Below are 72,089 nucleotides of genomic sequence, written 5' to 3' on the forward strand. Positions count from 1 at the left end.
ATCACCTCCTGCTCTTTCGCATTGCATTCTTCATGTAAGGAGATCGTGCGAGAGAGAGAGAGCGGCACGTGTCTGTTTGTTTTCCGCTTTGAATTTGACATATTTGAGATGAAATGAAATGGGAACCACAAATTCATGAGAGCATTCATGGCCCGTTGTTGAGTGTCTAAGCATTTCCAGATCTACGTATCCTCTTCGGCGGTGTTAAGCATTTTTTCGGGAGTTTGCTTCTTAGAATTTGCGGAAGTGGCCAATGCATCATCAGGAATGACTGTCGATAATGAATGCCAGATCAAATTTTTGGAGTTGAAGAGAAATAGAACCCATCGTTATATAACATTCAAGATTGATGAGAAGCTTTAGCAGATTACCATGGACAAAATTGGCACTCCTGGGCAAACTTATGATGATTTCACTACTTCTCTTCGTGAGGAGGAGTGAAAATATGTTGTTTATAACTTTGAATTTGTGACTAAAGAAAAATGTGAAAAATGAAAGAAGATAAGTATGAAAATGTGCCCCAAGAAAATACACATCAATTTTTCAGTACGAAAAAAAAAGCAGTATTTGTATTAATGTAAGTATAACATACTGAAAAAGTGATATGCTTTGACAGCAAAATGATTTAAAAAGGTTGTGTAGAAACACATCACATTGAGATGATAATACATTGCAAGGTGAGTTGCAATATGTAATATTAAGGAAATGTGTGAGCAGGAAACAGAGAATCTCACCCAAGATACCAGGATAACTTCCAGGTCTATATAGATAGGAAACAAAACCAACCAGTTGTGATAAAACAAAAAGATAGTAAAGAGATCATACCTTCCGTGAATAGGTAGAAAGCATTTAGCAAAAAGAAAAATACCTGAAAGATACCAAAAACAGTATGGATCAAGTACCCCGCAAGGAGAAATCTTTTATCTGATATGTGACTGGACCCATTTGTATCTCCATTTTCCATATACCAAGCTGGCTCGTTAGTCCCATCTTTGACAGTATCATCTTTCTGATTCTGAGATCTGTCCACATGATTGATACTATAGTCATTTTCCTATTCCATAATGCATCTATCCTGTTCATCCACCCTGATAACATGGGGATCTTTATGGATAATTTCCTTTTGACATGCTCAATAATGATTTTTGAGTCCCCGTAAATATGAAGATTCTGAATATTAAGAAATGTGCCAAAATGAAGAAGACCAGCCAAAGCCATAGCTTCAGCTTTATTGTTTGTACCCTTTCCTCCATTCCAATAAATGGAGATTTGTTGTTCTTCATTCATTTCTATGTGAACGCCACAAGCACATATACCCTGCTGTGATGCCCCATCAAAGAAAGCCCGCGGGAAGCCCATCTGTAAACTGCTCTGTTCCATTGAATTTTTGCTTTTGTGGCAAGTCATCTTAGATGGGAGGGAGGAATGAGTAGAAATAATCTTGTCTAGCACAGACATCTTATTTTCCTTCCCATCTTGAAAAACTAATCTATTCCTCCACTTCCAAACTGACCATAGAAGAAGTTGAGGAATGGATCTAAATATTGTTTTCTGAGAACTCCACCATATCAAAGCTTCTTGCATAGATGAATGTGTCACCAACCTGAGCCCAAAATAGTGAGCAAGATCCATCCATAATTGTAAAGTGTAGATGCAATTAAGGAACAGATGAGCATTAGTTTCTTCCTCCTTTTTGCACAATAAACAAATACCTGGACCAGCCCAGTTCCTCTTTTGAAGGTTCTCCCAGGTAAGGTTTTTATTGTGAAACACAAGCCAGGAAAAATGTATCATTTTATAGGGAGCCCCAGTTTTCCACATTGATAGTGGAAAAATCATATGATTAGGAGAGGGGATATCTTTAACTAATTTAGAGTAAATGTCCTTTACTTGTACTTCTATCCCTTTCCTTTTTCCCCTCTAGGTTAGGGAATCATTTCCTTGTGTTCTACATATTCCAGAGAATTTCATGTTCATCATTATGCTATTCTATTGTTGAATTAATTCTCCTCTTAAACCCAAGTCTGTTGGCTCCTTCCAAATAGGAATAACCCCCTGCCATCCTGCTATAATCTGATTCCATGTGAAAAAACCCATTCTATGGAGGACCTTTATGATCTTTTGAGGAATAATGAGGTTTTCTTCGGTACCCATTATATGATCGAAACCGATATAAACATTCCTGCCATTTTGGAAGTTCCAAGAGAGGTTTTTTAGAAAAATAGTCTCAATTTTCCTGAAACTCAGCCATATAGAAAATCCTTGCGAGTAACCAATAGACCCTTTTCTGTACCAATATATTAAATCCTTGTTCCCCATGTATTTCTTCCTTAAAGATGTACTCCAAAGGCTGTCCCCACTTATGCCTCTCCATAATGATTTACATAGAAGAGGTTGTAAATGAAATATTCCATCTCAAAAACAATTATCGTCAAATCCATTTAGAATCGTAAACTTCTGCAATCTTATAATTTTTCATATTCATATTTTTAGTTGCTTGTGTAATTTTAATAATAAATTTTACAAAAGTATGTTATTAAGTCCACTAAGTCTTTCAAGGGTTTTTCGTAACAAATTATTTCCTTTCATGAGATGATCAATACTCACAATAAGGAAACCATGGTTCATGGTTATTGTGAAACCATGGTTCATGGTTAAATGAATTCAAAATTAGAGAAAAAAACTTGTTTATTTGCATATAATTTAGCATAAACAAACTCTAAGAACAAAATCAAATTTGTATGAAATTTTTTTTTGATCAAATAGTAAACGGAACATACTCTAATCATTTAATATAATGTATAATCTATAGTAGGAAAAACATATCCATGTGCTTTCTTACAAGGCATCACAAACTGTCAATGCAAAAGAGAACATGTTCTTCCCATTCGCATAGACAATTTGGTAATGTTGTTGAAAATTTCCTAATATGGATATATTTGAACTGGGTAACATTTCCATGCACATAATGCCACTGTTATAAACATACAAACAACTTTCTAGTAGAAAATCATAATTAGCTCCCTTGATGTGGAAAGTTATACTCAAAAAACTTGAAACAAAAGAGGTGGATTGTTGGTTGTAACAAAGGTCTAGTCTGAAGTATTAATACCATGACTAATATTTATATGTGGAGCTTCACATGTAGAGGCTCATCGAAATGATTCTGTGCAAAGCTTTATGGGAAACTAATCATCGGCACTGCTCATCGGGAAAAAGTGTTGGATCGTCTGGAAAAAATGGCCCATGTGAAACCCATGCAAAACCCTTTTCACATTTTATATTTTTAGTGGATGAAGGAGATAAAATATGGGGCTCTTAGATTGGATGGGATGGACAGTGTTTTCCTAGCCAACGCTATAGAGGGGACACGTTCGGTGTAATTACAACTACAACACATGTATATATGTTAAATTGGGAGAAGCCCAATATTAAAGATGGTTATTTGACATTGTAAGAAGGTGATTGGTAGATATAGTGACTCAACATTAATATCTTATCTAAATGAACTTAAATCAAGTATGTACTTTAACACCTACCAATTTATGAAAGTAAAAAATTAAGGGAAATTTAGGTAAGCACAAAAAAGGATAATTTTCTAAAATGGGTCCCGACATAAGGTCATGATAGATACCATGCACAAAATGTTCAAAGGCTAATTGCTGGCAAGGCAAAGGACATCAGAGCTCCTAAAAGGGATCAACATCAATGCTAAAATGCAACACCGATGTTGAAACACCTTGGAGGTAAAACTAAAGAATATCCATAAAAATGTATCGAAAGGTAACAACATGAGGCCTGTGGAGGTTGAAAGATCGAATTAAAAAGTATGGCCAAAAATTTGAAGAAAACGGTCAAATAACCTCAAAGAACATGGTTGAATTATTAAAGGAAATAGGATTAGCTATAGAGACATAAGGATAGCAAGCATTGGCAACTACCACATAAATTTTCCACAAAAGATTGGAATTGATTAAGAACCAAAACAAAGGATTCAAAAAGAAACAAAGACCATCAACTAATAAAATTACAATAAAACCTAAAAAGATTGAAAAATCCAAAAAGAAATACTACCAAACTCTAAAGATCACCAAATAACTTTGAATTACAATGTCATAAAAAATCCACATATCAAAGATCCACATAAGAAGTTCAACTTACCACGCATGACTAAATACAAAAAATAAAAAGGAAAAATTAGTAACCAATTCAAGGTACTTGTCTACATAATTTTGTGACACCTTCTCTTACCTCAAAGGGATGATAATTGCATATCCTTTTGCAACAACAGTGGTCATACAACAAACAGTCCATTAGAGAAATTTTGAAGTCTAAAATGGGCCTCCTAAGTGTTATAGACATTTTTGGGCACTACAACCCCAATCATACATGTCCATAGACCAAGGGCTTCTAAGTCCCTAAAAGTGTTGCTTCACACCCTAAAGGAACAAGGTCAGCTGATTACATCATCTCCCAGAAGTTCTCCATGGAAAACTGCTCAAAACTGGTCAAAATTGGACCATACAGGTTGCTCAGTGCTAAGGGTGCGATGCATCTCACCTGCTCAGTGTAAAGAGTGCGATGCATACTGGAAAGCCCTTCTGTAGGGTGCGATGAGAGAGAGTAGACAAATGGCAGAGATAGTTTGCAAGGTGGAGGATCATGGAATCTTCCAGAAACTTCTCCTATGACACTTGCCTCTCTGAATTTGCCCAGGGATGAGTAAGAGATCATTAATCTCCAAGTGGAACCAAGAACTATCAGAGAGAGGACACTAATCAAAAACCCAGTAGCTGACTCACCCCCCTGCAAACATCTATAAATGGATCCCTCATCACAGAGATCCGGAGGCTGGAATCTTGTATTTTGTAAGGAAGTGTTGTTGGTTTATTGGTGAAAATATCATAGTGTTGGGTGATCTAAGCTTTTCATGAGGTGAAGAAGGGCTTTCATGCTAGGAGGATGACGCTGGGTCAGAACAATGGGTTGTAATCCTCTTTGCTATTCTTTATATTAATAAAGCTATTCAAGTTTTCCTCCACATTCTTGTATGTTTGATGATATATGCATTTGTGTGGTCAATATATATCTGGTCCTATATTGTTTATGATTGTAGATCTCTGTTCTTCGATAGTATTATGCTGCTTTGACTCTACAGGTGCTCTTTGAAGCTGGGTAAGCGAAGAAGGAGTGGCAAAGATCTGTCAGAAGGGAGAGGAACCAAGCAAGGAACCAAGCGCAAGACTGAGGTTGGTATCTTTTGTTCCCCTCTTATCTACTTCTCATAAAGGAAAATGAAAGTAGCTTTGATTTGTTTGTTTCTAAGATAGCTACCCGTCTTAGTGGGACTAGCAGCTCCGAGTGGACACTAGATTTCCCGATAACAAAATGGAGACCACAGTGGGAGCGAATAGCTTGTTTGCTTGTCTATATTTGTTTGTTTTATAAACTTACAGACAGAGCCTGAAGTCAAGCCAGCTAGCCTTCGAACTGCATTTGCTATGCAAGTGAAAAGTAGATCAATGCTGCTTCAGTCTATCTCCGGGTTTTGTTTATAAACTGAACAATCGATTTGCAAACATTCTAATTGCCCTGGTCGTGGCTCTAGTAACCTCATTAGATCAACCCCTGTGATTTATATTTACTGAACATGACTTTATCGGCCTAAATCCCTGAACTAAGTTGCAAACTGTGATCAAGAACCAAGTTAAAGTCTCGTACTAGTACCATCGCACCCTCTCTTCAAGGAAATCATTATGCATCGCACCTCCCGTGTGTAGTAGGTGAGATGCATACCTTTTTCCCTGTGTAACAGGTGTGATGATCAGAGAAGGCTAAGTTTGCCTTCAAACTTTGGTTTTTCTTCACTCTCTTCAGCTCTATTCAGGAGTTTTGTTGTCTGTGATCAGTATACCACTGTGGAAACCCCCTTCCTTTCCATCATTTCGCCTCCATTGTGCAAAGAACTGTGAGTGTTTTTATGTATTGTTTGCCATTTTCAGTTCTCTTTTATAAAGAAGTAGCGTAATCGAACTGTTGTTTCTTGGTTTGAAAGTGTCGCAAGTGTCGTTTTCAGTCAAAGAAAAGAATCCTATTGTTCTTGATGGTCGATTATACTGTTACTCTTGTATTTGATTTGAATTAGTGGTTATTCAAGTGTCAAAAGCAATTTTCAAAAATCGGAAAGTGTCGTCATTATCTTCCTTTTGTTTTGAAGAGAAATTTGTTAGTTGTCGCTTTGAAAAGATAATTCAGATTTGTACTCAGCATTCTTTTTGTCATTCACACATTAAGAAAGCGAAAAACAAATACATGCATGTGCATTTGCACTTAGACTGCTTCTTGGTTTGATTTAGGACAGTGCATCTAGTGTGTGCTCTGTGCTCTATGTTGAAAGAATCTCATTTCTCTTTCCTTAGTAGCTAGGATTTTCATTCCAAAAAGAAGATTAAACGATTGTTTGTCATCTTAGATTGCATTTTAGGAATTATATATCTACATCACATGGTGAACCTAAAAGGAAAATTTCTTAAGCAAGATCAACTATAAAATAAATTCAATGAACATAAAAACGCTTTGGAACCTAACGCACAACTTTTAGAAGTCTAGGCTAGAGACGTATTCCGCCGTCGTAAAGCCTAGTAACTATCGCTCTCATTGCTGGTTGGATGATTCCTCCTCTTTGAGACGACAAGTGCTAGTACGGACTTGTGCTCCCACGTACTGTCGAGTATATATTGGGAGACTACAATAGGCTATATCCTTTATCCTTAGGAAGCCGTGTCTGCCGCCCTATCGATCGCAATGCACTGAACACAGCATTCGGGAAGATTGATTGCCGTACCGTAAAAAGTATTCTGCAGTTTTGCGATTGGTTTGGTAATCCCTCTGTCTAGATTTCCAGAGTAGTCTCTTTCGTTCCTTTTTGGACTCCTTAAAGGAAAAGGTCCATCTAAGCACTTGTCACTTCAGGCTCATTAAAAATCGAAGGCAACTAGAGTCATCTTTTGTTTTTCCTCGACTCTTAAAAATTGAAAAAACAAGTTGTGTCAAAGCGTCTAAAATTTATTTTAATCGGAATAATATCACTATTCCCGCGTTGGTCTTAGGTTGAATAAAATGGAGTCCACCAACCAAGGATTTCCCCTTGGAGGAAATCCTAGTCCTTTCTCCTCTTGGGGAGATGTTGGTGCACCTCATATGGCCACATTGTCACTTCTAGGATTGAGGATTGGCTTGCCCATATGGCTCTTCTCGACCTCCGTCGTTCAGAACACCGTGATTCCTGAACAATAAAGTCAGCAACTAGATGATACTAGAGTTACCCCCCAACCTTCTACTTCGTCCATTTCTCCCTCTCCTCCTTCCTCTTCACTTGATGAAGTTGGTAAAGCTAAAAATCAAGTGACTAAGAAGGAGAAGAAGGAAGCCAAAGGCAAAAAGGGGTAACCATGCATCGTCTAGAAAAAATCCACACACTGCACCTTCCAAGCCTAAATCTCCATGTGTCATTTTCAAAGGAGACCACTATCATCGAGATAGTCCTTGCATCCCTCGGATCTTAAGGGACTGGTCTCCTCGTTTGCACAATCCGGTGTCATCAACCTCTAAAGATCATGTTGAAAGTACACCGTCAACTAGTGAAAGCGAAGTATTTGGACAGAAGAGGAAATGTAAATTTCCTTGCAAACTGTGTGAACGCGATCACGTCATCCACCGTTGTCCCTTCCTAGATGAAGCTAAAATAGTCTTGGATAACCATCCTGTTTCACCGCTACGGCGTCCTCCTGGATACAAGAAACTCTTGCCGAGTCCATCACTAGTTGAAAATCCGACCGACATGCCATTGTGGTCGGTCGAAGCATCTATCATTGAAGATAGACCCTCTGAATCCACACCAGATGAAAGTCAAAAGGTCGAGGCGGCGGTCGACCCAACCTTGCCTTCAGAAGGTCCATCTTCAGATGATAGAGTCACTTAAGAGAATGAGAACGATACCATTCAAATTATTTTCGTAAACACAGACTCCGATGAACATGGGGGCAATCTACCCATTTCTTTAATGCAGGAAGGAAGTTCGTCAGAGTCATATCCGGCCATCTATTCGGTCCCACCTCCAAGCAACCTAGTCGTTTCCTTCGATTGGAATCTACTAGGTAGACCCCATTTACCCGCTAGTATACCATTCTGAATCATTGTACAAGCTTACAGAATGGTCATTGTCGGTACCATCATAGATGAAGGGGCTTCTTTGAGTATCCTTTCCTCGGCTGCTTGGAAAGCGCTTGGCTCGCCATCGCTTCTACCTGAGATGAGAAATCTGATAGGCTTCGACAAAGGAACCAGTCAACCGTTAGGGATCCTTCCCAATGTGCCCATAATGTTAAGAAGGAAAATCGTTCATATGAACGTAATGGTAGTCCAAGGACCTCTAGATTATAATCTACTCCTTGGGTGTGACTATATTTATTGCATGGGAGTTGTTGTCTCCTCACTCTTTCGATTAATGTGTTTTCCGCATGAAGGCAGAGTGGTCCAGCTCATAGACAGTGTTCGTTCCCTAGCTCACACATAGAAAATAGTCAAATGCCATCCCTAAATGGTCTTTTCATGCAAGGGATGTCTCATCAATCTCTAGTCCGACCACCTGAAGAACGCGAGTAATTCGGGAGGTCATGACTGAAACCCTGGGGGCATGCACCCTGGCCTGCTCCGACAGGGAAACTTCAAGTATAGGGTAGGTTTCCACGGAGGATATATGACTAGTCCAAACCCCGTCTGTATAGGAAGATGGGGTTAGACTGGGATAAGATACCTCCGTGAAAAGGTAGGCCTCTCGGTGAGGGGTAACCTGGAAACTCTACTTCGCTATACCTTGGGGCATGCAAACCTATTGTGAGCAAGTGAAGAGCAACCTCTATAGTTCCGCTAACTTCAACTGCTTAAGTCGGGTGAGTGGTCGGGTCGACCGTTCGTCTTCATTGGAGACCAAATGGCACCGGCAGAGTAAAGGAAGTGTTTTCCTACCTAACCTTAGCAGTTAACTAACCCCCCAGGACAGTAGTTGGTCGTTCTTAACTTGCATGCGAAAGGATACGGAGCAAAGCTTCGAAAGGTGCAAGCTCCATAAAAATGGAATCTATCGATGAGATTTCCTTATTATATGACTGGCACGAGCAGTTTTTATGTGAAGTTCAAGATCGTTAAAAATTAAACCTAAGAAATGAGCAAATGTTTCCCCCAGAGTTTAAGCTCATTTAAAAATGAGCCATTGTGAATGCATTATCATCAGCTTTTTTGAGCCTTTGTTGTGTTCTCATCAACACCTCCACTTTGTTTTGGCCGATCATACGCCCCCATTTGATTGTTTACCCTTTTTGAGGAACGTCTGCAATGAGTGATTCTGTTTAGCCATCCTTGTGACACTGTTGTGATTGGAAAATTCCAAACCTTACCTGGAATCAGTTGCTACCCTAAATTATCACTCGTTCCTCAAAAAACGAGTCTCCTTTAAGCTCTTTTCATCTGACTCGTAAAATATAAAAAGATTACCAAGCAATTGGCCTCTCCAGCTCGTTAAAGCTACCGGAAGTGCTATCCCTCCTCTAGATTTTAATCTTTTTGGACCTAAGGGATTATTACACAAAAACATCGAGCGCTTGTCTTATTTGGCTCGTTAAAACTATCGAAAATTCATCCCTTTTGTATCATTTTATACTTTTTCGGACTTAAGGGATTATATGACGAAAAAGAATTATTGGAGTTTCCTTTTCATCCCTTTTCAGACTCTCTAAAATTGAAAAAGGACCGAGTTATCATTGTCGTTAAACTCGTTAAAATCAATAGCGACAAACTTGTCTGTATAGACAAGAACGAGTTTCACTGTCGCTAGGCTCGTTAAAACATAGCGACGGGTTCGCCCGAAGGGCGAATTATAGAACAAGCATATGTTATCCTCCTCAAGCTTGATAAAAATAAAGAGGTACTGGTCAGCAATGATTGGGGAAAATTGGGAAGAAAACTTGAAGAAACTTTATTGGTAGCAAGTCGCTCTTGAACATGACACTTTCACTCCACCTCCGAGTCGGGTTGGGTTATTCCGTTCACCGGTCATATCATCATTGGTCCATCGCACCATCCATCTTTGGGGTTAACACTACCAATCCATTTTAGTGTCGCCGGTATGTTCAAGAGAAGTTGCTCAGAGAATTCACCTGTGTCTCACCCGCTGCAATACATTCACGCTCCATTCTTTCATGACCGCCACCCTGAACCTTGTATCATCAGATCGTTTTCACCACCAAAATCATTTTCTCCGTTCCGTGTCGTAGACGCGGGATTCATTAAGGCCCTCCTCCGACGAGTCGCTTCTTGTCGACATCAGCTCATTATCCAAGAAGTCGACCTAGAAACAACCCTTTCAGTACTTTGAAGCTTGCATGCCTCAATGGCAAGTTTCTCACTTCCGGCAACATGTTTACATCAATGGCCTTTGACCAAAAGATTTTACATGGTGTTCAACGCCAAGTCCCTTTTCACACCATGTGAATTGTATTGTCGTACCTTGAGGGTCATCATCATTATCGGTGATTCCTCTCGCACCTGTTAATAGCTTACATCATTGGCTGGTAATCAGGTGATGTCTTTCCATGTTCGACTCCAGAACATCTTTCACATGGATCGACTTGTACTCCGGATGAAGATTGAACGAGTTTGAAGACCCCGGATCTAGTTTCATCCATCCGGGCTATGATATATTCAGGGAAATAAAGACATCAAATGTACATCATTGCCGAACAGATGATCATCTGAATCAAAGGATGATGACTTCGTCTGAATCATCAGTCTGCTACATAGACGATTGTCTGTCCTATGTACATGAAAATGAATTTATAAAGCTGAGTGTTAGTGTCAGTCTTTCCAGCCTTCCTACAGTGATCAAATATGCTCTTACAAAGTGGTCTCAGAGTGTCAAGGTCAAATTTTGTCATTTCAGTGAGTCTTCAAGCAAAATTTGGTCACTAGGCATTAGGCCTAGGGTTTGCCCAAATGTCAGTCCATGTCATCATTCAGCTGAGCCTATCATCATTCATAGGTTTGTCATCATTATTTCAGTGTCTAATGGGTCATTTTACACCGTGTTCATGCTTCAGTTGTGCTTTGGCAAGTTCATTTCCCTCTCCTAGGGTTTTGAAGGAAATTTCTCTTGGACGGTCAAATCATCGGCAAAACTTGTTTCCTGATGTTCATACACCTTCCCCTATCCTTAAAGTACCTTATAAAATTATTCCCATCCCTTAGATCCCTCAAAATCCTCACTTTTGCACAAACCCTAGTTTCTAGCTACAACCTGGCAATTTTCTGGGTTGGGCCTATGTTTTTCCTTTTTGGACCCCTTCCCCTAGCTCAATATCTGAGATTCCACTTTCCCCTGCTTCCTAACATCCCTCCCCACTCCCACAAATTTCCCCAAGAATTTAGAAGCCCCCTATCCCCTTCATTCCGCTTCATTTCGACATAATTCCTTGTTTCACACATCGGGACAAGTCGCACTCAAATGATGTTTCTGAGCAATAAAAGATGAATTTTTCAAAACGGAGAGTGGTTTTTGTCCAAAACATGCCAAGGAAGAAAAACCTCCTTCACATTTTACACAGGTGTCATGGTTTGAGAGAAATGTCAAGAATTTCGTTGCCTCAGGAGAATCAAAGACACCTCTGAAGTGACCTTGGGAAAATCAAGTTGTCTCCTAGCTGGGTTGGCCAAATGATTTTTTTGATGGGTAAAATGATAACTAGACATAGATAACTTTCCAATGAGCTATCAGGAGCTCAATTTGGGGTTGAGGAAGGCATTCAAAAGTTGACTGCAACAGAAACTCTTCTTTCAGGCAGCCTCATTTAGCACTTTTTGACCAGTCTTGGGAGATTTGATTTTTGATAGGTCAAATCAACTCTAAATTGAACAATTCTACTTGGATTGGAAAGTAGACTCAAAGACCTTTCCAACGATCTATCCTTCGCCTGATTCCGACACCGGTAAAGCCCTCAAACAAGGCTGTGAATGTGCGCTACTCGTTGAGAGGTGCGCTACCCGTTGAGAGGCTGCCCGCAGTGTTAATTTTGAACTGGCGCTACATGTTGGGAGGTGCGCTACCCATTGAGATGTAAAAGCCAAAATCACCTCAAACTCACTCAAATCTTCTTCAAATTTGCAAATTGGGTTGAGGTAGGCTCTATACATGTTGTTTGATGGGTTGATGATGGTTATGGGTCTGCATGCTTGCGATTATGCCTCCAAGAATACAAGGAAAAAAGATATTTGTAACTGTTTGTCAATGTGGGCAGAATGTTAGGGTTTTATGTTTGTTTCAAGGTTTTTTGGTCCCATTTGATTCCCTCCCTTGTTCCCCCTTTTTCTTCACAAAGTCATGCTTATGTCTCTGCCCTTATTATTTGCAAAGAAATGTAAATTTCCCCCCATGGCCTAATATGTAAACCCTATCCCTCCCCCAAGTCCAAAGAAGGTTGTCCGAGGCTCTCAAGAGGAAGAAGAAGACCAACCCACTCCGTATCTTGGCCGAGGCTTCTCTCACTCACCATGATACTCATTAGCCTCTTCCTAGCAGCTAGCACAAGAAATTTTGAAAGTTTTGAGGCATTTTTGGCATTTTTGGGAAATTGACAGGTTTTGGCCTTTTAACATGCAGCGCCCCGTGCGCTACGCTACATGGGGGAAACTCAAAACGGGAAAAACTCAGCATTTTTGGAATTTTCATGCAAAGTTACACCTACCTATGGATGGACTTCAGTTTTTATGGAGATTTGGGCTTCCAAAAGCTCAAAATACATGCAAATTTTGACTTTCTGCCCATATTTTGAGTTGCAGAAAGCTGTCTTGGGAGAAATGAGTTTTGAGGGGTCAAATGAACTCCAAATTCAAAAATTCCTGTGGGGTTGGAAAGAAGACTTGCAGACCTTTCCAATGAGCTAGCTTGCACCTGATTTGGACACCGGGAAGGCCCTCAAACAGGCCTCTCCATGTGCGTTATGTGTCAGGCACATGTGCGTTGCATGTCAGGGAATTTTACCTATTTTGACCAGTTCGGCCAGAAAAACACTGTTTTCACTTGGTTTAATGTTTTGGGCATGTAAATCATGGATTTTTATGTAACTTTAATGGCTCTAAGATATTTTTACTCTCCTTGATCACTTCTAGAAGTTTCTTGAATGTAAATGGTAAATATTTAATGCATGGATAGGTTTCCTAAGTTTTAGAGGCAAGTTGTTTTGACTGCCTATTATCTAGTGCTTAGTTTGGAATTAGTTGAAACAGCTCCTAGGAAGCTGAGATCGACCCCTAGAGGTGGGGAAAGGAGTTAGATCATCTATATTATGCCTTCTCTTGCTCATTTTTCATGGTTGGACTCTTGAGGGAGAAGCTCCTATTGTATATTTTACTTGTATCTCTGCAATTTGAGGAAAGGGAAGACCAGGGTTTTGCAGACATCATTGGGATTCTTGTGGACTCTTGTGTTGATGGTGTGTTCTCTTATTGTAATTGTAAGTGTGTTTATGTGTTCCATCTCTTTCTTTACTGCATCTTATTAAACAAATGAAGTGATAAAGTTTGAATTCATGCTTGCCATGCTCAGCTTTCAAATTTGTTTAATGTTTATGTTTTCCACTGTCTAGAGAGGATTCAAAGTCATTGTTTGCCCTCTTTAGCTTCTCTTTTTTCTTCTTTGATCATCCATCTCAGCTAAAGGCATCAGCACAAACTCCTACCTTTCCCCAAAGACCCACCTGCAGAAACTGAGCTCAATCCCCGCACCCTGAATCGCACTCCCTCCAAAAACACCAAAAACTTTAAATCAACCCTCCTTATCAGTTTACTAGCCTAATATCAGTGTTCCTAATTGGGTCAGCTCATCCTATTGAAAGATCTACCGAGTTTGACCAGAGAGAGCCTTCTCATACCCCGTAGGGCTAGCTACGAGGTGAAATGGTTTGATGTTGCCTTGAAGGTTTACCTTCTTCAGCCTAGGGTGAAATCTCAAGTGCTAACACTGAGCATGGGAATGCCTGCGTCAGCTAGATTATGAAAATATTATGAAGATTATGTATTGTATTGTATCTTATTACAGGTCACCTTCCAGCTCGAAAAAACTTCAGATCCTCATGATAAAGCATTTCACCGGCAATCAAAAGATTAACGACCTCATGCTTTAGGGGGAAACTGTTATAGAAATTTTTGGGCACTACAACCCCAATCATACATGTCCATAAACCAAGGGCTTCTAAGTCCCTAAAAGTGTTGCTTCACACCCTAAAGGAACAAGGTCAGCTGATTACATCATCTCCCAGAAGTTCTCCATGGAAAGCAGCTCAGAACTGGTCAAAATTGGACCATACAGGTTTTTCAGTGCTAAGGGTGTGATGCATCTCACCTGCTTAGTGTAAAGAGTGCGATGCATACTGGAAAGCCCTTCTGTAGGGTGCGATGAGCGAGAGTAGACAAATGGCATAGACAGTTTGCAAGGTGGAGGATCATGGAATCTTCCAGAAACTTCTCCTATGACACTTGCCTCTTTGAATTCACCCGGGGATGAGTAAGAGATCATGAATCTCCAAGTGGAACCAAGAACTATCAGAGAGAGGACACTAATCAAAAACCGAGCAGCTGACTCAGCCCCCTACAAACATCTATATATGGATCCCTCATCACAGAGATCCGGAGGCTGGAATCTTGTATTTTGTAAGGAAGTGTTGTTGGTTTCTTGGTGAAAATATCATAGTGTTGGGTGATCTAAGCTTTTCATGAGGTGAAGAAGGGCTTTCATGCTGGGAGGATAACGCTAGGTCAGAACAATGGGTTGTAATCCTCTTTTCTATTCTTGATATTAATAAAGCTATTCAAGTTTTCCTCCACATTCTTGTATGTTTGATGATATATGCATTTGTGTGGTCAATATATATCTGGTCCTATATTATTTATGATTGTAGATCTCTATTCTTCAATAGAATTATGTTGCTTTGACTCTACAGGTGCTCTTTGAAGCTGGGTAAGCGAAGAAGGAGCGGAAAAGATCTGTCAGAAGGGAGAGGAACCAAGAAAGGGACCAAGTGCAAGACTATGGTTGGTATCTTTTGTTTCCCTCTTATCTACTTCTCATAAAGGAAAACGAAAGTAGCTTTGATTTGTTTGTTTCTAAGATAGCTACCCGTCTTAGTGGGACTAGCAGCTCCGAGTGGACACTAGAGTTCCCGATAACACTAAGGAATATTATAAAATAGTAGTGGAAAAAGTAAAATAATATTATATGACATCATAAATTTTTGGAGGAAGAAAAAGAAAAACTACTTTTTCAACTTATCTCCCTATAGTTTTATTCAAATTTCGAGTGGGACAAATCACGTTTTCCATGTATTTCTCATTTTTCATGTAGTGGGGTCCATCGAAAGTATCCAACATGGGTAATCCTTGGATGATGAACTAAATTATGCATCTAACAGGTGCTCCCACTCGAAATTTGAGTAAAACCATAGGGCGATAAGTTAAAAATACAAGTTGAAAAGTATTTTTTTATTTTTTTATTTTTAATCCTTTTAATTCCAAAAATGGTGAATCATCCCCCATGGTTAACATCATAATATTGATTCTTGTTCTTATAAAGTTGATTTTAGTTGCACATTTTTGTTTTGAGGCTCACTTTCGACCTAAAAAATTTTCTAATGAAGGGTTGAATCCCTCGTCAACCCATTTAATCCAATTGGTGGTATCCTAGTGAAAAAATATGACTTAGGAACCACTTTATGCAATAGGATCAATTAGTTTTTAAACTTCAATATCCTTAGAAAACCTAAACTTCGAAGAAAATTAAGAAAACCCATTCTTGCCAATGCAATAAAATCCATTGAAGGCTATGTTGAATCAACCATCGTGTTTCATGAACTACCAAAATTTTGCCTCACAAAGGGAACACTTAGTGAAGCCATTATTGTCACAGATGGCATTCTTAGGGAACAAAAGTTGAATATCTTGATTTGCAAGAGAGGGCACAACAATTAAGGGAAATACAATGGTGTGAGAGGCCCATCAAAAAGAGAGATGCACCCTCAAGAAAAAAGTAGGCAAAAAAGTAGACAACAACCCTAAAGTTGGAGCCTCTGCCAATGCCACATTAGAGTGACGACCATGGCACCATGACACTATCCATCTATAAAAGTACCCAAAACTCAACAATAGTAATGAGGACCATGACAAGGGGAGCCAGATTGAGGATGGAAAACACAAGGTCAAGGCTATAATATTGTTCAAGGTAATAATCAATTGAAAAAACCTAAGTGAAGGAGAAAGCTCTATGTCCCACTCTCTGAGACCATGTAGTAAAAAAGGAGCACCAACTAGTATCATACACAAGCTTGAACTTCATACACAAAACATTATAGGATAATAAAAAGAACAAGAACACTATGATACCATGTAGTAAAACAAGGAGCACTGCCTAGGGACATACACAAGATTGTGTAGGAGTGTATAAACACCCAAGGAATAGATTGCAAAACCTAAAAGAACTTTTAAAAAGAGAGAAAAATTGAAGATCACTTCATTTCTTGTGTGAAAGCATGTTTACAACAATCTAATTTGAAAGTGCAATGGAAGCCTCTTGGATAGCTAGAAGATAATTCTTACAACATAGTAGAAAAGAATGCTCTATAAGATTACAAGTTCTAAAGCTTATTCATTGGAACTCTAACAAACCCCAATAAGTGAAACGTAGGGAGGAAATAAATAATGGTCCTAACAACAAGCCATGCTTAGGTACCCATGTACAACCTATCATAAACCAAGAAAAGGATAAAACCCATAATAAAAAACTACCCCCTCTCCCCCAAAAGAGAGTACATAAAAAAAAAAAGAAAGAAAGAGAGAAATTAGGAGGTGAAGGAAGGAGGACTCAACTTGGCCCCCCAAGGAAAACTTCCTTCACTCCATGCATCAGTGGTAATTAAAGAAACCTTGGTGATGCCAAGTTATTTGTGAAAATATTTGTTACTTTCTCTTCAATAGGTACATTTTCTATGCTAAGAATGCTATCTTTGATAAGTTGGTGAATGAAGTGCTAATGGATCTCAATATATTTGATTATTTGATGCCACACAAGAGTTTTAGAAATATGTATTACACTCTTATTATCACACCACATAATAGTAGGTTAATCCTATCAAATACTAATCTCAATCAATAATTGTCACAACCAAAGAACTTCTTGACTAGCGAGAACTGCAGCTTGATACTCAACTTCCATCATAGATAATGCAATCACTATTTGTTCTTGTATTACCAAGAAATGGAAGCAGAACGAGGACATAAAAAAAAAGCTAAAGTTTGAATTCCAATCATCAATTGATCTAGCCCAGTTAGAATTTATGAAACCCGCAAGCTCAAGAGTATCAACAATATATTGAAAGTCAAAATTTGAAGTGCCCTAAATATATCTGAAAAATACACTTTTTTGCTTTATAGTGACCTTGGTGAGGTTCCTGGGAGAATCAAGGAACCAAACTTACTGCATAAGCAATGTCATGTAGGTTCTGAGTCAAATCGAGAAGAATTCCAACCAATTTTCGATACAATGTAGGATCCATCTATGGTGAGGTGTGACTAATGGTAAGAGTAATATGTCACTGAAAGGGAGAAAACATAGGCTTCAAACTAGCCATGCTAGAATGTTGAAGTAAATCAAGAGAATATTTTTTCTAGAAGATGGTGATCCCTTGTGAATGACCCTATAATCCAAATATGTAATGTAGCAGAGCAAGGTCTTTCATAGAATATTGTCCCATCAATGCTTCCATAATATTCTAAATCATAGATGATGAACTCCTTGTGAGGATCAAATCATCCACAAGGATAACTAAAATCAATAAATTAGAGTCATATCTCTGAGTGTAAATTGTAGGATCATAATGATAAAAATTAATCCCTAAAGTAAGTAAAAAACTATACATCTTCTCATACCAATCTCTAGGACCTTGTTTGATACCATACAAGGAATGTCGAAGCCTACAAAGACATGAAGGATCCTGCAAAAAACTAGGAGCTTTCTCTATGTAAATCTCTTCGTGTATATTTCCATGCAAAAGAGCACTTTTGATATCCATATAATAAACTGACAAGCCTTAGGAGGAAGCTAGAGAAAGCAAAAAACGTATAGAATCCATCATGGAAACAAGGGAAAAATCCTTGGAATAATTAATTCCTTTAACCTGTGAAAATCACTTGGCCATAAGGTGTGCCTTATGTTTGTCAACAAATCCTTCTATAACATATTTCATTCTGGAGACCCACTTACAACGGACTAACTTATGTCCATTTAGAAGAGGACAAATATCCCAAGTATGTTTCTTCATCAAAGAAAAATACTTTTTCTTTCATGGTAGCTTCACACTCAGGTATTCCAATAGCATCAAAAAACTATTGTGGATCTTCTGAAATGGAATGACTCAAAAGAGAGATTCCTCTTGATTGTGATTGATTTGAGGAAAGATAATTGAAATCAATTGCCTCACAGCCATATCTATCATGTTACTTTCTATTATGAAGGCTCCTCCTCAAAGTTTGGTCTTGAACACGTTGTTCCTGATTTGAAACTTAAATTTTGGATAGTAATAGTGGTTATTTTCTTCTCGCCAAGGACATTTAGCAAACATTTCTTCATCTTCTAGATCTACGAAACCATCACAATGCTTAGAACCATTATCAACAATAAAAGTTGAGGAATAAGGATTAAACGATCCTAGATTACTGGTCTCATCAAAATGAAATCTTCGAAACAACACTTCCTTAGAGGAAGGGTCAAAGAGCCTATAGGTCTTCATGTCCTCATAATTGATAACAAATATTAATTGTCAACTTTTATTTTTCATGGATTTGTGCTTTTCATCTGGAATTAATGCCCAAACGGGACTACAGTTATGTAATATTCATATAGATGCATGCAAACAAAGTAGTACATAATTTTTAGGGTTATAATAATGATTAGTAAAAATTTTATTTACTAACTTGAACATGATAAATTCTTGTAGTAATGTGTTTCTAGAAGAGAAAATTCTTGTATTCACTTCATATATATATATATATATATATATATATATATATACACACGCACATGCAAGGGTTAGCAAATAATGGAGTTTGCACACTTTGGATAAATATTTTATCCACTACTAAAACTATAGAGCTCTAATGTAGAAGATTGGTTTCATGGGATTTAGATAACTTTTTCCATGTAATTTAATTCATGTTAAGTTTATTCAATTTTTTTCCTAGTTTGATTTGTAAAACTTTAATAAGTTTTTCAAATTTATCACTGATGACCAATGAATTAGGGAAATGTTTTAGGTTTTATAGTCAAAAAAATTTGGATTTCGCTAATGACTAATGAAATCGTCAACACTTTCGAATATAGCATGGGGGTTTTGTTCCCACATAAGTTTAATTGTCACGTGGTTTATAATATAATAATAAATTGATGTGTGTGTGTGTGTGTGTGTGTGTTTATAGTATATGGAAGATTACTATAAATATATAAATATAACATTTTTAAAAGTTAAATTTAAGAACCCAATATTATAATTAAGTGTAAAGTAATTTAATTGAGGCCAACATATGACATGGTAAGGCCAAGTGGCCATGCTTCCAACTTAACACCAGTCCTAGGATAACACATGGACCTCGAGTATTTTCCACATGTTAGCTATAGAGTAAATATGACATGGCACCAAGTATGCAATCTTCAAATGGCCATATCTTGGTGATCCAAGCTCGAACTTTGATAAAAAATTATATCAGTAAATGTTGGGTTGTGTTATATTCTTTCCACGACTAGCCGATGTAGTTAACCGGGGGGTTAGAGGGGGGGCGGAGCCCCCCCCTTCATTGCGTTAACTGCATAGTGGGGGGTCATAGGGGGTTTGAGGGGTGCAGGTAGCCCCCCGTCTATGGGGTCTGGGGCAGCACCCTAGAAAATTTTGTTTTTTGACCCTATATTAGGTTGGGCAGACCTACCTATGGTTTTGTGCATAATTTTCGCACATGGTTTTCGACGTGATGGTTTTCGGTCCATGGTTTTAGACGCGATGGTTTTCGGTCCATGGTATTTGATGCTTCGGCATGTATAAATATGTATTGTAACATTGAAAGGAACATAATGAAAAATCAAGCTCGTAGTCTCGGTTTTGAGATCCAGGGGAAAATCTCTATGTATATGTGTTTTATGTGTTATGCTCTCGCATTTTTTATTTTATGTTATTAGAATTTGTTTGCAGGTAATTTATGTACGGGGTTAAAACCTACATATGGTATTAGAGCTATTTTGGCTTCAAGGGGAAGCCTTTGTTGCTGAGGGGTTTCGCTCGGGCTTGTGGTAGAACCTGTTCAGTGGGAGCTCTGCGAGATCAATTCTGGTGGTGAAAGAAGATGGCGAGTAGTGGAAAGATAGAGATCGACAAATTTAATGGTCAAAGTTTTGAGTTGTGGAAACTCAATATGGAGGATCTGTTGGTGGACAAAGATCAGTGGATCGTAGTAGATCCGGGTACTAAACCAACAGGAGTGTCCAATGAAGAATAGAAAAAGTTGGATCGGAAGGCAAAGAGCACAATACGTTTGTGTGTCTCAAATTTAGTATTGCTGAATGTATCAGGGGAAGCTACGGCTAAGGCTTTGTGGGAGAAGTTAGGGACTTTGTACCAATCTAAGTCTCTGGTGAATAAACTATTCCTACAGAAAAAACTATATAACCTGAGGATGAAAGATGGAGACTCGGTGACAGAGCATATGAACGCATTTAATACTGTGGTAAGGCAGTTATTATCTGTTGATATTAAAATTTCAGATGAATATAACTGCATCAGTTTGTTGTGTTCTCTACCATATTTGTGGGATAGTCTGGTTATTGCAATAGGTAGCAATGCAACTGTCTTTCAGTTTGATGAAATAGTCTCATCCTTGCTGACGAAGGAGATGAGATGGAAAAATATGGAGAGCAAGAATGGTGATGCCTTGTCTGTACGACGATGGTCCCAGAATAGAAACAAAAATAAGTCATCGAGTGGGAGATCTAAATCTCTAGGAAAACCTGTAAAGGTGGTGTGTTGGAAATGCGGAAAGGAAGGGCACTACAAAAGGGATTGTAAATCTAAAGCTCCTGACAAAGGAAAGGGACTTGATGATGCTCCTTCTGCAGAGGCAAAAACCACCTTAGATGAAAGTGGCGATGTGTACTTGGCTTCTTCAAGTACACATGTAGATCATGAAGCATGATTGATTGACTCAGGTGCATCCTTTCACTTCACTTCCCATAGAGAGTGGTTCTTAAAGTATGAAAATTATGATGATGGTGATGTCTTCTTGGGGGATGGCAGGAAGGCTAGAATCGTTGGCCATGGAAAAGTAAAGTTGAAGTTGCAAGGTGGAAGGGTTAGAACACTTCCAGGTGGTGTTCTACATATTCCTACATTGGCCAGAAATCATTGGCCATAAATCTGATTTCCGTAAGTAAGTTGAATGATGCAAGTGTAAAAACAGTGTTCGAGAAGGATACCTGCAAAATGGTTCGGGGAGCATTGGTATTGATGCGGGGAATTCGGATTGAAACTCTATACAAGCTGCAAGGTAGCACTGTTATTGATGGGTGCAACAGTTCTGTGGTTCCTAAAAGTTGAGCAGAAAATCTAGTAGTCTCTTGAGAGAATACCATGATGTGGCATCAAACACTTGGACATATTGGAGGGAAGGGCCTTTGAATACTTCATGGTAAAGGTATGGTAGAAGGTATGAGTAATACCTCTCTGGATTTTGATTTCTGTGAAAATTGTGTATATGGGAAGTAGAATCGGGTGAGTTTCCCCTCTAGTGGTAAGAGGGCGAAACAGATATTAGAACTTGTGCACAGTGATGTGTTTGGACCTGTGAAGGTTCCATCACTGGGTAAGTCTGTTTACTATGTATCGTTTATAGATGACTTCTCAAGGAATACATAGATATATTTCCTTAAGAAGAAATATGAAGTCTTTGACAGGTTTAAAGAATTTAAGGCTCTGGTGGAAAACCAAACAGAGAAGAAGATAAAGGCGTTGAGGACAGATAATGGTGGAGAGTTTTGCAGTAAGGAATTCGAAGAATTCTGTAAGAAGTGTGGTATAGCACAGTAGAAGACTACTCCATACACACCTGAGTAAAATGGAGTTGCAGAAAGAATGAACAAGATGTTGATGGCAAAGGCAAGAAACATGCTCAGTGGTGTCGGGTTAGGACAAGAATTCTAGGCAGAGGCGGTGGAGACAGCATGTTCCCTGGTCAACAGATCACCTTCATCAGCGTTGGAGGATAAGACTACACAAGAGATATGGACTGGTAAGAAACCCTCTCTTTCACATCTAAGGCATTTGGATGTGATGCATATGTACATGTTTTAAAGGAGAAACGAACCAAGTTGGATAGTAAATCTGAAAAGTGCATCTTTATTGGGTATAAGGATGGTTTAAAGGGTTATAAGCTTTGGAACCCAATAATAAGGAAGGTTTTGTACAACCGAGATGTGGTGTTCAAAGAGGTAAAATATGTTATTAAACATGAATTCCAACAAAAGGAACCTGAGAATATAGAGTTTGAGCTTAAGGAGGAAGAATTAGACTCTACAGCAGAGCAGGAATCAGAAGATGAAGAGCCACAAACTCCGGGTGTGAGAAGATCAGTTCGAGAAAGAAGGAAGCAAAAAGGTATAGACCATTTGCTTTCTCTTCAAATTTTTCTTTATCTATTACTAACGATGATCCCAGAAATGTGAAGGAAGCAGTAGATTCAGAGGATGGAAAACTCTGGAAAAAGGCCATGGTTGATGAAATGGCATCTTTGCACAAAAATGAGGCTTGGGATCTAGTGGAGTTCTTGGCTGGAAGGAAACCCATTGGTAACAAATGGGTGTTCAAGAAGAAGACAAATGTAGAAGGAAAGGTGGAGAAATACAAAGCTCGGTTGGTTGCAAAAAGTTATTCCCAGGTGCCGGGAATTGATTTTGGTGATATGTTTTCTCCTATTGCCAAGGTAACTTCTATTAGATTACTTTTATTTGTTGTTGTTGCATTTTGATTTTGAGGTAGAACAAATGGATGTGAAGACAACATTTCTTCACAGGGATCTGGAAGAGGAAATCTACATGAAGCAACCTGAAGGCTTTGCGGTGAAGGGTAAGAAAGAACTGGTATGCAAGTTAAAGAAGTCTCTGTATGGGTTAAAACAGTCACCAAGGATGTGGTATCAAAAATTTGATACATTTATAAGGGGACTTAGCTTCACTAGAAGCAAAGAAAATCACTGTGTGTACTTTAAATTAATTGGTGACTGTGTTATTTATCTAGTCTTGTATGTGGATGATATGTTGCTGGTTGGAAATGACAAAGAAATTATCCAGGATTTGAAGATCCAATTGTCCTCCAAATTCGACATGAAAGATCTTGGTGTTGCAAACTATATTTTGGGCATGGAAATTAAAAGAGATCAGGCAAAGAGGAAGCTCTAGTTAAACCATAGGAAGTATGTCGAGACAATACTACAGAGGTTTAATATGCAGGATAGTAAACTAGTGAAGGTTCCTATTCGTGTAGGTGTGAAGTTATCTCCTGAACAGTTTCCCAAGGCACAAGAAGAGGAAGAGGACATGCCCCGTGTTCCATATGTAAGTGCATTCGGTAGCCTGATGTATGCAATGGAATGTACTAGACCAGACATTGCACATGCAGTGGGAGTATTAAGCATGTTTATGTCAAAACCAGGGAAGGAGCACTGGACAACAGTGAAGCGAGTTTTCAGGTATTTGCGTGGCACTAGTGATTATGGCTTGTGCTACCAAGGAAGACCAAGATTGGATAGGGTGTTGGATATTTGTGGCTTTGTGGATGTAGACTGCGCTGGAGATCTGGATCAGAGAAGATATACAAGTGGGTATGTGTTTAACCTATTTGGAGGTAAAGTCAGTTGGATGAGTAAGAAACAATTTGTAGTGGCACTATCAACTACAAAGGCAGAATACATGGCAGCCACTCATGCAAGCAAGGAATCAGTTTGGTTGCAGATATTTTGTTCAAGTATGTGGTTAGTATAGGGAGCTATAAGGATAGACTGTGATAGCCAAAGTGTAATTTTCTTGGCAAAAAACCCTGCTTACCATTCAAAGACAAAGCACATTGATGTTTAGTATCACTTTGTGAGGAATATGATAGAAGACAAAAGGGTTTTGCTTGTAAAGGTGAACACTTTGAAGAATATTACAGATGCATTGACAAAATCTATGAGCTCTGAGAAGTTCTCTTAGTGTAGAGAAAAAATGGGCATTGCAGGGCTGGATAAATGACTACAAAAATGATATTGATTATCAAATCAATAAATCCAATAATTAAACAATAATATGCATAAATAGTTCATAACACATTACTATTTAATAAATCAGTTTTATAAGATAGATTTCTGAGCAAATAGTTACTCAGAAATCAGAATTTAATCCATAAGAACAGAGATACATAATAACAAGATTGAGACAAATTACTCATATTGACAAGAGTGCACAAACATGAATAAAATGAGACATTCCTGTTACCATAAAAATGAAACTGATATTTGAAACAGTAGTATTAGAAATACCAATTTATTGCATCCATTTCTCTGACCTTGGTCTCCAACAGTCCTTTACATTGCTTGAACTTCTGCCTTCAAAACTAGAGCCAAAATAGTGCAAACTCTGCCCGATACATGATTCAAGATATAAAGGAAAAATCCTCAATAATCTCAGATCTGAGATTTTCTCTCCTCTCTCCTACAACTCTAAATTCCTATTACAGTAGTGCTTTTAGAAGTCTAAAATTGCAGAGGAGAGCAGCCCCCCTATTACATTCTGCAATCTGCTATTTATAATATTTGTGAAGGAATTCTTGAGAGGAAAGTTTGTTGAAGAGAAATCTGCCAAATCCAATTTTATTTGCTCAAAATTCCAATCTTTAATTGCTGGAGCCTTCTCATTGATTGAGATCCTTTTCTCCATATTTCTTCTATTGTTTTCCTGCAAAAAGAAATCAAAATGAATTAAGATGCAACAATAAAATCAAAATATCATTTCTAGCAATTTAAAATAAATCCAATCAAATTCAATTAAATAAATAATTGAAAATAAAATGTAAGCTTTCTATTGATGCATGGGATGGTTTGATTGGCCAAGGATATTATTGACGAATGGATCTGCATTGAGAAGAGGCTTAGACAAATGAAAATGCAGAAAATAAAACTCAGAAAATTGATTTTGTTTTAGAAATTCGTAGCTTGATCTTCTGCCTAATTTTTGACCCAATAAATGACCAAATCTGTTAGTGAAACCTCCTCAGAAATATTCTCCTTGATTTTATCTTTCCAATGAACTGTCCTGGGCCTCATTTGCCCAAGTATAACTCAATCTATGAGCCTCCAAAGTTGATGGATCAAATCTGATGTAAATCTGAAAACTCTGTTGCTGGGCTAAAAAAGGGAATTTCAATTAAAAAATTTATCCTAAATTAAAATTCTAATTATCTAATAATTAATTCTAATTTAATTGTTAAATTAAACTAATTAATAAACTATTTATTAATTAATATTAATATTAATATAACTAATTAATATAATTAACTATTTATAACCTATTTAATATTAATCTAAATAATAATTAATTTTTATTTAATCTAATTTTATATATTAATTAATTTAAAAATTATTATTTAAATATTAAATATTTATTCTAATATTAAATTATATTAACTAACCACTTTACTTCACTCATATGTATGAGTGAGTTGAAAAAAACTTTAAAATCAAAATCGAATGAGAAAAGTTTGTTATAAGTTGTTTTTTTTGAATGCTCCTTTGACTTTTGCTTATCGGCAAATCGGATCGGGAGAATGAAGATTATCGGGGTTTCAAAAATGTGTCAAGTGAAAAATCCCGATGCGATCAAAGCCTTCAATGTGATCAGAAAATTTTATTATATATTTTTTTATTATATTGATATTTTATGTATTGAATTTTATTTTAATTAAATTAATTATTACTTAATTTAATTAATTTAAAATTTAACATTAAATATCAATTCTATTTTGGTTTTTATTTTATGAATTTTAGTTTCTAAACTACAACCACTTGGAAAATAAATAAAAAGAACAAAAATAAACTACAGCCACTTGAATATTATGGGTTTTTTAAGATTAGTAATTGATTTGGAAATTGGAGTAAATTTCTTAAATTCCGATGCTTAATAATTTGGCTGTTTAAGTAAAAATGAAAAAATGTTAGTAAAACTCACTAGGGGTTAATATTTAAAATGAATGCATTATTGAACTAATTTATTTACAAAATGCAATATTGTACATTTTATGCATTTTTAACCCAGGCTACATAAATGATCAGACTTTCAAAGGAGTGCCATTTACAAACCAGTTGACCAAATGAGGCGAAACAAGCATCAATAGGAACTTATAAAAAATCGATTTTATCAAAACAATCAAAACAAGAATCCAAAACAAATGAAAAATTAACAAAAGCGTAGGGCAATCAACTAAATAAAAATCCAAAAAGGTGTTTAACCAAAAACTTTATAGAAAGGGTCCCCATTATTTGAGTTGAGCAAATCAATAATGGGGGGGTTGTGTTTTCACCACAACAATGGCGACACACGGGAGAAGAATCAATTATCTCTGTTTGATATGAATGAGATTTTCCTAAAATTAAAGTAAAAATAATTAAAGAAGAGAGAATTATGTTTGAAATGTTCGACTAGGTTCATTAATCTGTATAAAAGCCAAAATCATCTAACTGTAAATTTTCTTAAAATTTCTCATAAATTAAAATATTTCAAAACTCTATATCAATGTTTAATTAGTTGTAGAGATAAAGCAGGGGTCACTTTACAGCTTGGTTTTTCTTAAAATATACTCATTTGTCACAGGTAGAGCCACTGCTGCCAGCAAACGCCTATAGTCTCGACAGGGTTACCTTTTAATCATCAGTGATTCAGAATCTCATCTCTTTAAGAATTATTGACCTAGAGATAAATCCATTTATATATGTATTATTTTTTATTTTTTATTATTTTTTAATTTTTTGTTATAAATCTTAAAAGCCATTGTCCTGGTTTAGTGGCCAGATAGTTGACAATGTTATTCATTGGTTATAATTGGACTGAACAAGCTGGCTCGTGATGAGACCCCTTGTCTTATAATTGTTGCCAATCATAAGCCATTACCCTGGTTTGTTTAGCAGTATTGGTAATGTCAGCCTATTTTTCCCCTATGATCATGGTAAGCAGGCTCATGATGAGACCTCTTATCCTTTAAGTTTAAATATACTTCTAGATCACACTCTAGAAAAATAAGACTTTCTAGGACAGGGAGAATCATTGACGCCTTAAGAGTTAAGAATGACAATTTCAGAGTTAAAGGTGATTTGCTGTAAAGGGTCTTTACTTGGTTATAAATAACTTTTCTTGACTGATAATAAAACTTTGAAAGATCTTAATAAAATTTTGAAATCTCAAAATGATTACAATTTCGATGAAAAATAAATTTCTCCAGATTTTATGATACTTTGCCAACTTCTCTTGATTGGTAATCTCTTCCTTAAGTATGTTTACCTTTATAATAAGAAAATCAAACTTCACTAAGAGATCTAAGAAAAAGCTAATAGGTGACTATTAACAATTTTTCTCCATGTATGCTGACCACTGTTAGGTAACAAGTAGACCTTCCATATAAATAATGGCAGAGTCACCAAAATCAAAATTGAAATCCTAAGGAAAATAATTCTTATGCTAAAATGAAAAAGAAATCAGAAAACAAAAATAAAAACGAAGAAATCTTAAAAATGGAAAGGAAAATCCCAGTTTCGAAAGATAAACTCAAACAAGAATGTTTATACCAATATCTCAACAATATGAAGAAAAAGAAAGTAATCGCGTAATCATTTCTTCTTATGTCGAGATTTAGAAAAATCATATCTTGCAGGGTTGTAAATGCTTTAGGCTTTTTGGATAGCAGTGACGATAAAATTAAGCCACAATGAAAACTTTTTGTCTAATATTATTCTTCTTGTTTCAAAGCATCTTCTTAATTATTTTCTAATAAAAGGAAGGCTTAAAGAAACAAACTAAAAGTTCAGAAACTTCCTCGTATAGCTGTTTTGACGAAGATTATCGCTGCTTCTTGAAATAAAGCCAGGAGAAAAGTATAAGACTTCGAAAATCTGATTTGGCAAAGGATTGAAAGCTTCAAATGGAGAACTGCAAAACAGATTTTTTATATCAGCAAAAACAAAACTGAAACTAAAGTAACGAAATGGAAATTAATGAAAGTGGGTACATGAATCTTACCATTGGATAATTTCTTTTGATCTTACCTGAAAGGTATCAGTTTCTCCAAACTAGCTGACTTCTTATTTTAATTAACATTAAAAACATGAAGAAGTCAAACTAACCAAAATCCTGTAACCCAAAATCATTATTTATTTTATTTAAACTAAAGAAAGCAATAAAATGTAAAAATTCAATGCTTAGTGCTCAAGGGAATTGAAATTAAAAGAAATGCATCAGAAATGAGAATGAGAATTTGCAGTAATGATTGTTATTCAAAATACTATAAGTTTCATATAAATTCCATGATTTTATAAATTGTCCAGAATCAAGACCAAGTCCAACATAATAAAATTTAAATATGAAGATAGAGAGGTCTTGAATTCCTTTTTTAATTATGGAATTATATATTTAAAACAGAAATATATGAGAAATGAAAATGATTTAAATATGCTGCAAATTGGTGATTAACTGTCTTCTTACCATAGTGGTTACCCAAGCTCGCTTTTAAAATAACACATCGTCGTATCGGATGATTTGCATCACATGTCTCTTCACCATGCTTGAATTTTAATTTGCAACACTTTACCTTTCTTGCTATGCAATATATCGATTGAATGTTAATGGCTCAAAGGCATGCATTAGAAGCTATTGCATCAGAGATTGCAATGGCAAATTCCCGATTAAGAACATGCGATGAGAACATGTACAATGAAATGAGGCGATCGCATTATTCAAGAAATACTATATTAGGGATCGGGGACAGCTATGTCACAAATTGCACATCACACACCGTATCTTGCGATTTATACTTTGTACATCGCGCATCACAGATTCAGAATAATGATATGGCCATAAATAAAAATGCAAGAAAGCGATTGTGATATCGGCGATGCGATGGATGACATAACTAATCGACGATCGGCAATGTTAAGCACCCGATGTAACATAATATGATTCCTACGATGTCGATATGCGATGAATAACGTGGCTAATCGGCGATCGTGATCGGTAATCTTAAGCGCACGATGTAACAATTCTCAATACGCCGATATGCGATGAAAAGTGGACCCGATAATTTTATGATGAAAATTTGATAACATATCGGATCGGAGACATCAACCCTTTAAAATTATGTTTTCATTACTATTGCGATTGAACAGACGCGATATCTCTTGTGAACTGGATTTAAATTTGATATCGGGTCCCGAATTATGAGAACATCGCAATATCGGTAAAGTCATTTATCGGAGATCAGCGATTCATGATAATGGAAGTATATTCAACTGCAAACCTCCGATATGCGAAATGTGATATGACATATGAGTGAGAAGGTCTAAGATCATCAATTTGTTATCAAAAATGCTAAGGGCTTCTTTCGATGAAATATTTCGCTCCAAATGATTGTGAAATGGATGATGCGATATCGGAAAGAAATTATTGACGAGGATGAGTGGGATGGTAGTATTGTGAATATGCATTCACCGTAGTATCAGCAATACGAAAACCAAATTGAAATGATGAATGAAAGCAAAGTTTAAAATGCTCAAATTCTAATGAATCGCAAATAAAATTTCCCTGAGCCTGTTGCAAATTTGAAATGGGTTTGCTACTTACTTCAAATTTTGAAAACAAATGAAAACCTACAAATAAAAGAGAACAAAAATAAAAAATAAACTAAGGAAAAGATAAACTAATAATAGATGAAAATGAATTTGTAAATGCATACCTGGAAGGAATTTGTCTGTAGATTTTACCTCATGAATTTTCAAATCCTTCGTTGGATTTATCAAAATTTTGACTTTATTCAAAATCATCTCATCATTTATTTTAAATCTAAGTGTGCAATCAGCCTAAATAAAATATGTTTATTCATGTTTAGGAAATGTAAAATTTACCAGAAATAAATATAAAAATAGGCTTCCCTTTTTGAATTGAAACAACAATTTATTACCTCTGCTTATTTTGAATAACTTGAGAAGAATCTGTATTGTTATAACGACTGTTCAATAATGTCTTTAGTAAATGAATATGATGCGTATTGCAGCATCAAATAATAAACTAAAGATTAGAATGGGATAAAGCCACAAATTGTGGAAGAATATCAACACAGATTTGAATGTGTGCACACAGCCGAATGGACATCCTTAGCAAATTTCGAGGAAGATAATATGGACTTCATGTGATTACAATGAAAGGTTATACTGACTATTAATGATTGAATTGGAATTAAGCTTATAATAGACAGTCATACATTTCATGGGATAATGGGATCATGAAGCTTTTATATCCTCAAAACCTTTATCATATAAATTTCAAAAAAAAATCTTAGAAGGAAATCTCGAAATAAAGAAACGTGGCCTTGAAGTGATCGATGCCAAGTGCAACCTCAATTGAATTTAATCAAGACATTATTCAAAATAGGCAGAGTATAAGTATTGCTGCAAGAACTTTAAAAATGAAAGCAAGAATTAAACCTTTCTAATAGGAAAAAATGTTTTCACTGAACATGTATGAGAAAGGCTGATTGCTTTATTTTAATTTATTAATCTGCAAAACTGTTGAAAACAAATTAACTACATAAAACAAACTAACTAAATTAATTCTACACCTATTCGAAGCATATACATGAAAATGACTAAGTATAGTCATATTTCCAGTGTAGCCATTTTTTCATTTTGATTGTTGCATGTATGTACAGTTCAAATGTTAGTAATAAAAATACAAATCTGATTGAACTAAGGAAATTAAATCTGTGAATAAAATTTACAGTGATTGTTGACAACTTAATTAAGATCTCATTCTCTTGAAATTTCCTTTCCAATTGAATACCAATTGGATCATAGAAATCTGGATGGATCTCTATTAATAATTGGAAAACGTTCAAAAGAGGAGATGAAAGGCCAAATTGTGGATATGAGTTTTCAAATTCAAAGGCCTGGAAAAAATTGTTAGTGTTATGTACAAATATTAAATTATTGACAATCTTCCGTGAAGGAAAAGTTTCCAAATATTTTTCAAATGAATTAACAAAAAATGGATGGAAATCTTTCAAATGAAACGGAAAATTTTAATTAAATTGCATTGCTGGCAGATTTCTAAAAATACATTCTCTTGTTGATATCGCCTTTGAGAAAATAGAAGCTTTTGATAAGAAATGAACATCAATTGACATTGACATGTTAACAGCTTTTGATGTTCATGGTTATAACATGAAATTTCAAGTTCGCAATAAGGCAATTCATCAATTGAGCGTTTGATAATAAAGTGCTCAATTTGGCAGCGTAAAGTGTTAAAATTTTGAAAAATAAAATCAAAAAATAAATCTAAATTTAAACAAAATAAGTGAGGAAACAAAAATAAAATAAAATCACTATTTGTACAACTAATGTTACAGCACAATTAGGATCGTTTTGAAATGATTTCTTTTTCACAAAGATTGGCCAAAATTACGGAATTTGAGTAATTTCGAATTCCAACTTGTAAACTAGAAAACGAATTATGATTATGAGTAGGAATGAGAATTTGATCATGATATGAATCATAAATTGGAATGTTATTTTGAATAGTGAAATCATAAAGATAATTTAGTACTCTAAAATGAGGATAGGTTGGAATAATTTTTAAACTGAAACATTCCTCATTCACAGATGTTATTTGAATTTTCTTATGAGGATTCTCTTGAGAGGAATAGAAATCAACGTCCTCAATGTCAGAGTAATTATCATAAATGACTTCACAATATTCTCTAGAATTCCCTTCTATCTCATCCAATATATCAAAACAAGGAGGAATAAAAATTTCATTCTCATTAATGGCAAACGAATGATCAATTATTGTTTCTTTATCTTGATAAAAATTTATTGGTAATTCATTTATACCATCCTCTTTATTTTCTGCAAAATCATTAATGCCAAGAGGGAAAAAATTACCATCATTAAAAATATCAAGATAAAGGGAAAAATGTGAATCTGAAATAATGCAATTAAAAATGTCTCGGTTTGAGAACTCTCGTACATTATACTCATTGTAAATTTCAAATTCTAAATCATTCCTTTGTGCACTCATGCTTTCTTGAAGAATGTTGTTTTACCGCTTTGATTTCGACATTTGCTCATCATGGAAAAATTCAGAAATTTGTATAACAGCTTGCATGTTATTATTTACTTTGATTGTTGTTTGTTCTTGCTAATTTCCAATCTGATTTTCTGAATCCACCTCAGAGAAGCTTTCAGATTTCAAGGCGGCTCTTTCTCCAAAATTGTTGTTGTTGTCTTCTTGTATTTGATAAGAAATATTTTCCAAGCTTTGCGAAACCACTTCATCACAATTTATTTGCACATCCATATTGGAATTCTCATTTATGTTAGAAGGGGATGAAACAAAACTTGAACTAATTTGATATGGATTGGGAATGGGAGGAAGAGAACAAATATATTCAAACCAATTTAGTGATTCTTCTTCCGTAGGTTTATCTTCAACTTTAAATCTTAAACAATTCAAGTGAAATCGAATATTAAAATCATTAACAGACTCATTTTCAAATCTTTGTAGATATTCAATTTCTTCACATACCTGTTCATAATCGTAGCCGTCAAATTTAGAAATGAAAATTGTAACAAATTGATCCCAGCTGTGAATTGAAGCAACTGGAAGAGATCTACACCAGTTTCTGGCTTTTGCCATGAATGTGAGAGTAAAAATTCTGCATAAAATGCCTTCATCAATTCCTTGAAAATCATAATTAAAACATTTTGAATAAATTGAAAGAGATGATTAAAAGCAGAAGAATTTCTCTTACCATTGAACTTTACCTGAGACAAGAGTCTTACCACTTCGGGTTGAGTATTGGAAGATGCACGTCCATGGATACAACTCCAAATTGGAAGTTTAAGAGGAGCCATCGTGATTTAAATAAAATGTTAAAATTGAAAAGACTCCAACAGACAAAAAGTCTTCGGCCCTCCTTCTAGCGCCAAAAGTGTTGCTGCCTTGAAAATCGCTGCAACAACACTGGGGATAACCACCCGGTCTGGACCTTAAAACAGCTCCTTTTCCATTTGGTGTGGTGGCTCCGACTAGTTTAACTAGGTCCAGTTACCTTCTCCCTATCGTTATTGGTTTATGATGTATCTTTTACTACCAATAGTTAGGGATATCAGATCACTTCTTCTTGTTGATCAGGCAAGAGAATGACCCTTAAGCTGATTTGGGTTCAGCCAAGCCACAACTAAAATTTTACCTCTTCGAGAAGAGCACTTAAAAGAATGTATAAATTACTCTAAACGCAAGCTTATTCTATAATGCAAGCAAAAGAAACTAATCTAAATCCTATCTTAATTAGGCAGATATAGATCTAACCCAACTAAGAGCAAGATAATTAAAATATTGAGATTTAAACATGTCTTGTTTATAATGAATATCAAGTTAATGAAGTAGTTCAATTAACTGATATTATGGATATCAAAACAAATCATATTGAGACCTTTTAACTGAAATAATAAACCAACAACATTCCAGGAAGTAGTTCACAAAAATGATATTGATTATCAAAACAATAAATCCAATAATTAAACAATAATATGCAGAAATAGTTCATAACACATTACTATTTAATAAATCAGTTTTATAAGATAGATTTCTGAGCAAATAGTTACTCAGAAATCAGAATTTAATCCATAAGAACAAAGATACATAATAACAAGATTAAGACAAACTACTCATATTGACAAGAGTGCACAAACATGAATAAAATGAGACATTCATGTTACCATAAAAATGAAACTGATATTTGAAACAGTAGTATTAGAAATGCCAATTTATTGCATCCATTTCTTTGACCTTGGTCTCCAACAGTCCTTTACATTGCTTGAACTTCTGCCTTCAAAACTAGAGCCACAATAGTGCAAACTCTACCCGATACATGATTCAAGATACAAAGGAAAAATCCTCAATAATCCTCAGATCTGAGATTTTCTCTCCTCTCTCCTACAACTCTAAATTCCTATTACAGTAGTGCTTTTAGAAGTCTAAAATTGCAGAGGAGAGCAGCCCCCCTATTACATTCTGCAATCTGCTATTTATAGTATTTGTGAAGGAATTCTTGAGAGGAAAGTCTGTTGAAGAGAAATTTGCGAAATCCAATTTTATTTGCTCAAAATTTCAATCTTTAATTGCTGGAGCCTTCTCATTGATTGAGATCCTTTTCTCCATATTTCTTCTATTGTTTTCCTGCAAAAAGAAATCAAAATGAATTAAGATGCAACAATAAAATCAAAATATCATTTCTAGCAATTTAAAATAAATCCAACCAAATTCAATTAAATAAATAATTGAAAATAAAATGTAAGCTTTCTATTTATGCATGGGATGGTTTGATTGGCCAAGGATATTATTGACGAATGGATCTGCATTGAGAAGAGGCTTGGACAAATGAAAATGTAGAAAATAAAACTCAGAAAATTGATTTTGTTTTAGAAATTCGTAGCTTGATCTTCTGCCTGATTTTTGACCCAATAAATGACCAAATCTGTTAGTGAAACCTCCTCAGAAATATTCTCCTTTATTTTATCTTTCCAATAAGCCGTCCTACGCCTCATTTTCCCAAGTATAACTCAATCTATGAGCCTCCAAAGTTGATTGATCAAATCTCATGTAAATCTGGAAATTTTGTTGCTGGGCTAAAAAAGAGAATTTCAATTAAAAATTTATCCTAAATTAGAATTCTAATTATCTAATAATTAATTCTAATTTAATTGTTAAATTAAACTAATTAATAAACTATTTTTTAATTAATATTAATATTAATCTAACTAATTAATATAATTAACTATTTATAACCTATTTAATATTAATCTAAATAATAATTAATTTTTATTTAATCTAATTTTATATATTAATTAATTTAAAAATTATTATTTAAATATTAAATATTTATTCTAATATTAAATTATATTAACTAACCACTCTACTTCACTCATATGTATGAGTGAGTTGAAAAAAACTTTAAAATCAAAATCGAATGAGAAAAGTTTGTTATAAGTTTTTTTTTGAATGCCCCTTTGACTTTTGCTTATTGGCAAATCGGATCAGGAGAATGAAGATTATCGGGGTTTCAAAAATGTGTCAAGCGAAAAACCCCGATGCGATCAAAGCCTCCGATGCTATCGGAAAATTTTATTATATATTTTTTTTATTATATTGATATTTTATGTATTGAATTTTATTTTAATTTAATTAATTATTAATTAATTTAAAATTTAACATTAAATATAAATTTTATTTTTGTTTTTATTTTATGAATTTTAGCTTCTAAACTACAACCATTTGGAAAATAAATAAAAAGAATAAAAATAAACTATAGCCACTTGAATATTATGGGTTTTTTAAGATTAGTAATTGATTTGGAAATTGGAGTAAATTTCTTAAATTCCGATGGTTAATAATTTGGTTGCTTAAGTAAAAATGGAAAAACGTTAGTAAAACTCACTAGGGGTTAACATTTAAAATGAATGCATTATTGAACTAATTTATTTACAAAATGCAATATTGTACATTTTATGCATTTTTAACCCAGGCTACATAAATGATTACACTTTAAAAGGAGTGTCATTTTCAAACCAGTTGACCAAATGAGGCGAAACAAAAGTCAATAGGAACTTATAAAAAATCGATTTTATCAAAACAATCAAAATAAGAATCTAAAGCAAATGAAAAATTAACAAAAGCGTAGGGCAATCAACTAAATAAAAATCCAAAAAGGTGTTTAGCCAAAAACTTTATAGAAAGGGTCCCCATTATTTGAGTTGAGCAAACCAATAATGGGGGGGTTGTGTTTTCACCACAACACCCCAGAAAATTTTGATTTTTGACCTTATATTAGGTTGGGGGGACCTACTTATGGTTTTGTATATGATTTTGGCACATGGTTTTGGACGTGATGGTTTTCGGTCCATGGTTTTGGACGCGATGGTTTTCGGTCCATGGTATTGGATGCTTCGGCATGTATAAATATGTATTGTGACATTGAAAGGAACATAATGAAAAATCGAGCTGGTAGTCTCGGTTTTGGGATCCAGGGGAAAATATTTGTGTATATGTGTTTATGTGTTATGCTCCCGCATTGTTTATTTTATGTTCTTATAATTCATTTGCAGGTAATTTCTGTGCGGGGTTAAAACCTACAGTAAATATATCTTGATGAGTTGAATGTGATGGTTTTCTCGAAAATGAGGTTTGGGATAAGTAAAAAAAATGAAAATTTTATAACCCCACCTCCTTATGGAAACCCTTGAGGTTAGGTGTGGTGTTGGTGTTACAGTGTGGTATCGGAGCTAGTAATGGTATTAATGAAGGAAATTTTTGGTACCATAAACCCTCAATAAGGTACAAAAGGGAATAGATTTTTTACAATAATGGCTAGCACCATAAGAGGAAAGTGGAGGTCCATAATGATTAACATAAAGATTGGTACCATATTAAGTTGGGGGGGAACTAGATATATTAAGTTCGTTTTAGAGATATGGTCAAGCCATTGACTATATGAGAGGTCCCTAGTTTTTTCTACTCAAAATATTAAGGATGAGTAGAAACAAGTAAAAATATGTGTCTATATATATATATATATATATATATATATATATAATAAATGGGCATAAATAGCCCCAAGGGTTAGCTCAACTGGTCAAATAAGTGCATCGTCATTCGTGAGGTCACAAGGTCAATTCTCCCCGAAGCCCTTGGGGATAGGCCTAGCTATTTGCCGCGGGGCTTGATACCCTTGATTGAGCTCGGATATTTCCGGTGAACGTAGCGGTCATCCAGTGACTGTGGGTGTCCGTAAACCACCCTGAAAAAAAGCCCCAAGGGTTAGCTCAACTGGTCAAATAAGTGTCTCGCCATTTGGGAGGTCACAGGGTCAATTCTCCCCAAAACCCTTGGAGTTAAGCCTAGCTATTGGCCGTGGGGCTTGATACCCTTGATCAAGCTCAGATATTTCCGTGGACGTAGCGGCCACCTAGTGGCCGAGGGTGTCTGTGAACACCTAAAAAAATAAATAAACAAAATAAAATAAATAAATAATTAAAAAATAAAAAATAAAAATAAAATAAAATAAAACAAAAATAAATAAATAAATAAAATAAGATAAAATAAATAAATAAAAATAAAACTATAAATAAATAAATAATAATAATAAAATAAAAATGGCCATAAATTAGATTGAATTATTGTACCCTAGATATTGCTTCCCTTTCTACCTACAGCATAGTGGTAGCCACATCTTTGGCAATCAAAGAAAATAAATATTTTAGGAGTAGTTTATTGTGGACTTGGATTTTACACATACTGTGTTATCCTCACCAATAGTGGATATGGTCTACAATGTGTATGGATGTGGATTTTCCAAAATTTGAAAGGATCTAAAGTCCCAAGACATGGCACACTAGGAGTTGGAAATACGTGAGGTAAGATTTGCAATTGATGCAAATGTGGAATGGGTATTTGATGTCTCATCAAAGTACCATTTTATTGCTAATCTAGTCAAGATTAACTGAAAAATTCTTAATCAAATGAAATATTTCATAATATTTTTTTATGAACAGCATAAATGGAAAGACATGACATGGTTTCCAAGATCTTCATCAAGTTTAACTTCAAATTTTGGAAAATTTGAAGTTAAATCATGCTAAGTAACATTGTGTAACATGGGATCATTGGTCAAAATTTTCAAATTGGGTAGATTAAGGGATGCTAAAAATGACATATTGGCATTCTTGATGAAATTTAGTTATTGGTTGGGATTTGGTTGAGGGTTAGGAATTAGGATATTCCCAATAATTGGATTTGATTGGGAACTCTATCGAGTAATCGTAATAGGACTAACTAATAAGGATTATCCATGTACAATTAATCCTAAAACATAAGCACTAAGAGGTGAGTGTGGGGTAGATATGGAAAGTGACCTAGCAAGACCAGAAACAACTCCCAATAATGATGGGAAGCCTTGTAAGAATTGTGAAGAGTCACAAGGACAACAAAATGTGTTCATAAATACAGACTACTCGAAGGAAATAATTACCTGAAATAAAGAGATATAATAGTGTTCTATGTATAATTTGTCACTGATACAAAGGATTTGAAAACATGAGCATGATGGGAAAATACCTAGTGTCCTTACTCTGAAATTGTAAATGGAACTTCCAAAAGTTTCAACAGTGGGGAATCAATCCAATAATACAAATTAGTGAAGCTTGAAAGGAGGATTATAATGAGGGATATTGGGGCACATTTTAGAGTGGCTAATTACATTTCCTAGCAACCATTAAAAATCACTTATAGGTGAAATCGCATCCCATGCTCATCACCTTAGGTATATTCCCTATGATTTGGTCACTAGTATACTTTTTCTAGTGTGGGTAGAGGGATCATAAGTTGTCAACAATGTAATCACATGCTAAGGACCTCAGAAGAGTTTGGTGACTCATGTATATACTATAGGAACAAATGATTCTTAACCATTTACCTTTCACAATCATCCCATTACCTTGGCCTTTTGGCACAATAATGATGGAATATTTAAGTCCCCTACAAGGACAACTTCTATGTTTCAAATGTAAAACGATTGAGGGGGTTTATTTGGATGCTTACCTTGAAAGAATAACAAAGCTAAAATATTTATTTGGTGACCATACCAAGGATTTGAAAACATGAGCATGATGGAAAAATACCTGGTGTCCTTACTCTGAAATTGTAAATGGAACTTCCAAAAGTTTCATCAGTGAAGAATAAATCCAATAATACAAATTAGTGAAGCTTGAAAGGAGGATTATAATGAGGGATATTGTGGCACATTTTAGAGTGGCGAATTACATTCCCCAACAACCATTAAAATCACTTATAGGTGCAATCACATCCAAATATCATCACCTTAGGTAGATTCCCTATGATTTGGTCACTAGTATACTTTTGCTAATGTGGGTAGAGGGATTATAAGTTGTCAACAATGTAATCACATGCTAAGGACCTCAGAAGAGTTTGGTGACTCAATTATATCCTGTAGGAAAAAATGAATATTAACCATTTACCTTTCACAATCATCCCTTTACCTTGGCCTTTTGGAACAATAATTATGTAATATTTAAGTCCCCTACAAGGACAACTTCTATGTTTCAAATGTAAAATGATAGAGGGGGTTTATCTGGATGTTTACCTTGAAAGAATAGCAAAGCTAAAATATATATTTGGTGACCTCACAATGGAGGATTTTCATTGGTTAACATAAAATTGTATTCTAAAGATCCTATGACTGGAATGGTGGTCCAATTTTCTTTTTCTTAGGGATTGAGTGTGTGGTTAATGTGAGTGATCCCATAAGTTTGGATTGCAAAATTCAAACACCCTATAGTCATTAAAATTCCACTAAATAAACTATGTGAGAGAGAAACCAAGAACTAAAATGAAATTTAGATGATCCAAGTCGATGTTTTTGGTCACCCTCCTATTCAACTGGGACCACCACCATTGTCTCTTTTATTTTTTCAGTTTCCTTAATTGTAGCATAGTTTGCTATTTTTGGCAGTTTTTCGAGTATTGAACTTCTGGAGCCGTTTTGAGGCAACGATATTTTTTAGGAAAACCATGGCCAACAGGGGTTATTAACAAGTGTTGGATGCTTCAAAGTTGTATTCATCGGATAGATCTTTCTAGCGAGAAATTGTGCGCGTCAAACAGAGATCATATGCCAAAGTTACGACCCTTGGAATTTGATGTACCAATTTACCCAAATAGGGCCCATAGTTTTGGTGCTTCATCTCCTAGGGTTAGGTTTTTGGATATTTAATGTTTTTCATTGTTTCTCAATAATAAATAGGCCTCTGAGCCTCATTGTAACACAATTCAAAGGCATGTAGCCACCACATCTCTTCTCAGAGATAAGCTACCATTGGCCGAGCTAGTCTTATTTCCATTCTGCTTGTAAGCATACTTCAATATTTGATATCAATGAAATGAAGTTTTATTTTTTCTACATCTTTGATATCTGTAATTTGTTGTGTTCTTGTTCAAGTTCAGATCAGTGGTATCAAAGCGATTTTCTCTTTCTCTATTTTTATTTTCATGTCCCCAACAAGTTCATGATATAAGGAGTTAGGGATCGAACTGGTCGAACCTTTGCAAGACCACCCTCACAAATCCCGACGACCTCCCATGGCGAAAGAGATGAAAGATGAAGGGGAAGGAGATCCTTTCAAAATCTTACTTAAATAAGCCCTCAAGCGACACAAGAATGTGATGATGGACAACTTTGCCTAGATCCTTCAACGGATACCCAAAGGTGATGCATCTCCTTCCAGCAGTTACACTGGAAACACCACACCCTTTAAGGTACAAGTTAACTTTGACATCCCCATATTTGAAGGTCAGATATATGTGGACACCAAAGATAAATGGTTAAATCTGCTAGAAGGATTTTTTTGTTCATGATTTTTCCAGCCAAGAAAAGATTACTTTTGCACTTCTCAAAGTTGTCGCCCATGTCAAGGACTGGTGGGAAACCTACTATGAGAAGGAAGAAAGTACACCCTCACTATTTTTAGTTGCACCCACCTGGAATTTGTTCCTGTTGAAAATGACAACAAGAAATGCTAAAAATAGCAGTTTGGGTACCAATGCTGGATTGTTCGGGATGGATTCCTATTTCAGTCAGTCCTTGGACTAAAAATAGGAAGTAAAATTCGAATTTGAACTTAACAGCTGTTTGAAAATAAATTAATTAATTCTCCATGAGTTAATTAGTTGTGAAAAATCAAACATGAAGTCTATGTGAGGACATGCAACAATTTATCTATTAATTGAGGAATTTATCCATCAATTAAAGAGATAAGGATGAGTTCTAATTTGAGTAGTAATTAGTTGGCCCAGTTAACTGAGTCAAGTCCAATTATATTTGATTTAAACAGTTTGATTAAGTAAGTTCAGTTAGTTAATGTATGCTTGCATATAACTGCTACACTTCAGATAACTGAATATTCTCTCATGAATTACTCATGCATGTCAGTTCAGACAGAGACCCAGTTGAGATCAGAGAAGGGATAGTGTACTATCAGTTGGATGGATTTTTCCTATAAAGGAAAATCACCCAAGTGGAAGGATCAAGGTTCCTTGAGGATTGTGCAGTTTTACAGGGTGTGAGATCAGTGTGAGAGATTAGTGTTACACTTGGTAACAGGAGGATCACCCAGCAAAAACTGTGCAAGGAAATAGGAGGCTTGGAGGGGAGAGGAGAAGGCTTAGAAGAAGTCTTGATTTCTTGTGAGCATCCAAGAGGATTGCACTGAGGGATGGCTAGCTGTGAGAGCTAAGGCTTTGTGTAATCCTGATGTATTTCCACATTCATCTATGAGGATTGTACAGAGAGCTGGCTAGCTGTGTGAAAGCTAAGGCTTTGTATAAATCCTATGTATGATAATACAGAGAGTGGGGGTTCAGGCTGAGGCTTTCCCTGGGTTATTTCTTCTATGTTATGTGATTGATTTCTTCATATCAGTTATATGTGTTCTTATTGATGTTGCTCATGTTCGATTAAGCTTCTGCTAAATTGTTTGTAGAAGTAGATCAAGTGTTTTGCTTTAGTACATTGCATTACCAGGTGATCTACAATGGGAATTTCTACATGGTATCAGAGCTAGCTGATTTGTAGAAAAATTCTACAGTTCCATGATGCCATCAAGGAGCATTATTACCCTATCGGGAGCTATGAGGATAAATACATAAAGTGCACCATGCTGCAGTAGCAAAGGGACCAAGACGTTCCAGAGTTTACCAATATTTTTCATACCCTTTGCACGAAGTTGGGTATCAAGGATTCTAAGTGGCATTCGGTACTAAAATACCGTGGTTACCTACATAGGTACATCCAGGACAAGATTGAGCTCCTGGACATCTCTTCGCTCGACACGACATACCGATACACTGTCAAGATCGAGCAGAAGTTTAAAAAAATTAAACGAGACTTTGGATCTGCAAATCTGAAGCAAGGGAAAGGTGCCCCCAAACCGCAGAACAAAGGACAAAGCCAAGGCGGGGTAACCTAAGAATACCCATCGAGGCTGCAAGAAAATAACAACACCATGAATTCAAAGAAAGACGTAGGAAAGTTGTGTGAGTTCCATAAGAGCCCCACTCACAACACCAGTAAGTGTCGGGCCATGCAGTCATTGGTGGTCGAGTTGAAGCCTTGAGAATCAGATGCATGGTCCGACTCTGAGTCATAACCCAACAAGAGAAATGACAAAGGGAAGCAAATTATTGATGCGGAGCCCAGCACTATTGTTGCCACCTGTTACACTAAAATTTGTCACCATGACTATTTGCTGTTAGTATGGCTCCATCGACGGTCATACTATCCTCCTTGGCAAGTCTTATACCTCTGCTCCTCATGTCAAACTCCAAGAAAGAGAGAAAGTCCTTTAAAAGTCAATTAACTCTGGTTACGCAGTTTCTCTTAACCTTACCTGCGTGTATGCACCTCAAGTTCACAATACCTGCGTACTTGTACGCTATGTCTGTAAAGGGGTGGGTGCGTACCCCTGTAAAGGTCAAAAGGCGTGAGTTCTACTTCAAAAAAGTTACTTGTGGTCAAATCTAGAGCATTCTAGAAGATGGTTTGACGTGTATTGAGCGCCTCCAGATGGTTCATGCATCCCAAAGAAAGAGGAACTTATCCCAGGAAGAGGGGAGCTATCCCATTGAAAGAGGAGCTTATCCCATTCATGGTGGACCTGATTAACTTCCTCCAAAGCATTATAAATACAGGCATTGGGCCAGAGGCAAGGGAGGTGGAAAGTTGAAGATTCATAAGGGTAGATGCTGCTGGAATTAGGACTTCCTTGTAGAAGCTTGTGAGGAGAGATTCCCATCTTTTCTTGTTTCATTTGGAAGTGGGTGAGCTGATCAGAGTAAAGGAGAATTCTTGCTGGACCCTGGGAGGGACCTGCACAACACCAAGGCTCAGGTTGTAAGGTTTCTTTTGTTTCCTATTAATACAAATAAGTCCATTCTTCTCAACAATTTGTTATTTATGAGTTGTTTCATATACTCCTTGGTCTGTATGTTAAATATGTTTTATTTTATGAGATATTCAAGTGCTATTTAATCGTTTGTTTGTTAGTGAATGCAGTTTTCAAAGAGAAGGAGGAGCTCATCCGGATCGGCGAGGCTGGACTACTACAACAGCGGTGGATTAAAGGTAGGATCTAAACACTTGATTACTTATATTGTAAATGCATATTTAGAGAAGGATAGTTCTTAATTGTCTTGTTTGTCGCTAGAAACACTTTAGTTTCTAGGGAGGTCTGCTTTGTCCGCAAAGTCGACTCTTTCTGCGTGACAAAATGGCGACTCCGCTGGGGAATCCATGGATTTGATTGATTTCTCTTTTGATTGATACTTTGATTTGAGAAAATTCGATTTCTTTCTGGTTTTTGACTGATTGACTGTGAATTTGGGTGGAATAGCTTAGGGTTAAGTTAGTTTTTATTTTTAATGGTTTTAAGAGCAGTACGCACCCTCGGCGTTAAGCACAGTGCATACTTGTACGCACTGCAGCTTTGTACACAGAGCGTGGCCGCACCTGTGCAAACAGGCTGCCTGCGTACCCTATCAAAAGTTGAGAAAATTCCATTTTTTTCCTTTTTGCCTTTTAGATTTTGTTTATAATTTGTTTTTTGCTGCCCAAATCCACTGGTTACCTGTCAGAAGCTTTCACTTTAGGTTAATTTCATTGGCATTCTTGCTTCAAGCTTTTATCAATTGGGTGTTTTGAGTCTCTTTTTTGAGAAATTCTTAATTTGATTTCCTTTGGTCATTACTTGGAGGTTTGTCTCAGTATTTTCACAATTTTGCATCTTTTTGATTTTGTGTATGAGTGTTAATCGCCTTTGAGTGTTAATCGCCTTTGAGTGTTTTTATTTTTTGATCTTTGGAACTCTTACCCAATTTTCTCGACTTGCACTTGATTGGTTCTTAGATTACATTAGAATCATCTTGTGTTTGAGAATTCTCTTGCATAGATCACATTTGCATAATTAGAATTCTCCTTTTCGGAATATGAGTGAATTGTGCATAGATTACAATTGCATAGTTTACATTCTGAAAAATTAATCGTAGATTTAGATCAGTTTTCTTTGATTTGAATTTACACAAAAATAAAAATAAAAAAAACTATTTTGGAATTGATTTGCATTAGTTTTTCTTGATGAAATTAGTGCATTAGAGAATTTGTTATATTTTCTCTTAGTGATCTATTTTTTGCATTGTTGGAAGTGAATGGAAACTCTCTCCTTACTTTAGTTAGGATTCATCGAATTGAAAGGATTACATTATCATATTCGATTGCATTCAGTTGAGTCGGGTCATAACACCATTGGTTTCATATCCATTTACCCCTTTGAGTAATAACAGCCTTAATAACACAGTGCTTAATGAAAATTCATCTAGTAACTTTTACATTTCTAGGGCTCTAATAAACCAACTAGCTTAGGCTAGTGTCTTGGATTAGGATCTAGTTAACAATCCAAGACAGTAAAACAAACAAGTAGTCGATCTTGCGGTAGGATAAATCCAACTGTTACATTTATGCTTTGGGAAAGCTCCTCTTAAAGGAGAAGCACGAGATCGTGTCCGAACCAGTGAGGGGATCAATCCTCCTTCATTGGGAACGACGCCAGATACGCACGTACTACAAACGGTAAACCTCGGATTAACCATTGTCGAGGAGCCTGGGGTCACTTGTCGGTAAACCTTGGATTATTTTCAAGGAGCCGGCAAGGGGATTGAGCTTGTTACTCTGCCCTTGCGTGCTATCAAATCATAGACTGTTCCCCCAGGTATATTTGTTGCTGTTGGTGACCTTAGTGACTATTATCTTTAGGGTTCTACCCAAGGTGACGGTGGAGGGAAGATCCCACTGTACCTGGAGCAGACGTCGGCTAGACTCACTTGGATTTTCTGGGGGGTTCACTTCACTCGAGACGGTTAAAGTGGAGGAACTTGGTCCAGTCTATTCATTAAGCAGGTTGCCGGGGTAACTGTTCCACCCGCCACTTCTGTACTGAATTCTGCGATGTTGGATTTCATCACCAACTAGTGTTTTCGGTCCGGAAGGTTACGGTTTGTGTGTGATTTGAGTCTTAGATTTGATAGCGCGTGTTAATTTGTTTGTTTTTACTTTTAAAGACCATAGGTGTGAATTGTGAATTTTAATTGTTAGGTGTGAATTGTGAATTGTTAATTTTAGTTTTAAATTGTTAATAAAATTCACTGAAGTTGAATATAATGGAAAATGTTCCGGAATTTATCAACCTAGGAACCCCTCCTAACGAGGATCCTAGTACTTTTCCTTTCTTTGGAAATGTTGGTCCTCCTTACATGGCTACTTTGTCATTACCTGGATTTACAATAGGATTACCGATATGGTTATTTTCAACTTCGTTGGCCCAAAATACTCCAATTGTTCCATCTCAACCGAATGCTTCACCTCAACAGAGTTCACCATCTCAACATCACCAACCTTCTGTTGACCCTTTACCTTCTTCGCCTAATTTTCCTTCCTCCATTTCTTCCTCTTCTCTTGGTAAAAGCCTTGACGCTAGTAACCAGGTGTCTAAGAAGAAGAAGAAAGGGAAGAAGAAGAAGAGGAAGAAGAAGCAAGATAAGAAAGAAGTCAACCAACCAACCACAACTGTAAGTGTTAGTTGTGTTGAGGAAAACTCCGACATGCATCGTAAACCCAAATACCCTTGCAGGCTTTGTAAGGGTGACCACTTCCTTATCAATTGTCCTGGTATTCCAAAGGTCTTGGAAGTATGGTCAGAAAAATCTCATCAACTTTCCATTGATCCATCAACCAGTGATAGTCAGGTTCCTGGGAAAAAGGGTAAAGTTAGGTTTCCTTGTAAGTTATGCAAAGGGAGTCATCAAACTCACATTTGCCCTCACATGGATGAAGCCTCAACATTGTTGGAAAACCTTACTGTTCCACAGCAAGAATTTCCAACTGGTTACCATAAACTTTCTCCCAACCTACCGTCAACTGACGGAGTGATTGATCTAACTTCAAGTACAGTCGATCACACTCTTCCATTGGAGAGTGAAACTCATGTCACTCAGGTTGATGATCCATTAGTTGATCAAGTGGTCGATTCAATTTCACATTCGGTCGATCACACTCTCCCTTTCGAGAGTGAATTTCATACCGCTCATGTTCTTCTTGTTACATCAGATTCTTCTACGCTGGGGGGCATTTCACCTGTTTCTACAGAACCCCCTCCAAGTACTGAGGTCTTTTCCTTTGATTGGAATAAACTGACAGAACCTCGTCTTCCTTCCTCCATCCCTTTCCAAATCATTGTCAAGGCTGGTGGTAGGGACATACATCGTACTCAGGTAGATGAAGGTGCTTCTGTTAGTATTTTATCCTCAACTGTTTGGAAAGCTTTGGGTTCCCCTCAGCTTGCGCCTATTACGCAGAATCTGAAAGCTTTTAACAGAACCATTAGTGAACCTTTAGGGATCCTTCCTAAGTTTTCCATTACCTTGGAAGGTAAAACTGTTTGTATTGATCTTATGGTAGTTCGAGGTCCCTTGGATTTCAATTTACTCCTTGGGCGAGACTATGTTTATCCAATGAAAGCTGTCGCATCGACACTCTTTCGCGTGATGTCTTTCCCTCACAATGGAAATATTGTGACTGTAGACCAGCTTTCATTCCCTAGTCTTGTTTCAACTACCAACAATATGACACCCCTAAATGTTCCTGATTCTAAAGTGGTATCTACCCCGCCACAAGTTAATTATGTGGCAACTGATCCCATGTTTTCAGTTACTGATGAAAGTGAGCCTCTCACTGTTTGCTCATCTTCCTTTGATTTAGATCCGGTAATTGACATGGAAAACTCTATGGGATTACTTGAACACGATGTTCTTATCCCTTGTGAGTCCCTTGACATGTGTTCCTTCCAGAGAACTATTCTTCCTTCTGATGAAGACCTCTTAGAAGCCATGATCAAGGTGTGTCCATTGACATGTCTTTCTTCCAGTTGGAAGCCATGATCAGTGAGTGCGAGGATAGTTTGTTCCCGTCTCAACCTCGTTAAAAAATGAAGTTGGATGTGTGAGGATAGTTCCTTTTCCTGTGTCAACCTCGTTCAAAAATGAAACAGGGTGTATGAGGATAGTTCTTTTACTGAGTCAACCTCATTAAAAAATGAATCAGGTAGATTTTAGGTTATATAGGTAGATATGAGCATAGTTCTTTGTCTTGTGTCAAGCTCATTTTCAAAAAATGAAACAAGGTTTTCGAGGAAAGTTCCTTTTACTGTGTCAACCTCATTAAAAAATGAATCAGTGAGTTGGAGGATAGTTCTTTTCTTGTGTCGACCTCCTTAAAAAATGAAACAACTCCCTTTTCGAGTCGGATCTTTACAAGAACTTGAAATTAAACCTTCATTCTATCCATCTGGTTGAATGCAATGAAGCTTGGGGGGCATGTACCTTGCTTTGCATCATTATGCTAAGGGCATGCGAAATTTTTGAGCATAGTTCCTTGTCTTGTGTCAAGCTCGTTAAAAAATGAATCAAGGATTTTCGAGCATAGTTCCTTGTCTTGTGTCAAGCTCGTTAAAAAATGAATCAAAGATTTTCGAGCATAGTTCCTTGTCTTGTGTCAAGCTCGCTAAAAGATGAAACAAGGATAGGTTATATAGGTAGATTGTAGAAAGTAGGATTTCGAGGAAAGTTCCTTTTACTGTGTCAACCTCATTAAAAACTGAATCAGTGAGTACGAGCATAGTTTCTTGTCTTGTGTCAAGCTCGTTAAAAAATGAAACAAGGAGTCATGAGCATAGTTCCTTGTCTTGTGTCAAGCTCGCTAAAAAATGAAACAACTCCCTCGAGTCTTTCCAAGATCTTGAAAGTAAACCTTCATTTCATCCACCTGGTTGAATGAAATGAAGTTGGGGGGCATGTACCTTGATTTGCATCATTATGCTAGGGGGCATGCGAACTTATAACAAGCAAAGTTTTTCGTTTCAAGCTTGCGTAAACATGAAACCGAATCTGAGCATAGTTCTTTTCCTGTGTCAAGCTCATTAAAAAATGAAACAAATCCTCCTCTAATTGAGTCGAGAGTTTGACTAGATCTCATAAATGTTAAGTAGTATATTTAGGTTAGTTATTTCAGTTTTTTGTTTTAGGTCCAGTCTTTCAAATGATCTCGTAACTCAACCTTCATTTCATCCAACTGGCCGAATGAAATGAAGCTGGGGGGCATGCACTCTAGCAGTTACGCTTAGGGGGCATCAAGCACAGTTTTCTCTCTGTTTCAAGCTTGTGTAAAAATGAAACTACTCTGAAGCATAGTTTTTCTCTGTTTCAAGCTTCTGTAAAAATGAAACCTATCTCGAGTCAGTTTCAGTTATTTTCAAGACTCGTTAAACTCATGAAAATCCCGAGATTATTTTGCTATCTTTCATTCTCATAAAACAAATGAAAATGCCGAGTTCTTTCCGTCTTTTCCTGCTCGTAAATTAAATTGAAAGTTGGCCATATGAGTACATTTTTATCCCTTTTTCGAACTCGTTAAAACTTACGAAAAAGTGAAACCGTGGAGTTCTCTTTTAAGCCCTTTTTAGACTCTTAAAATATGAAAAGATTGCCGAGCGTTTCTTTTACACTCGTTAAAACGGAATTAAAAGGCGGTCCTCTTATAGCCCTTTTCTGACCGTAAAAACACGAAAAGATTGCCGGATTTTTGTCGTTTCAAATTTGATATTGGAAATAAAACGACGTGTCCTTGATCGCTTTTTACTTTTCAGGTCAAAGGCACTACTTATGAAAGTACTCCTTGGTCGTAAAAGATCAAGCGGTTCTCTCAAGTATTATTTTATACTTTTTCGGGCTTGGGAGACACAAATGTACGAAAAAGTTCAACCTTGGAGTCTTCTTAAGTTTTTCAGACTCTCTAAAATTGAAAAACACCGAGTTTCTCCTATACTGGACTCGTTAAAATTTCACAGTAAAGGACCTGTTCGATTACAAAAAGGAACGGACCACTCCTTCTTAGGGTCCGAATCTAAACTAAGTTGGACTCATCCGAAGGATGAGCTTATAATCAAGCATATGTTATCCTCCTCAAGCTTGTAAAAAATAAAGAGGTACTTGCCAGAAATGGTGGGGGAAAAGGGAGAAGAATGAGCCTATTTGTTATCCTCAGTCACAGAAAAGACCTTATCACCGCTCTTGAACACGACACTTTTTCATTCACCTGGGTTGGGAAATCCTTTGCCTAAAAGTTGATCAAACCACATTGAAAGTCTTCAACCGTTTCCAGGTATTAACTTTGGGTCAATCATCACCAAGCCATCTGTCGTGTCGTTATGTGTTCAAGAGGTCGCTGTAAATAAACCATTCATCTGCAAAATACTTGTCATCCATTTTGACCATCCCTGAGTCAGTCCTTACAGCTACATTTCTTCAACTTGGACTAGGATTTCGCGTTGTGGGCTTGCCTGCAACAGGTCGCTTTCTATCGACATCAGCACATTATCTAGAAAGATGACCTAGAAATTGTCGGTACCTTGAAATTTGCATGCATCAATGGCAGGTTTCTCGCCTTTGATGACAGTTTACATCATTGACTTTCGATCGAAGGATTCCGTGACATGTTCGACATCAACACATCCATTCACATCTCATGGATTGTACTGGGTACTTTGAGAACCATTGACATCACTGGTGGTCTCTTTCACACTTGTTAACAGTTTACATCATCGACTGGTAATCAAGTGGTTTCTACCATGTTCGACATCAACTCATTTATTCACATAGATAGAATCGTACTATTTCGGGAAGTAGAAATGAAGACCCTGGATCTAGTTTCCACCATCCAGGCTGTGAGGAGTTTTGTATCCATTATATAGTAGACTAATCATAAATAGATGGCTACGTCCATATTGTGTCTACATGAGTCTATGATTGTGATGTACTGCGAAATCATTCCTGTATCAGAGCAGTAGTTAGTTTGTTAGTTAAAAGTTTTCAATCTGAGTGTGGGAATGCCTACCTCAGCGATGATATGATCTTATATATGTATTTTGTGTTGAATATTTGCAGGTTCCAACTGGGCTCTCCACAAGATAATCCTTGAAATGATAAAGTCCTTCACCCTTCCTAGATGATATAAAACCCTAATCTACTACAGGCTTCGCACTTTAGGGGGCAATCTGTTACACTAAAATTTGTCACCATGACTATTTGCTGTTAGTATGGCTCCATCAACTGTCATACTATCCTCCTTGGCAAGTCTTATACCTCTGCTCCTCATGTCAAACTCCAAGAAAGAGAGAAAGTCCTTTAAAAGTCAATTAACTCTGGTTACGCAGTTTCTCTTAACCTTACCTGCGTGTACGCACCTCAAGTTCACAATACCTGCGTACTTGTACGCTCTGTCTGTAAAGGGGTGGGTGCGTACCCCTGTAAAGGTCAAAAGGCGCGAGTTCTACTTCAAAAAAGTTACTTGTGGTCAAATCTAGAGCATTCTAGAAGATGGTTTGACGTGTATTGAGCGCCTCCAGATGGTTCATGCATCCCAAAGAAAGATGAACTTATCCCATGAAGAGGGGAGCCATCCCATTGAAAGAGGAGCTTATCCCATTCATGGTGGACTTGATTAACTTCCTCCAAAGCATTATAAATACAGGCATTGGGCCAGAGGCAAGGGAGGTGGAAAGTTGAAGATTCATAAGGGTAGATTCTGCTGGAATTAGGACTTCCTTGTAGAAGCTTGTGAGGAGAGATTCTCATCCTTTCTTGTTTCATTTGGAAGTGGGTGAGATGATCAGAGTAAAGGAGAATTCTTGCTGGACCCTGGGAGGGACCTGCACAACACCAAGGCTCAGGTTGTAAGGTTTCTTTTGTTTCCTATTAATACAAATAAGTCCATTCTTCTCAACAATTTGTTATTTATGAGTTGTTTCATATACTCCTTGGACTGTATGTTAAATATGTTTTATTTTATGAGATATTCAAGTGCTATTTAATCGTTTGCTTATTAGTGAATGCAGGTTTCGAAGAGAAGGAGGAGCTCATCCGGATCGGCGAGGCTGGACTACTACAACAGCGGTGGATTAAAGGTAGGATCTAAACACTTGATTACTTATATTGTAAATGCATATTTAGAGAAGGATAGTTCTTAATTGTCTTGTTTTTCGCTAGAAACACTTTAGTTTCTAGGGACGTCTGCTTTGTCCGCAAAGTCGACTCTTTCCGCGTGACACCACCACCAATATCTAGAAGAATGAGCCCTAAGATCCAAAGGAGGGGGGGCTTATCTTCCACTCACACATATGGGTGAAGGGTTCACTGCTGCAATTCAGTTTCAACAATGGAAGCCAAAAGAACCTCATTTCAGTAGAGGTCATGAAGCGGTTGGGCCTACTGACCACACCACACCCACAGCCATATAACATCAAGTGGCTTCCCCAAGGATGAGATCTCCAAGTTAGCCAATAGTGTCGCCTTCCCTACAACATCCAGCCCTTCATAGATGAGTTAATATGTGATGTTGCTCCTTTTGAATTTTTTGATGTATTCTTATGACAACAATACTTGTGGAAGCAACATGATGTATATGATTCTAAACCTCACTCTATTATTATTTCTTTAGGTAATACAGTATATAGGATACCGGAGGTAGCTTTGCCTACTGCCATCTCTTTGATCTCTACGAAGCAATGTGGTAAGATCATCTCCTAGATTAGGAAAAAAAAATTATTTCTGACTCACTCTCAATGTAAGGGGAAGATCGTAGCCACATCCATGGCCCCTGGGAAGGGCTCCTCCATGCAGAAGAATGTTAGGATATTCCGACACATAGGATATAGTTAAGTTCAACTTGGTCTAGTTTAGAGTTAGGTATAGAGTTAGGTAAAGTGTGTTTCTTTACCGTTGTACATATTGTAACTTACAATCCGACGGTCACGATATGTAGTGATCCGACGGTTCACTCTCACCTCGGTATTACCGACACTTGATCCGTGGCTTGACACCCGATTGGTCCATGAGTTCTATTTAAAGCGCATGGAGGGTCATTGTTCGGGTAATCCGTGCATGAGAGAAGCTTATGTAAATTTTCATTCTTTGATTAATAAATTGCCTGTAGTACCCACGTTGGGACAGGCCGTGGACTGTTTCCCTCCTTGCACTCTGAGGGTTTTAACCACGTCAAAAATACTGGTGTATTGATTTGAGATCTGGTTGTGAGCGGTGTCCTTTTGGTATTCTTTCTGAGGAACTTACCCTGTAAATTCCTACATGGTATCAGAGCTATTTGAGGGCCGCGTCCGTTGGTGATCCAAATCTGAAGCCGGTAGAACTACATGCGGCTGTTGTTTCCTAGATCTGCTGTTTCTGACTGCTTTCGGGCCGAGAGGACTGCTCTGTTGCGTTCGGAGCATCTGTTTCAGTGAGGAACCCCTTTCGTTTCACGCGAAAAGGTTTCTGGTAGCCCTAGCTGCGTCATTTTTCAGATCGGGAGGTATACAGTGTTTTTTGCAGTTTACTGTTATTTTCTCTCTTCTTATTTTGGTTTCGGTTTATTTAGCCTTTTTTTTAACTGGATCTATACCTTTCATTTCTGCGTATGCTCTTTGCCCTGCGACTCTGTGCGATCTGGGCAAATCAGAAACAGAAAGGAAGGATTTTTCTCATGCGTATGCTCTTTTCCCTGCACCTTAGTGTGATCTCGGAAAATCAGAAACATTGAGAAAAATATTTAGTTTTTCGGCTAAAGCTAACTTTGAGATTTTTTTTAAAATTTCTAGTTTTTTGGCTAAAGCTAACTTCGAGCCGCAAGGTTCGTTTTTCTTTGCATATTCGTGTTGGGTTTTGTGTTTTGTGTTTTGTAGGGAAAAAGAGCTTTCTCAAGGCAAGCACGCAAATCAAGGCCCCCCCCCCCCTCTCTCTCTCTCTCTCTCTCTCTCTCTCTCTCTCTCAAATTTTTTGTATAGATCAATTGGTTCAAAGCTATTTTAAGAGAGTAGAGGTCTTGGGTTCAAGTCTCCATTTTGTGGGGGCGGATTTTTTCATTACCGCACTTTCGCGCACTTTGCCGGCAATGTCAACAATTTTTTTTCAAAAAGCCATAACTTCTTCATCCGGAAACCTTTTCCAGAGCCGTTTTTTTTAAAACCGCCTATTTTTTCGAGATCTATCCATTGGACCACTTACTTTCAGCATCTTCAGCTTCAGTTTTTTTTCAAAAAATGGAAAGTCCATGCCAAGTCATTCTTGACAGCACTAACTACTTCCAATGGGTAGCCTACATGGGAGATTTACTTAGAAGTAAAGGTCTCTTCAGAATAGCCACAGACCAAGAGAAGAAACCAAAAGATGAAGACAAGGCTGAAAAATGGGAAAATAGAAAAGATCAAGCACGTGGTTTGATAGGAATGTCTATTTCTCCTGATCTTAGATTCCATATTGCAGAACTTGAAACTCCTCATGAAGCATTAGAAAAACTCGCTAAAGTTTTTGGGATTAAAACTGAAATTAGAGCCCATCAACTTGAGAATGAGTTGCTTACTTTGGATCCTAATAATTTTTCTTGCATTGAAGATTTCTTGTCCAAATTCAAGACCCTTAGATATCTCTTGGAAGGTGTTAAAGTTAAGAAAGAAGATGGTAACCTTATTTATTCCATCCTTACTAAGTTGGGACCAGCCTACTCTGTATTTGTTTCCACTTTCCATTCTACAAGGGAAGCTTTCATTTGTCAAGGCAAAGACTACAAGCCCCCTTCCTTTGACTCCTTTTGTGATTCCTTAATAAGAGAACAAGAAAAACTCTTACATCTTGGTCTTCTTAATCTTGGAAACTCTTCCTCGAAAGCGTTAGCCGCCCAGCAGCAACCAAATTCAAAGAATCCTAAGAAGTCATATCCTCAAAAGAATGGTCCTAAACCAACTCAGCCTCAAGATGAAAGATCATTTCAGCAAAATGATAAGACCAATAAAAACAAATGGAAGAAGTCTGATAGACATTGTAACTTTTGTAATCGAGATGGCCACTTAGAATCTAAATGCTTTAAGAAGATGGAAGCCTTGGAAGCCGCAATGAAGAAACATAACATCCATGTGGAGCCTACTTCAACTTCAACTTCCGGAATGGCACTTTCTGCATGTCATTATCAATCATCTCAGTCTGGTTATGCATTAAATGTATCTTCTTCTTCTTCTCATTCTCATGAGTGGCTCATTGATTCTGGAGCCTCTTGTCACATGGCCAAAAATCAAGCCATGTTTTCTTCTTTAAATGATTGTAACACCAAAAATATATATATTGGTGATGATAGATCTCTTAATGTTGTAGGGACTGGAACTGTTCATCTAGACAATGGTCAGTTTAATGATGTATTATGTGTTCCAACCTTATCCTGCAACCTTCTATCTGTCTATCAGATAACTCATTCAGGTGAAGGTAAAATTGTTGAATTCTCACCTCATGATGTTGTAATCAAGGATCTAAAAGATCCTAAACAGATTCTAGCTACTGGTCTTGCTGATGATTCCAAAAGGTTGTATAAGTTTCACAACTTTGGGTCATCAAATCTTCCCTCAGTATTTGTTGCTCATAATGATGAAGTGAGCAAACTTTGGCATGAGCGATTTGGTCACTTAAACTATCGCTCCCTTCAGCATCTATGTAAAGAAAATATGGTGACAGGTCTTCCTATGGTATCTTGCAGAGATGGTGTTTGTTCCGGATGTGTACTCGGAAAACATCATCGGGATAGTTTTGACAAACGTGCCTCTTGGCACGCCTCAGCCCCTTTACAGCTTGTGCACAGTGATTTATGTGGTCCTCTTCCTGTTGCTTCATTCTCTGGCTGCAAGTACTTCTTAACTTTCATTGATGATTTCTCCAGACGCACTTGGGTATACTTCTTAAAACTCAAGAGCGAAGTATTTAACACTTTTTTGGCCTTCAAAGCCTTTGTTGAAAAACAATCTGGACATCAAATTCTTAAGCTACGAACTGATAATGGTGGAGAATATGTTAAAAACACATTCATCAACTTTTGCACTGAAAATGGAATTCAAATGCAACATACTGTTCCATACACTCCACAACAAAATGGTGTAGCTGAAAGGAAAAATCGCACCTTAAAGGAAATGGCTAATTGTATGTTGCAATCTAAAGGACTCAGTCTTAGTTTTTGGGCCGAAGCAATTAATTGTGCAAATTATATAATCAATCGCACTCCTACTAAGGTTCTAGAGAATATCACTCCAGAAGAAGCTTGGAGTTCCATTAAACCAGATGTAAGTCACTTTCGTGTGTTTGGAAGTGAAGCATGGGCCCATATTCCAGATGAAAAGCATAAAGCTTTAGAACCTAAGAGTGAGAAATGCACTTTTGTTGGATATTCTGAAGATGTAAAAGGTTATAGACTTGTTCCATTTAAGTCCAAAAATGTTATCATTAGAAGAGATGTAAAATTTGATGAAAATAAATCGGCCTGCGAGCCTAGTCCGGCGGATGTGCCACCGCTTCCTATCTCTTCTACTTTTGAAAACATTTCTTCTTCAGATGATGAAAGTGAGGATGACATTCCTCCCCCACCTTCTCAGGATCCTCAACTTCCAAGATGGGTCCGTGCTACTCGAGATGCAGCAGGTGATCTTGCCGGTGATCCTACAGATCAGCGACGTACACGTTCTCAGTTTGAAAGAGCCTCTTCTTTACTGGCTCAAGCTCCAGTAAATCATGATCCTGACACTTTTGCAGAAGCTTCAGGCCATCCACATTGGGAAGCAGCTATGAATGAAGAATATCATTCATTGATGACAAATGATACATGGGATCTTGTTCCTCTACCAAAGGGACGAAAACTTGTAAGATGTAAATGGGTTTACAGAACCAAGTATGGACCAGATGGCAAAATTGATAAACATAAAGCTCGTCTTGTTGCTAAGGGCTTTTCACAGGTTGAAGGCATTGACTACACTGAAACCTTCGCCCCTGTTGCCAAAATGAACTCTATCCGCCTTGTTCTTTCCCTTGCTGCCTCTTTAAAATGGGAAGTCCATCAGATGGATGTTAAATCTGCCTTCTTGCATGGGGACTTGCAGGAAGAAATCTATATGGAACAACCCATTGGCTTCATACAAACAGACTCCAGCCTTGTGTGTCGACTTAAGAAATCCCTTTATGGTCTCAAGCAAGCTCCTCGGGCTTGGTATGCCAAAATGGATAGCTTTCTTTTAGAATCTGGCTTTTCTAGGTGTCATTCTGACAATACTGTCTACACCAAGAAAGTGGGTGACTCTCTTATCATCCTTGTCCTTTATGTTGATGATCTTATCCTTACTGGTAGTGATCCCAACCTTATAGACCATGTGAAGTCTATCCTTAAAAAGAAATTTGAAATGACAGACTTAGGACACTTACACTATTTTCTCGGTCTTCAAGTCTTGCAATCCAAGGAGGGTATTTCCCTTTCCCAGTCCAAGTATGCTTGTGATATTCTTCGTCATTTTCACATGGAAGACTGTAAGCCAGCCCCTTCTCCCTTTCAATCTGGAGTCAAACTTTCAGTCTCTTGTACTTCTCCTGAAGTTGATGCTACCTTATACCGTCAACTTGTAGGAAAACTCTTGTACTTAACCCATACTCGTCCTGATCTTTCCTTTGCTGTTGGCCTTGTTGCTCGTTTTATGCAAAACCCCCGTGAAAGTCATTGGAAAGCAGCCAAAAGAATACTTCGTTATGTTCGAGGTACAGTACAGTTTGGGATTCATTACAGTGCCAAAGCAGCTCCTCTATTAGTTGGTTTCACTGATGCTGATTGGGCTGGTGACCCTGATGATCGGAAGTCTACTGCCGGTTATGTCTTCACTCTTGGTTCAGGACCTATTACATGGGCTTGTAAGAAACAGGCTGCCATTTCTCTTTCGTCAGCAGAAGCAGAGTATCGTGGTGCCGTGGAAGCTAGTAAGGAAGCCTTGTGGCTTCGTCAGATCCTATCAGAGTTTGGCTTTGAGCAGCAGCATCCAACCACACTTTGGTGTGATAATCAAAGTGCCATTCAGCTATGCAAAGATCCAGTCCAGCATCAGCGCAGCAAACACATCGAACTACACATGCACTTCATCAGAAAGCTCATTCATGACCATGTTCTTGAAGTGCAATATTGTCCAACAGATGATCAGGTTGCAGACATCTTCACAAAGGCTCTCACAGAGGCGAAGTTCACTAAACTTCGATATATGCTTGGAGTTCAGGAAGTTGTCACTAAGGGGGGATAGGCTCTAGTGCCTCCTTCCTTCTCCTATTGTGTCATATTTGTAAATCCTTCAATCCTATCCCAAGTTGTTCTTAAGGGGGGATGTTAGGATATTCCGACACATAGGATATAGTTAAGTTCAACTTGGTCTAGTTTAGAGTTAGGTATAGAGTTAGGTAAAGTGTGTTTCTTTACCGTTGTACATATTGTAACTTACAATCCGACGGTCACGATATGTAGTGATCCGACGGTTCACTCTCACCTCGGTATTACCGACACTTGATCCGTGGCTTGACACCCGATTGGTCCATGAGTTCTATTTAAAGCGCATGGAGGGTCATTGTTCGGGTAATCCGTGCATGAGAGAAGCTTATGTAAATTTTCATTCTTTGATTAATAAATTGCCTGTAGTACCCACGTTGGGACAGGCCGTGGACTGTTTCCCTCCTTGCACTCTGAGGGTTTTAACCACGTCAAAAATACTGGTGTATTGATTTGAGATCTGGTTGTGAGCGGTGTCCTTTTGGTATTCTTTCTGAGGAACTTACCCTGTAAATTCCTACAAAGAAGCAGGTGGATATGATCATGGAAGAATATAGGGACATATTCTCCTCACCCACAAGGGTACCCTTGCACTATTCGGTCAAGCATCCACGAACCTGGGATGAGAATCTTCCCTATGCACAACATAGTTATAACAGAGCTCTCCATAGCTCGACTGGTCGGATTCCCTTTCAAGTGGGTCTAAGATTTCAACCATTGTGTCTAATTAATATGTCCATGCCTCATGCAACTACACAGACATAATCCACATGTGTTGTCTGAGGTTGATAAAGAAACCAAATTTATTGAACGCATCCAGCACATCTGTTAGTGGGTTCAGGACATCTTGGAGAAGTCAAATGTCAAGTACAAGAAACAACATGATCAACATCGGTGCCACACAAGTTTCAAGTGAGTGATAAAGTTTGGTTGCATTTGCAGAAAAACCACCTTACCAAAGCCCATCTGAAGCTCAGACCACTCCAATATGGTCCTTACACCATTACCAAGGTTGTGGGAGACAATGATTTTTAGCTCAACATTCCCCCATTCCTTGGCCTGCACCCAGTGTTCAATGTGGATTGCCTTCTAGCATACTTCCCACCATTACTTGACACATCACACATTGCAGAACAACTCACACCAACAGAGTTAAACCTAGACTACATGGAACAGGCCACAACTGATCGGATTATGGACACACAGGTCAAGAACACTCGCCAGTAGAAGATCCAACTATATCAGTTTGTCAAAGTTATCAAACTCCTATACCAAGGCAAGTGGCTCGCCAAGGACCAAGTTCAATAGAAGTTTCCCCATCTCATGGAGGCACTCAACACAATGGGGACCATTTCTTCCTAAGGGGGGAGGACTGATCGAAGTGGATGTTGGTGGCCAACCACCTATTCCACTAGTACCCCCACCACTGTCTCTTTCAATTTTTCAGGTTCTTTAATTGTAGCATAGTTTGCTATTTTTGACAGTTTTTGAGGTCCTCAACTTCTGGAGCCATTTTGAGGCCCCAAACAACTTTTTTGGGAAAACTAGGGCTAACATGGAGTATATATTAGCATTGGCCATTTGGAAGTTATAGTCCTCATATAGATCTTTCTAATGAGGTATTGTGTGCGTCAAACAGAGATCATATGCCACAGTTACAGCCCCGAGAAGTTGATGTAATAATTTACCCAAACAGGGCCAATAGTTTTAGCATTTCATCTCCTAGGGTTATGTTTTTGGATATTTAGGGTTTTAGATTGTTTCTCAATAATAAATAGGCCTTCAATCCTCATTATAACACAGTTCATAGGCATGTATCTGCCACATCTCTTCGCAGATATAAGATATCATCGTTCGAGCTAGTCTTATTTCCATTTGTAGAAATTCTCACTGTAGATCACCTAATAATGCAATATACTAAAGCAAAATACTTGATCTACTTCTACAAACAATTATGCAGAAGCTTAACCAAATATGAGCAAGATCAATATAACACATATAACTGATAAGCAAAAATCAATCACACATAACATAGAATAAATAACCCGGGGAAAGCCTCAACCTAAAACCCCAACTCTGTATTATCATACAAGTGGAAAATAGTCATAGAATTACACAAAACCTTAGCTTGGAAGCCAACCAGCTCTTAGTATAATCCCTCTATTGCTCATAGACAATCAAAGGCTTCTCAGAAACCTTCTCCTCTGCCCTCCAAGCCTCCTATTTCCTTGCGTAGTTTTTCCTGGGGTCCGGTGCTTCCACAAGTGTGAATTCCCACCTCACACTATTCACTTGGCTTAGAAATCACTGCACAAACTTGAAGGAGATAATTCCTTCTACATGGATGAGTTTCCTTTATAGGAAAAATCCATCCAACTGATAGTACACTATCCCTCATCTAATCTCAACTGGGTCTCTTTCTAAACTGACATGCATAAGTTATTTATGAGAGAATATTTAGTTATCTAAAGTGCAGCAGTTACATGCATGCAAGCATTAACTAACTAAACTCACAATTAATTCAACAAACTGTTTGAATTAATCTAACTGGACTTGACTCAGTTAACTGAGCCAACTAATCACAACTCAATATTACAACTCATCCTTATCTCTTTAACTGATGGATAAATTCCTCAATCAATGGAGAAACTGTTGCGTGTCCTCACATAGACTTCATGTTTGATTTTCCACAACTAATTAACTCATGGTGAATTAATTAATTATTTTACAAACAGCTGCTAAGATCAAATTTGAATTTTACTTCTCAATTTTAGTCCAGAGACTGACTAAAATTGGAATCTATCCCGAACTGCACTTCCATTTTTCATTGCTTGTTGCTCAGTCTAGCACTAGTACCTGAATTGCTATTTTTAGCACTTCTATTTTTAGCATTTCTTGTTGCCATTTTCAACACCATTCTGCTTGTAAGCATATTTCAGTATTTGATATTAATGAAATGAAGTGTTATTTCTGATGCATCTCTGTATTTATGGTTATATTTGTAATTTGTTGCGTTCCTGTTTCATTTCAAATCATCTGAGAAACAAAAATAAGCCTAAACAACATGAATATGATGAACAATTATTTCCTTAATAAATTTGTCTGATGGTTGAATTACATCTTGAACTAAAACAATTGAATATTTAAGCGAACTTTGCGAAAAAATAAAAATCATGATTTTCACATTGCAAAGAAGTTCAATATTTGGGGTTTAAAAACTACCCCTTAAAGAACAATAGCCATGGTACATGTCAGGACTTAAGAGTCATTTTTATTGAAACAAATCCACTAGCTACTTCAATCCAAACTAAAAATCCATTTTCAATCGAAAAAAGAAACAAACATCCAATTAATGGAAAGAAAATGGACTTGGGAAAACTTGTGAGAAAGGAGCATCATAAAAAATAACATATGAAATCAAAGATAGAGTGCAAAAACAACTAAATTCTAATTCAAACCCAGTATTACGAATGATAAAAATAATTATGTTGAGTGTGTTTCCTTTTGAGAATTATTAAAATGGTTCATAAGCACGAAAGTTCAACATATCCATTTGTTTTGTGGTTCTCAACTAGTCATAAGGTGGATGGGGAATTAATATAGGATACTCAATATATATCTTCTTCCTTTTGGTTATTCATTTGAAGGATATTTCAAGATTATTTAATCATATCTCATTTTAGTGTGTTTACTAGAAGTTGAATTACAAAGTTGACTCACTATCTAAAGAGGAACTTCAAATGATACATAAAACTATATTATTTATGGATTTTGATGGCATATTTCTATTTGATGTTAGTCCCTATAGGATATAGGTCTTTCATGTATATACTAGTTTTTATGATGTATGTATAAAAATATTTAAGCTATAACTTAATTTGGGACTATTACAATGAACTATTTTTTATTAGAAAATTATTGGAAAGCTAGATGATAAAAAAAAGAGAAGAAAAGTTACTAGATATGTTTTGATGATGATATTAAGAAGTCATAATGTTTCTAATAATCAATTTTTGAAACCAAAGTTTCTATTAAAACTTATTATATCATGCCATGAGAAAATGAAGAAAGTTTTTTCACTCTAAAATAGAACATGTAATGCATAGGGATGACGATGATGAAATTTCTTGGGTCTGTAACGAAATTAGATGTTGTTGATAACTTCTAGAAAACTATGTATTTTATTCGTTAATGTGCCCAATGTTTCATGTGAACACTTCACCCATCTGTAGGGACAAGAAGTTTGATAGAATATGTGAAAAGTGTTGGACCTAGTTACTTAGAGAAGGGATGAACATTACTATTAGAGAATGTTAGATTAGGATTGGTGTGAACGTAGTTGTTAGGGAATGAATATAGTTGTTAGGGAAGGTGAGAAAGATAAGCCTGAATGATTAATATTGACCCAAAATGAATAATTTATTAAAGTCTAGAAGATTTAAAATTGAATCACATAAAATTATAAAAAAATTATTGAATTTAAATTAAAATATTTACTAATAAAAAAATTTCAAATTGAATTCACATTTAAAAATAATAAATTATTGAATTAAAATTAAAATATTAATTATTAAAAAGAATTTAAGTTTAAAGTTGAATTCAAATTAAATTATGATAAATTAATCGATTCAAATTAAAATATTAATTAATAAAAATAAGTCAAAAACTTTTTAAATGCAAATTAATAAATTTAAATTTAAATTAACATATTTAGAATTAAATTAGAATTAAAACATCTAGAAAATGAAAAAACCTAAGATGGGGAAACTTAAAAAGGATCAAACGTTATTTATTAAGTTCGTTAAGAATTTAATTTAAAAGAATAAGTCAAATTTATATTTCGTAGAGATTAATATTAAAATATAAAATTAAAACTAATATTTTATTTTTATAGGAATCCCTACTTATTTTGTTATAAGATTAGATTATAAATAAGGAATAATAATTTTTAATAAATTGTACAAAATAAGATTAGATTATAAATAAGGAATAATAATTTTTAATAAATTGTATTAGAATATAATTGGAATAATAATTTTTAATAAATTGTATTAGAATATAATAATATATTGAGAATGAGGATGATATAGGTTAGAGAATTTGATTAAAGAGGGAAGATTAAATATAAACCAGAATCTTATTGGTAGGGTTGAAATGTTGACCATAAAGTTATTCGATGTTATTAATTCAAAAGTAGTCTCAAACAAGAAATGATAAGAATAAGAAAGAAAAAGGTAAAGGATTAAATAAGGATCAAAGTTGATTAAATAAGGATGCTAAGATTGAATGAAGGTCCAAGGAAAAACTAGGAAAAATAGAGAAAGAGGAAGAAAAGAGAGGGAAACAAGATTTAAGAAGGGAGAGCTTATGTTAGAGGGGTAGGGTTTAAAAGATAAGAAATGGATGGTGGACTTCCAAGAATAGCTTAACTGGTATCCATCAAATTATGGACTGTGAAAACACCCATGCCAAAATTAAATGTTTCTATATTGTCAAACTTGGATATACAACCTTATAAACACTTGAGGTTTGAAAGATCTATTAGTAGTGGAAGAAATTAAGGAAGGTTAAAGAACCTCCAAAGTACACTCTAATCCTTTGGATTTTTCTCATCCAAAAGGTTTTAAATTGTGATATACTTTAACAGAGAAATAAAGCAAGTCCAAGCATTCACATCCCCTCTATACGTAATGAAAAAAATTCATTGCATTTATTTAAAGAAACACTTAGGGTTTATGCATGAAGTTGCATTACACTGTTTGGCAAGAGAGGGCGTCTTTTGAGAGAAAAACAACAACTCAATCTAGCCATTTTAAGTGCTCAATCAAGCAGTCTTTGAGCCTGTTGTGTCAAATTATAGACTTATAATTTGTCAACATAAATCATCAACCCAAGCAGGTAAGCTTGTGAGATGTTGTGAAAAATATATGCAGGCTTAATACCTCAAGTGCTTACTAATCAAACCAGTGAATCATACACAGAACTAATGCCTCTTTTCTGCATCAACATTTGGTAGCAAAAGGCTATGGAGTGGATTTAAGCATCCCTCTACAACTCTTAGTATTGTTGATGTTGATTAGAAAATATAAGAGATGAAACTTACAACAATAAAGAAATCAATTTGAAAATGTAAATCAAATGTTTGATTAAATGAAATCAACACATTAACAGAGAAACTTAATCATTCAATCCATGGAAAATTGCTCCTGGAATTTCAGAAAGAGTACATCAGTTGTGTAAACAAATTATTACTGCATAAAAGAATTTAAAACGCACATACACTACAACTAAGGGAGTTGTGAGCAAAGGGAGCCCTCCCTCACTCACAACCCCTTCAAGATTAAAATGGCTTGCTCAGTAGAATGGATAGAACATAAAGTATAATATTAATTTGAAGATATTACAGCCAAGTACAATCTGATATGTTTTATCAGCAAAACCCAACCCAACCCCCTTACAATATGAAACATAATCGAATTTATACAAGTTTAAAAGCCCATATTTGGCTCGAATGAGGAAAACTACTAAAATTAGCTATTAGCTATAAATACTGGTGCAAACTATCAAAATTAGCTATGTTGAGTCTAATCCATGACTGAAAGCATGGATTAGAAAAAATTCGTTACATAACTGGAGTTTCTCCTCATGCGGCCAATGAGAAGAGGTATGAAAATCTGGGTAGTTTCGATGGTGGATTTGAAGCAACCAATAAGACAACATCCTTGTATGACAAATTCCCCACAAAACCCATGTTCTCATTTGATTTGGAAGTGACTGGAACATAGCTAACCGTCGATTTTGTTACATGAAATCTAGCCGGTTGTAGGAAATCTGCATCTATAGGAATTTCAGAGTGTCTGCAGGAAAGGTGACCACACGAGCTGTCTATAGGAAATTGTGGGACTCTTTCGAACCAAAGAAAATTTACATAAGATTTCTAGATTAGTTGGCATGATAATTCAGTAAGGAAACAACTAGCTTAAGGAATGCTTAAGATTAAGGTAAAATGATACTTTTTATGTTAATTTCATACCTCAAGCATATAGCACCTTTTTGGCCAAAACCTAGATGATATAACCGAAATAAGCACAATTAGGGGTCAAGGAGAATCTGAAATGGGAGAGGTAAGGTCTAGGAAAGCTGTCAAAATTAGCCAAAACTGGGTCTCAACATCTCCCCGACACCTAGCTTCTTGCATGTCCCTTATACAAGAAAAAATGTTGCACCCTCCAAAAAAAAGGAAATCATTCCTTGCCCTAGGCTGTAGTTACTACAGCCAAATGATCCAATTGGGTCCTACTGGATTCTGCCTAAATCTGACCCCTGTATATCTCATTTTTCTTCTTCAAATGATCAATCTGAGCCTGCTTCTTCTTCATGATCCAAGCTACCTTCTGATGCCATTCCTCATGTTCTTTCTACATGCGTAGGTTGTTTTCTTTCAGAGTTTCATTCTCCTTCCTCAAAGCCCATTCCAAAATAGTGAGCTCAGTGATAATCTCCTCTAATTCCTGTAGAGACCGCTTTTTCTGGGGAGTTACTTCCCCTCATGATGTCCTTGGAAAGATTGGGGCATACTAAGGTCCTCCTATCTTTGTTATTCTTCTATTGTTTCATTTTCTCTTTCATGCAGCGGAGGATCCTGCAAGGACATTACTTCTCCATCAATGAATGCAGTTGTCTCTACCTTCTCTTTTCCTTTAGGTGGGTCGTGAAGCTTTTCTTTTTTTTATCAAATTTCTTGGGTAGTACCCCCCCTTCTAAAGTGGCCTTTATAGCTAGCTTGACAACCTCGCTCCTTGTGAATATCTTAGTGGGGGTGGAAGTTCCCTTCAACTTAGGATTTTTACCTATAGTCTCCCGAGTCACCACCACTTCTTCATATTTTTCGCCCTACTTTGTCTATGACCCACGGGTCTGTGGCTTCTTCCTTGGTTTTTCTGTTGGCTTTTCTTCCTTGGGATCTGAAGGGTCAGAGTCTTCGTCCTCCGCGAAATAATTCTCGGCTAGAAAATCCTCCCATGTCTTCTTGTTATTCTTCCGAACCTCCATTAGGATGATTTTTACTAGTCCATGGTGATAGAAGTTTTCCTCCAAATGGGCTGCCCTTTCCTTAGCAACTGTAGACATTTTCATCAGGGACATCTTCAAATAATATGGAAAAATCAAAGGCTTATCTTGAAAATTTATGAGAAGCCGAATGTGAAATAAAAACAAGAGCCCAAAGTGACCTTCACATGTTATATACTTCTGCAGGAAAAATAACAGGTGTCGATACTTACTTCTAAGGAATTCCTGTGGAATCCCTTTGATCTATTTAGGGTTTGAATTCTCCTTCCAGAGAAAGGATGTGCAAATTCCCTTATTGAAACATTGATTCTTAAAGCAACATTCCCCGTCCTGTGGAATTTCGCGTGCCCGAGCCACCAAATCCTTTGTTAATCTGAACTAGACGTTCCCGACTTGTGCTTTGTAACCATTCAAATTCAGGGTGAAGGACTTTGTAACCTCTGAATTGTGGCTGCTGAATTTTTGAAACAATGGTAACCACCCTACTTTCTCCAATCTCGCTTTACTGCAAGGGTCAGCTTCCAACAGTGTAGGGCCTTGCCACTTGATTTGAATAAGGGCACGCAGTTTTGACATAATGAAGGATGAGAGAGATAGGATAAACGCAACTCACATAAATGTTGTGCTAATACTTGCAATGGATCACTCGACTAGGTAGGGTTAAATTGGAAATATCAGAGAGCACGAATATTTTGAAAAACAGGTCATGATCATGATTATCATCATGATCCGACCCGCGGAATGATATCGGTAGAACAACCACCGGTCATGTCAGATTCATGATAATTGAGCATGGAGCTTAATTTATGATGAAATGGTTTATGACCACATTTTACCACAAGGGTTACCATAGCTTAAACCACACAATTTTTTAAAATTAAAGCATCAATTACCTCTTACCTTAAGTGTCCTGTCACTGGATGTACCTTACCGAGCTTACCTTCCAATGGTCTAGTCCTTGGATGACGTTTGCGTGATTCTTGAAATGATAACCCACTTAAAAATTACAGAAGATGTATAATCTCACAATTCATGACCTTGACCAATAATAAAACTGTCAACACTTTATCAAATAATTTAAACTAATATTTTATCTATGACTTTTGTTCTTCAGGAAACCCAAGGCGTTGCTGCAAGAAATGGAACTGTGACTGCTGAACATTCTATAGGAAATTATTCTACAGGAAAAATCATTTCTCCCTTGTTTATGTACAGTTCATTGCACATGAGTGAAGGTGCTGATGTCGAATGTGCAATGATCTCATTGGATTACCGGCCATTGAGGTCAATTTTTAACCAATGTGAGGCCCATCACCATTAATGAGAGTGAGGACCAAGGTACCCCAATGCATCCTATCGGGTGCGAATTTATGAGTTATTGTTGAACCCCCTGTAGGATCCGGCAATCAAGGAAACATAATGATTCCCCATTTCTGCTGGCAAGATAGCTTGTCTTTAAGGCATACAAGCTTCAAAGCATCATAAGACTCTGATATTACACCCAGATAATTTGATGATATTGATGAGCCAATATTGTTGGAAGGAGGGCCTCAAGAAATCCCACATCAATCCAACACAAGCAAGCTAAAAATTAACTGAAAAACAAAATTTATTGAGAGGATCCCAGAGGATCTACTGACCTATAGTTTTAACAAGCCCAGGGAAGTCCATACTTGCCAGATTTCAATTTTAGAGAGTCTGAAATTCTTGGAAAAGAAGACTCCAAGGGGGCTCCTTTCCCATAACTAGTCCATTAGGCCCAGAAAAAGGAATAAAACTGTACCCAATAGAAATTCCTCTCATGGTTTACTGAGAATGAGGAGGAATAAATTGAGCTCATTGTATCAGCAAGAAATCGGGAAGAGATAGTGGAAGGAATGACTCCTCCTCCCACCATTTCCAGCTCTTTTTTCTTCATAATTTCTTCCACAGATTCCTCCTTAGATTGGGGTTTTTGATATAGCTTGAGTATGTTCCCATTCACCAAGAAGGTAAGATTCCCATCATCAGTGGTTTTAACCTGAACAAATCCATTATCAAAAACTTTCTCAATTTCATAGGGGCCTAGCCAATGTGTGTTGAATTTCCCTTTAAAGTTCATAAATTTTGAATCATACAATAAAACCTAGTCTCCCTCTTTGAATTACTTCTTTTTAATGTATCTGTCGTGCCATTTAGCCCATTGTTGTTGGATCAAGTCAGTATGCTGAAAAGAATCCTGCCTAATCTCATCTAACTCATTGAGCTTCAAGATTCTTTATTGTTAAGCTTCATCAAGGTCTATACCCAAATCTGTTGCCACCTTGAAATTTCTGATCTGAAATTTGATGGGCAATAAAACTTTCTTTCCATACACCAATTCATACTAAGAGAAGCCGGTGGTATTTCTCCATGTGATCCTATAAGCCCACAATGCTTCAGGAAGTCAGTCAGACCAATCTTTCTTATGTAATTGCACTGTCTCGGTAAGGATTGTCTCCAACACCTTATTCATTGATTCCACCTGTCCATTGGCCTATGGATGGTAAGGGGTGGACTTCCAATGAGTAATATGATATTTCTGCTCAATTCCATACATAAGCTTTGACACAAACTGAGTACCTTGATCACTAACTATCTCCCTAGGTACCCCAAATCTTACAAAAATATGAGAGAAAATAAAATCTACCACTGCTTTCTCTGTTGCTCTAGGTATTTATCTTGCCTCCACCCACTTTGTAACATAATCAGTACAAACTAAAATATACTTCTTACCTTGCCACATAGGATTGATGGTACCTACAAAATCAAGAGCCCACCTCTCAAAAGGTTCTATGAGAACCTGTGGTTGCAAAGGCATCTTATCTGATTGTACAAGCCACCCTATTCTCTAGCAGCTATGACACTTCCAGACATACTCTTTTGCATCTTTAAAAAGACTTGGCCAATAGTAACCTGAGCGAAGGATCTTATAGGTTGTCCGATTATCTGCAAAGTGTCCTCCACAAGGTTCATCGTGACAGGCTCTCAAGATGTCATAGATCTCATCTTCCCTGACACACCTGTGAATAATAAAATTAGTTCCAGTGAAAAAGAGATCTCCCCTAATCCAAGAGTAATCAACACTTTTCCGAACAATTCTCTTTTTCTGATTAGATGAAAAGTAAGGTGGCAACTTTCCTGCAGCAAGGTAGTTGGCCATGTCTACAAACCAAGGTGTTTTGACAGAAATAGAAAACAAATTTTCATCAGGAAATCTATCATTAATAGGAATGTCCTCACCTGCATGGTTGAGCCTAGATAATAAATCAGCTACCTGATTTTCTTTTTCAAATCTGTCCAATACTGTGATGTCACCTAGTAATACAACAAAATACACCTAGTAATCCTACCATTAGTGACTGGTTTGTTCATGAGATATCGAATAACAAAATGATTAGTGTGTACAAAAAATTCATAGCGTGTGATTTAATGTCTAAACTTATTAATAGCAAAAATTACAACAAGGAATTCTTTTTCAGTTACCGTGTAATTCAGATATATAGGAGTCAAATTTTTACTAACAAAATAAATAGCATGGGTTAGAGGATCCTCCTTTTGACCCAATATTGCTCCTATGGCTGAATCAAAGGCATCAATGGAAATATGAAAGGGAAATTTCCAATTTGGGCCTATCAAGATAGGTGCTAAAGAAATTTTTTCCTTGATTGTATCAAATGCAGCTTGACACTCATCAGTCCAATGAAATTCAGATTCTTTAGTCAATAATTTGAACAATGGAGAGGCTACATTTGTAAAATTTTCAACAAACCTTCTATAGTAGCCTGCATATCCAAGGAAACTTTGAACTCCCTTTTGACTGGTTGGTGGGGGCAGCTTTACAATAACTTCAATCTTTGTCGGGTCAACTTTAATTCCTGCAACAGAAACATGATGACCCAAAACAATACCTTTAGTCATAATCATAAAACATTTTTCATTACTTCATGAAAGATTAGTTTCTCTACATCTCTACAAAACTTTCTAAAGATTATGTAAAGCCTCTTCAAAAGTATCACCCATTACTGTAAAATCATCCATATAGACCTCTACGCAATCATGCAAAAGGTTAGAGAAAATACCAAGGACTACCCGTTGGAATGTGGCTAGTGTGTTGCATAAACCAAATGGTAATACCCTATATGCATAGGTACCCCAGGGACATGTGAATGTTATCTTATCCTGGTCCTCTGGAGCTATCCTAATCTGATTGTATCCGCTAAACCCATCTAGGAAGGAAAAATATTCTTTCCCTGCTAAAGTGTCTAACACTTGATCTATAAAAGTCAAGGGAAAGTGATCTTTTAAGGTATCTTTGTTTAATTCCCTATAATATACACACACTCTCCATTTACCATTCTTTTTTGGGACAATAACTAGTGGAGATACCCACTGGCTATCTGAGATAGGATAAATGAAGCCTACATTTAACAATTTCTGTAATTCATCTTTCACAATTTCCCTTAAAGCGGGGTTAATCCTCCTTTGTGGTCGTCTCATGGGCCTAACATTTTATTCTATATAGATATGATGAATGAATGTATCTGGGTGAATTCCTCTCATGTCTGTATATTCCCTAGAAAATGTGTCTGGAAAGTTTTTCAATGCTTGAATTAACTGTTTTTTCTTGTTCAGGGGTTAAGAAATAATTAATGTTTAAAGATTTTTCAGGAAAAAATTCAACTACCTTACCCCCCCCCCCCATTTAGTCAAGGAATATGCAGGAAATGCAGATAAGATGGTTGAATGTAGTTCAACTGCTGTACTATGTTCATGAAAATCCTGCAGATCCGTAATGATATTCAAATTATGACTAGACTTCCCTTCTAATTGATGTGGAAAATCAGGATTAGAAATACAACAATTTATCAAATTTTATTCTGAATTTTCTTTAAGTCTCATGGCTTGGGCTACTGTCAAAACTGGTCGGGCACATTCTGAATCATGCTCCTCTTCTTGAACCCAATGTGTATTTTCTGACCTCAAGAGCGGTTTAGCAGTGGGATACAAATTAATGTGCTCTGTTTTAGCTCCATGAGTGATGGTCATGTTTCCAGACCTACACCCTATGTAGGCATCTGTCGTGGCTAACCATGGCCTCCCCAAGATCAAAGGATGCCCTCCCAAGTTGGTTTTAGGTTGAAGAACATAAAAGTGTGCAACGTACTCCCAAGAATCTAATGAGATGACAATGTCTTCTAATACCCCCTCTGGCTTTACCTTAGACCTGTCTGCTAGTTCTAACATGGTGGGAGTAGGTAATAAGTCAAAGGATCCTATATGAGATAAAGTCTCCATAGTCATCACATTAATGGTTGCACCTAAATAAATTAAAGTGTTCTTTATGGGATATCCATTGATAAAGGTGGTATCCACAGGGATTCCGTGGTCTGCATATTTTTCAATAACAAATCCGGTGGACATTAAACTTGCAAGCTTTCCAAATACTTGAATTGTAGAGGGTTTTCTCTTTTATCTTCCTCGTTTCTTGGTACATATCTCCCTCACTGTTTTGGCATAAATTGGAATATCCTTAATTTCTTGTAGTAGCGATATCTTAATGCACAGATTTCTTAGTTCAAACACAAGATCAAACTCGGGTTGTTTTAATTTCATTTCCAACCTCTCTGGAAAAGGAGGTTGGACCATATGGGATGAGGAAGGTTCTTGTGGCCTTGAAGTAGGTTTTTATTCTGGTTTAGGTGTGGTTTCAACTTCAGGTATTTCCATATTATCTTCCTCTACAATCTCTTCAATCCTTTCAGGTTGATTCACCACTTTTCCCAATTTAAGATTAATTTCCTGTAGCGACACAGCAAATTCCTGTAACAGAGGAACAAGAATTTCCTATAGCGGTTGTGGTGCAATACAGTAGGTAGGAAAAGTGGGATAAGTGACCAATCCAATGTTGTGAGTAAATTGGATGGTTTTATTGTTGGGGTTAGACACTGGCCGAGCAGGAAGTTGTGTGGGATGAGCTTGATTTGATGGGGCAGGCAACTAAAGTTGTTGTTTTTGAGGTTGAATCATTCGCTGTAGTGTGGGCTACGGTGGATAAAAGTTCTGAGAGGGAAAATTTTGTACAGTAGGGTGCGAAAATTTCCCCTTCCAAGGTTGTTGTGGAGGCCAAGGCTCTCAGGGCATTGGAATATTCCAAATCTGATTTTGAGCATAAGGAACTTAAAATGTGAT

The sequence above is a fragment of the Pinus tabuliformis genome, chromosome 1_2 (genome assembly GCF_031772625.1).
Source record: "Pinus tabuliformis cultivar Carrire ecotype Pingquan chromosome 1_2, CPIR1, whole genome shotgun sequence".
Lineage (NCBI taxonomy): Eukaryota > Viridiplantae > Streptophyta > Pinopsida > Pinales > Pinaceae > Pinus > Pinus tabuliformis.